The following is a 70489-nucleotide window of genomic DNA, read 5'->3' as shown; positions in this document are numbered from 1 at the left end:
TGCGCGGGGTTTCTCTAGTTGCGGCGAGTGGGGGCTACTCTTTGTTGCAGTGCGTGGGCTTCTCATTGTGGTGGCTTCTCTCATTGTGGAGCACAGGTTCTAGGCGTGTGGGCTTCAGTAGTTGCAGCACGCAGGCTCAGTAGTTGTGGCTCATGGGCTCTAGAGCACAGGCTCAGTAGTTGTGGCACATGAGCTCAGTTGCTCCGCGGCATGTGGGATCTTCCTGGACAGGGCTTGAACCCATGTCCCCTGCATTGGCAGATGGATTCTTAACCACTGTACCTCCAGGGAAGCCCTAAATCTATGTTAATGGGCACATGATGTATAAAGATATCTTCTGTGATGATAATATAAAGGGGGAGAGATGGAGATGTAAAGGAGCAGATTGTTTATATATTGAAACTAAGGTGGTATTATTAAAACTAGGTTCTTATAAGTTTAAGATGTTAATTATAATCCCAAGATAATAATTAAGAAAATTATAAAAAATATACAAAAAAGGAAAAAAGAAGGGTGTCAAATGATACATTACAAAAAGTCAACTAAATACCAAAATAGGCAGTAATGAAGGAATTGGGAAAAAACAAACAAACAGATAAGACATACAGAAATCAGCTAAATGGCAGAAATAAATCATTTTTAATTAGTAATCACAGTAAATGTAAATGGATTAAACTCTCCTATTAAAAGGCAAAGATTGGATTAAAAAAACACACAATCTGCTGTCTACAAGAGGCTTACTTTAGATATAATGGCATAAAGAGATTGAAAGTAAAAGGATGGAAAAAGATATCCCATGCAAATAGTAGTCAAAAGAGAGCTGGAGCGGTTAAATTATTGTCATACAAAATAGACTGTAAGTCAAAAAATATTAAAAGAGACAAAGGGGCTTCCCTGGTGGTGCAGTGGTTGAGAGTCCGCCTGCCGATGCAGGGGAGACAGGTTCATGCCCCGGTCCGGGAGGATCCCACATGCCGCGGAGCAGCTGGGCCCGTGAGCCATGGCAGCTGAGCCTGCGCGTCTGGAGCCTGTGTGCCGCAATGGGAGAGGCCACAGCAGTGAGAGGCCCGCGTACCGCAAAAAAAAAAAAAAAAAAAAAAAGAGACAAGGCCATTATATATTAATGAAAGATTCAATTCAGCAAGAAGATATAACAATTATAAATCTATAAATACCTAAAAACAGAGGCCCAAAATATATGAAGTAAAAATTGACATGACTGGAAGGAGGAATAGACAAGTCTACAATAATAGTTGGACACTTCAATACACGACATCCAATAATGGATAGGACAATTAGACAGAAGATCAATAAAGAAATAGGGTAACTGAACAACACTATGAACCAATTAGACATAACAGACATATACAGAATACACATTCTTCTCAAGTTCACAGGAAACATTCTCTAGGATCAACTGTATCTTAGCCACAAAGTAAGTCTTAATACATTTTAAAATATTGAAATCATACAAAGTGTCTTTTCTGATCACAGTGAGATGTAACTAGAAATCAGTAACAGAAGGAAAACCGAAAAATTCACAAAAATGTGGAAATCAAACAATATACTCTTAAACAACCATTGAGTCAAAGAAGAAATCATAAGGAAAATTAGAAAATACATAGAGATGAATGAAAATAAAAACACAACATGCCAAAACTTATGAGATGCAGAGAAAGCAGTGCTCAGAGAGAATTTTATAGCTGTAAATTCCTACATTAAAAAAAGGAAAGATCTCTAATCAATAACCTAAGTGTGTACCTTAAAGAACTAGAAAAAGAGGAGCAAAGTAATCCCAAAGCTAACAGAAGAAGGCAAATAAATGCGAGTAGAGATAAACAGAGAATAGAGAAGCAACATGAAAAATAAACAAAACCAAAAATTCTTTGCAAAGATGAACAAAATTCACAATCTTTAACTAGACTGACTAAGAAAAAAAGAGAAAATGCTCAAATTGCTAAAATCAGAAATGAAAGTGTGTACACGGCTACTGATTTTACAGAAATAAAATAGATTATAAGAGAATATTACAACCAATAATATGCCAACAAATTGGATAGCTTAGATAAAATGAATCAATTCCTAGAAACACACAGAATTCCAAAACTGACTGAAACAGAAATGGAAGCTCTGAATAGACCTATAACAATGGAAAAGGTTGAATCAGTAACGAAACCCCTACAGAAGGGAATTTTCTCAACAGGGCAAAGAAAAGTCAAGGACTTTTCACTGGTGAATTTTACCAAACATGTAAAGAATTAACACCAATCCTTCTCAAAATCTTCCAAAACATTGAAGAAGAGGGAACATTTCCACTCATTCTATGAGGTGAGAATTACCCTGATACCAAAACCAGACAAAAACACTACAAGGAAAGAAAATTACAGGCCAAAATCCCTTATACATATAGATGCAAAAATCCTCAACAAAATACTAGCAAACCAAATTCAGCAGTGTTTAGAAAGAATTATACATCATGACTAAGGATGGTCTACTATATGAGGGATGGTTCAATGATGGTTCAATATATGAAAATCAGTCAATGTAATGCACATTAATAGAACAAAGGAAAAAAAGATAGAAAATCATCACAATTGATGTGGAAAAAGCATTTGACAAAATACAAAAAATTTCATAATTAAATCTCTCAAAAAACTGGCACAGAAGGGAACTTCCTCAACATGACAGAGGCCATACATGAAAAGTCCACAGCTAACCTCATTTTTAATGGTGAAAGACAGAAAGCTTTTCCCCTACAGTCAGAAACAAGACAAGGATGCCTGCTTTTTGTCACTTCTATTCAACACAGTAACAGAAGTTCTAGCTGGAGCAACCAGGCAAGAAAAAGAAAAGACATCCAGCTGGAATGGAAGAACCAAAATGATCCGTGTGCAGATTTCATAATGTTACCTTACCTTACACTATATATAAAAATTGCTTCAAAATGGATTAGTGATCTAAATTTAACAGCTAAAACTTTAAAACTCTTAGAAGAAAATACGGGAAAATCTTCAAGACCTTGGATTTGGCAATGATTTCTTTAGTATGACACCAAAACACAGGGAACAAAAGAAAAGATTAATTGAACTTCATTAAAACTAAAAACTGTCACTAGATTGTACACTTCAAATGGTTAAAATGGTAAATTTTATGTTATGTATATTTTACCATAAAAAGAAAAAGTTAAAAAAAAAAACAACTAAAGTAGAAAAAACCCCTTCAATTTCAATTCAAAAGTTTACTGTATGGTTCTCCCTTTCCCCCCACCCCCATCCACAGTGCCCCTCATTGTACCTTGTACATCTCTATTTCCCATTTATAAGGTCATTATTTATTTACAAATTGCTTACAATTTGGCATGTCTTCCTGACCCCACCATGAGTTCCCTGCAGGCAGTAGCACAGTGTTTAAGGCCTCAAGTCCTGGAGACTGAGTTCACATCTTGACTCTGCCTGTGACCGCTGTGTGACCACTGGAAAGTTCTTAACCACTCTGGGCTTCTATGTCCTCATCTATAAAATAAGGGTGATGATAGCACCTACCTCATAGGGCTGTGGTGAGGAGTCAATGGGCTCATACCCCTAGAGGTCTTAGAAGGATGCCCAGCCATACACAGGACATGCTCAATAAATGTTAGCTATTATTATGTGGGCCTGGCGAAAGGTAGATGGCTATACACTTTGTAAAATGAATGCTCAGCAACAATCCCTGCTCTCCTCTCTGCCATCCCTGGGGGCTAGATAGATAAAATCTATTTCTGTGTGTATATATTTGAATGTTCAAACATGTGTGTATGCACCCCAGGATGCGGAGAGGAGGGAGCAAACCCCTTGCCCCTCTTCCCTCGCCTGTCCTCCTGGGCTCTGGCTTGGTCTACCTCCCACGGCCCAGCCCTAGACTCCTCTCCCTGCTGGGCTGGGGCAGGAAGATTAGACAAGCTTCCCTCTCCTGGTCCTTGGGGTATTGTCCCCAGTGGCAGCAGGAGCCCCTCTCTTCTCTTCTCCCTGGCTTTTGCCTATCCTTAAAGAGGGCCCCTGGGTGTGCCCAGGTTGGGGAGGATGGGAAGGGCTCCAATGTGAGGGTTAGAGTCAGTCCCTGCTGCCATATCAATCAGGGCCCTTTCATTAGCCGGAAACAGCTGCACCCGGCTGCCCCAACAAGTCCAGACGGGGGTTCCCTGCCCTTCCCCAGCCTGCCCCTCTTGCCCCCCTTCCCCAGCTGACAGTCACTCTCACCCTTCCCCGGATGCAGGGGACAGGCTGGGGCAAGCCAGGGACACACTTAGTTTCCCTTCCCTGCTGCCCCTCCCTAGGGTGATACCCCCCTCCCCCCCTCCCTCCACCCCATCTGCCCTAAGTCTCTAGGACCTGGCTGGGGTAGGGGCTGGAGCGCTAGTCAGGAGAGGAGTCCACAAGAGGCTGACCGTGGTTGGACCTGAGTTCCTTGGGCAAGATGCTTTAACCAGAACCCTGGAACAGCAAGGTGGGGGTGGGGGGATCCCAGAGCACAGAGTGGGGAAGACACTCGCCCAGGGTCACACAGTGGCTGGCCAATACTAGAACCCAGAGCTTTGGAAGCCCATTTTTCTTTCCTTTATCCCACAGCCTCAGTTTCCCTATCTGTGTATTGAGGGACTGCCTGGTGGGTCTCCTGACTCCCTTCTGGCTCCGACACTGTGGGCCTCTCAGGGTCCTTCCTCTTCCCCTCCTTGTTTCTCCCTGTTGAGGTGCCGAGGTTTGTTAGTGGAGGTGGACGGGGTGGGGTGGGGTGGGGGAAGGGGGCCCTTCCAGCAGATTCAGCCTCTGTCTTCTTTTTTCTTTCTTTTTTTTTTAAACAGAAAATTATTTTTATCGATGTATAATTGACACATAACATTATATTAGTCATATATACAACATAACGATCTGATATTTGTCTATATTGTGAAATGATCACCACAATAAGTGTAATTAATATTCCTCACCATGCATAGTTACAATGCTTTTTCTTGTGATGAGAACTTGTAAGATCTACTCATCTCTGTTTTCAACAACATAACGTCTCTGCCAACTAAGAGATCAGAGGCTATTGTATGGGGAGTGTCTGGTTTGGGTGGTGGCCAGATTGGCTCTGCTGGGTTCACAGCTCAGTCATAGCTCTGCCCACTGTGCTATCTAGCCTGGAGACTGACAGATGCCTGATGGTTGATTTCTGCCAGGATGTGATTATTCAAGGCAAGCCCAACGTGTGGGGAGGGTGTGGATGGATATGGAGGCAACGACCGGGGGCAGGACCCCTGGGGGTCGAGAGTCAGGATCCCCAACGGAGTGGGTAGGGGAAGGCTGGCTCAGCCTAATTCTGAACCAGGCATCTGGGGATCCAGAATTTGGTGCTGGCCTGCCCCAGCCCCTCTGAGGCTCAGGACCTAGGCCGACTGTGCAGGGGTCCCAAAGGTGAGAGAAATGCTTCTCTTCCCCCTCTGACTTCTGATGGCTCTGCGTGAAGGAGTGAGAGCGCTTCACTATGATAACAGCCAGTGTCTTCCCTTTTGGCCAGCATCACCAAAGTCGTGGGTGGATGCGGGGAGGGAGGTGGTGGGAGTCCTGGGGTATGCTCTGGGACCCCCAGGGCTCTTCTCCCGGCTCCACCCTCCTCCCATGGGCTGCGTGACTTTAGGTGAGTCACTGGGACTTGGCTTCTCCATCTGGACAATGGGTCCCTGCCCTACCCTCTCTGTACCGCAGGTGGGTGTGGGAATCTCCAGGAAAGAGAGGGTGCGTCTCTGGGACAAGATAGTCCTTCAGCATCTACAGCATCCCTCACCCCATGGCCTGAGGCAGCTGCTGCCAAAAAAACAACTGTCAACCAATCCTGAGTCAAAACACCGCCATCTCCAGAGAACATCTGACACGGCACCGTGGCCCTGCCCTCAGGGAGCTTACTGTCAGAGCCAGTCAGCCCGTAGAGGCGGGGGCAGAGAGAAGCCCGATTTAAACCTGAGGAGGAGTGGGAGGAGGAGTCTCCACAGCCACAGCCTAGATGCAGTGGCTGCCCAGGTGTGTCTGCCTTATGAAACCTAAAAGGTCTTCCTGATGTTCTCAAGGCAGCCATGTCCTCTGTCCTTACCTCTCTCTGCCCCTCCCTCACTGTCTGATGAGTGTCCTCTGTCTCCCAGTGGGCTGGCAGTGGCTTGAGGCCCTCGGCCACTGCTGTCCTGGGGCCTAGTGCAGTGCCCACACATCGGAGGTGCTTATTCCACGCAGGCAGGGATGCTGGTGGAATCCAGTCCCCACCTGCTGCCCCGTTCTCTGTACAAGACCCCTGGCCTGGGCTTGAATACTACAGTGATGGGGACTATTACAGGTTCATGGGCAAGTGTGTTTTGGGAGGGGTGTGGGGTCCAGAAGAAGAGAGGGGACAAGAAACCCTGTTTCAACCAGACCCTGGGTGAAGGGGAGAAAGTCAGAAGAGGGAGGAAGGCAGGGTGTCTGAGGTCCCCTGGAGCTGCAGACCCCCTCCTCCCTCCAATCCTCCTAACTTGAAGAAAATGCTGTGGAGATGGGGTGTCCTCAGACACAGTCCTGTCCAGAAAACTACCCCCTGCATCCTTGCAGGCTCCCTGTCTGGCATGAGGGTTGAGGTCCTGGGACTCTCTGGGAGAAAAGGCCTGGTGCTTGGGGACTTAGGAGATCTGAGAGAGGCCTTGAGGCCAAAGTGGGGCTCCCTGAGGTCTAGCAGGGGACCAAGGGGTCTAGCAGGGGCACATGGTAAGGGGGGTGGGGCAGAGGAGATCTTGGACCGTCGGTGGGCCTGAGCGGTGGAGGTGCCTTGGGTATTCTATTCGCTATCCTCACCCCTGTCCCTCACAGAAAGTCACCAGATAAAATGGAAGATTCCCAGTTAAATTTGAGTTTCAGAGTGCTTGGCTCCAGGACTCCCTTTTGCATAAAGAAGAGAGAAAATATAACAAATAATTTTCAGTATATTGCATGGGACAATGAATGTCCTGTATTTTTATTTGCTAAACCTGGCAAGCCTGCCTCCATATCCACCATGGGGACACCTGTCTCCCCAAGGCTGCCCGGAAGTGGGCTAGGCCCAAGTTCCGGTGGGCTGGTCACCCTGCTCCTAACCAGGCTGGGAAGGCCCTGGGATGAGCTGGCTGTGTCTGTGCCCACAGATACAGCCAGTGGCTGTGGTGAGCAGCGAGGCTGGGTGTGTGTGGAATGGGGGAGGGGGAACTGGGCAGTGGCAGAGCCAGAGACAAGAGAACTTTTTTCTATGGGTTCCTGTCTCATCCCCTCCCCAGACTCACCACCACCCAGGGCCTGAGTCACTGGGAGAAGGGGCTGGGACAGGCCAAATTTTTCCACTCAGCCCCCAGCCCTGTAACACAGCTCACCTGATCAGCCCCACCCACCCAGAGGGAAATTCCAGTTTTAAATCCTGTCCGGAATTCTCAGTCTGGCCAGCAAACTCCGCACTGGGGGTTGGGAGCTTCTGGGGTCAGGAGACACCTCTGGGACTCCCTTCTGCATAAAGAAGAGAGAAGCTTGCTGAGGGCACAGCTGGGACAACTTCGGGGCTGGGCATGGGGACAGGAGGGCTGTGAAATCTGAGGCTGAGGCCAGGACAATGTGTGTAAAGATTTCTCTTGGGGCTTCCCAGGTTCGGTTGACATCAATTTAGACTGTCCCCAGACCCCGTGTGTGTGTGTGTGTGTGTGTGTGTGTGTGCCCGTGCGCGTGCATGTCCTTCTCACCCAGCTGCGGGTGGTGGAGGGGCTATAATTACACAGCTATTGCCAACATAAAGCCCATATTCTTTAGCCCAGTGTTCAAGGCCCTTTGTGTCTAGACCTCAAGGTATCTTCCCATGGTTATCCACTGTTGCTCTCTTCGGTGCCCTGGGCTCTCATCCAGGTCCTCAAACTCAAATGCCTACAGGGGCCAGACAGGTAACTGGGGACAAGGGAAGTGGACTGGACTGAGAGGGGAGGTGTACTACTCCGCTTCTCAATGGTTGTTGCATTTCTGGAATTTAAGACTACAAAGCCCGCCTTCCTCCACCCCCAACCTCATTGTTTACCTTCTGGCTCTGGCGATGGACTGCGCCTTTTTCAAGGACACTGTGCAGGCCAGTGCGGGTGGGCCAGACAGAACACGTCTGAGGCCCGGATGTGGCCCATGGGTGCTCGTTTGCAACCTCCCTATCTGGTCAAATTGCACCTTTCACTGTTTCTTATATAGGTCCCTCCCATTCCTGCCCCTGTGCCTTTGCTTAAGCTGTTCCCTTGGCCTAGAATACCCCCTGCCACCTCCAGGTGTCCAAACTCTATCCAGCCTTCTAAGTCCAGCTCACAGGCCACCTCCCCCATGAAGCCTCTGTCACCATTGCCTTGTACTTTCTCCATCCTCTGTCTGTACATCTTTTTGAACCAAATTACTTCCTGTTTTATGTTAAGGTTATTTATAGTCCTGCTGGATCACCCGTAGAGGTCAGTTCTGTGGTCAGTTAGCCTCTGACTGTCTGGTACAGAGCAGTAGTTAATAAATAATTGTTGAATGAATGTCAAATGGACAAATGTAAAAACCAAACATCCTTTTCAGTGAAAATTGGGCTCAAATCATGGCTCTGCTCATTTATTATAGCTGTGTGACTTACTGCAACTTACTTTGAGCCTTGGTTTCACCATCTGTAAAATGGGCATATTAATAGTATCTACATCTGGTGGTAGTATGAAGAATAAATAAGTTAATGCATAAAAAGTACTGAGAAGTGTGCCAGACAAATCCAATAAATCTAAGCCATCGTCATCATCGTCACTATTATTGTTATTATTACATAGCTCAAATGCTGCCTCCTCCAGTCCTGCAGTTGGAATTAACCTCTCCCTCCACTGAGTTCCTGCTGTATTTTGTTTGCCTCGTGTTATAATTAGTAGTCTACATAACTGATTCCTCCATCAGCTTGTCACCTCTTGGAGGGCAAGTCCACGCCTCACTGATCTTTGTGTTTGTCAGTCATTCATGCAGCAGTTACGGAGTGTTTTCAAAAGCCAGGCACCGTGCTAAGGGGCTGGAAATATGCTGGTGAAAAGATATGTCCCGTATAACACTTGGCGCCATGCCTGGGTTAGTGTTCGTGTTTGCAGAGGCCCCCTTCTTCTTGCTACCCAGTGTCTCCTGGCATCACTGTGGGGTGGTCTGGAATGGGGTGGAAGGGTGGGGGCCCAGCAGAGCCCAGGCTCAGCTGACCGCTGAGGGGCAGCTCTCCTCACGGTGTGCTGGGAGGGCAGGGCTGAGCTGGCACTAAAGACACAGTGAGCAGGCTGGGCATGGGGGCACCTGGTCTCCCTGCCTGCCCTGGGTCCTCCAGGCGGGGACTGGGATGGTCCTAGAAGGGTAGGGACGAGCTCTGTGCCCCAGCCAAGTAGAGAGCCCCCACCTCCTGGGTCAGCCCCCAGTTCCTGCACCCCTGCATCCCTAGAGACACTCTGCTTCAGCTTCAGGATTCAGGCCTCATGCCCAAGAAGCGATCTGGAGAGATCACTGTGAACCAGACATTTACGAGCCTTAGAGCCAGACTCCTCGTGTGACTTTCAGCAAGTTACTTGGCTTCTCTGAGTCTCAGTTTCTTCATAAGAGGAATTAGGTGAGTTAATACCTTTCTAGGTCTCAGCACTAGTGTGGGTTGGTTGCATTAGGCTGGTTGGTGGGAGCACTGGGTTGATTCCAGACTCACTCCTAACTCCCTGTGGGACCTTGGACTAGCCCTTTGCCCTTTCTGGGTCTGAGGCTCCCGGCTCAGTGTCATGGACATATATACACTTCCAAACGTAAAATAGATAGCTAGTGGGAAGCAGACGCATAGCACAGGGAGATCAGCTCGGTGCTTTGTGACCACCTAGAGGGGTGGGATAGGGAGGGTGGGAGGCAGGGAGACGCAAGAGGGAAGAGATATGGGAACATATGTATAACTGATTCACTTTGTTATAAAGCAGAAACTAACACACCATTGTAAAGCAATTATACTCCAATAAAGATGTAAAAAAAAAAATAAATAAATAAATAAAAAGTTTTCAAATTGTAAAAAAAAAAAGAAAGCAGGGATGTGTACTGAGCTCCGAGGCTCCTCGCATCCCTAAGGGCCTTGAGATTCTCTCCCTGGGGTCCAGCCCCGGTAAGTAGGCCTTGCCCTCTCCATCCCCGGGGGCCATTTTCTCCCTGAGAAATGGGGTCACTATGCACTCAGTCCGAGGGATCCCAGCCCCAGTTCCCCAAGCTTTAGTCTTGGGACCCGACTGCTCAGTCCCTGCCCTAACCCCCCACCTGCTCCCCTTTCACCACCTCCACTTGCACGTGGGGCTCAGCTCAGTGTCACCCCAGGCAGTAGTCACAGTGGGTCTCGGTGTCTATGCACCTCCCACCCCCACCCCTTTTCCAGAGGTCATTTACTGGGTCCATGGCCCACGGCCAGGAGACGCAGAGAGAAGGGAAGGAGCCTCTGAAATCCACCTGCAGGGGTGCGTGGTAGGAGACAGGCAGGAGGCATGGGCTCTGTCCTGAAGGCCCACAGCTGTGAGCGGGGATTCTGAGCGTGTGTGGCTCTGGTAGGCTCTGACTGCAGAGTCCTGGTGGGCCATGGGCAGGAGGGGCAGCCATTATTTGGCCTCCCACATGCACCCCAGCAGGACCCAACCGTGAGCCTCCAAAGACAGGGGAGTAGAGAGGCGGTGCTGAAAGAGGGGGCTTGGGAAGCCCAGCACGGGACACTGGGCTCCCTCCCTGACCCAGGCCGGGATGAAAGCCCCCTCCCTAACCCCGTAAGTCCCTGGTCCTCATTAAAGACCTAATCCTCCAGCCCTGCTGCAGATTCAGACGCCTCCGCCCCCAGGTCTGGAGGGGAGGGAACAAGTAATGGTTTCTCTAGCCCTCCCCCCCCCCCCCCCCCACCAACCAGGCGGGGCTTGGGCACCTGACTGAGTGGTCAGTGGGCCTCTGGGGGCCACCAGCATCCCAGGATGGCGCTTCCGGGAAGTGGAGGACGGAGAGGAACGGGCCGCTGAGGGGAGGAGTCCTGGGAAAAGAGGGAAGGAGGAGGAGGTGGTGGCAATGTTCTGACCAAGTGGGAGAGTCCCTGGCAAGAGACACTTCTCCCTTCCCCTCGCCCCTTGACTCCCGGAGATCCCCCACTGAGGGGAGCCTGGAGGGTGGGCATGGGCACCCAGCTCAGCACCTCTGCTGGGGCAGAGCCAGGTCGGGGGCCCTCGGGTCTCAGTTTCCTCGGCTCTCCGATGAGGCTGGTTCCTCCCTCACTTGCTCTTACTTGCCTGTCTCCTGGGCCCGGCCTGAGGCAGAGGGGCAGGCCAAGGGGAACACACTTTGGCAGGTAAGCGTAGCAAGTGCTGGAGGAGGCCAGGCCCAGCGTTTGCAAGTGGCTCCTGGTCTGGCTGGCCTAGTGCTGGCCTACGCTGTTTCCAATGGCCTAGAGCTTCCTGGAGAAGTGTGGGGCAATCCTGTTCCTTCCCTTTGACCTCCATTCCTCCGGGGATCTGCTGAGATCAGCTTCCCAGCACTCTTCTTTCTGTGCTCCCTAAAAAGGGTTTGTTTGGAAGGTCCAGGGTACTCCGTGCCCCCTCATCCCCTCGTGTCTAGTGGGCCTCCCTAGCTGGGGGTGCTGGGCTGGGGGCTGCTGGGAGCTCTGGGGAGAGAAGACAGCCTGTTCTCAGGCAGCCCCCAGGCTGATGGGTTGAGACACAACCTCCACTCCCAGGAACAGACTTGGAAACAGAGAAACAAGAACTGTCTCTCATCCACTATTGATTAAAAGGTGCAGGTGGTCAGTTATGTAGGCCATGGACGTAGTCAACTATATTTCATCAAAAGCAAAACAAACAAATGACGTACTATGAAGAAGAAAGAATACTGCTAATTAAACTCTGACACAGTGACTTCTTGTTATTGACTGCAAGGCGCATCCTGATTTCAGAGATGTTAAAATGTGTGTCAGAGAACCAAAATGAAGTTAAAAACATTTCTCTTGAACACACAATTTTTGTGCGTCTAGTAGTGTTTACTTAGAAGGGCTGTTCTGAGATTTATGAGATTAGACATATAAAGCAACTGGCACAGAGCCTGGCATGCAGTAAATGATCACTAAATGTTAATTATTATTGCAGTTGCTATTATACGTACTTGAATTTTATCTGTACATGAAAATCCTTTTTGATAATTTTGTATTGTTTTAGAGGCTAAGGTCTTTGAGTAGAGGCAGAGGAGCCAGGAGAGCCGAGGAGGCAGCCTGGAGGGGGCACTAGTCCATGGGTGAAATCTGCCGTGTATTTATAAACCCCATGGAGGCATCAGACGGGGGCTGAGCCCAGAGGCCGCATTTGCCAGTCTCTCAGAAAAGCACCGCCCTATCAATCAATCAATCATTCAATCAGTGCATTCATTAAGACGTTTATTGAGCTATGACAGTCACAGTGCTAAGTCCCCTCCTCCAGCAGCCCCCTCACACGGCTGGCCTGGCCCCTGCCTATTAGAAGCATCCAGGCCTCAGTTATTTGAACTGGCACATCAAAGGCGGATTGGCCCTGACCCGTCATCTGGGGATTTTTCCCATGGATCAGCACAGCTCCTCCCCCTCTTTCACCCAAAGGGGGTGAGGTGGGGTAATCTTCATTTCCCAGGCACTTCTAGGCCTTTGTAGAGGCTGTTCTCTCCATCAGGACACCCTCAGCCCTGTTCCGTGCAAAGCCTCACTCTTTCTCCTTTGTCATAAAGAGGTTTGTTTCAAGTCCCCTCTCCAGGAAGCCTTCTCTGAAAATGCCTGCCCCTGCCCCCCACCCCGTCCTGCTCAGCTTCTGTGCCCTATTTCTTTTTTCTTTCTTTTCTTTTTAAGATAAATTTATTTATTTATTTATGGCTGCGTTGGGTCTTTGTTGCTGCGCGCGGGCTTTCTCTGGTTGTGGCGGGCGGGGGCTACTCTTTGTTGTGGTGCACGAGCTTCTCATTGCGGTCGCTTCTCTTGTTGCAGAGCACGGGCTCTAGGCGTGCGGGCTTCAGTAGTTGTGGCTCGTGGGCTCTAGAGCGCAGGCTCAGTAGTTGTGGTGCACGGGCTTAGTTGCTCTGCGGTGTGTGGGATCTTCCCGGACCATGGCTCGAACCCGTGTCCCCTGCATTGGCAGGCGGATTCTTAACCACTGCGCCACCAGGGAAGCCCCTGTGCCCTACTTCTTAGTGGACTCAGGACATAGTCTGTACCCTGCAAATTGAACCCTCCTATGGTCTGGGCTTTTCTCTTGCTTCTCTGTCCCAGCTCAGGTGGCCAGATGCCAGCTGTGCAAGGACGGGGCACCTACTGCCTCTGACTGTAATTCTGAATCCTCACCTCCCAAACCCATATGGCGTGTCCATGGGAACCGGGCACTGTGACGGGCCCTGCCCTGAGCCCTCTCAGCCTGCTGGGCTATGACATCCTCCCCTGCCACCCTGCATGCCTCTGCCTCACACCCTCGAATCCCAGCCTCCTCCCGTGCCCCTCCTCTGATTGGAGTATTCCCCTTGAGCGGGGAAGGCTGTGTGGTAAGCTCTTGGAGGGACCCTTGTCTCCCCCCAGCCACAGAGCACTGGCTAAACCCTGTCCCCACTCCCCCTCCTATACAAGTGGGCCCTCGGTTGTTTATTGTTCAAGCGCAGACCCTAGGGGCCTAGGCCTTTCCCACACCCAGGACTGAGCTGTCCCGTCCCCAGCTTTCCAAGAACAGGCTCCATCGAGCACACACGTTGTGAAATGATCCTGCTGGGCCCTCCGAGGGATGAGGCCATTTGTGGGCTGAATGGGCTGCTGCCGGCTGCCAAGGGTCAGGCCTGGGGCCTGCATGTGCCAGAAGCCTCAGCAGGGCCCACCTCCTCCCTGCACGTAGCCTGTAGGAGCCAGGAAGCCAAGCCCCTCAGACCGCCCTCCTGCTCTCCTCCCCACCAGGGCTTCTCCAGAGGAGAAGACACAGGGAAGAAAATAGACCTTCTGGGCTGGGGGGCAAGACTGGGAATATAATCTGTGGGTCCAGTGAAAATGAAAATGCAGGTCCTTTGTTTGACAGCAGAGCACTGAGCTGAGCAGGAGGGCCTGACACACATCCTGTTGGAGGTGCCCTCGGAGTCCTGTGGCCGAGCTCCACGTTGTGCTGAGGAGGCATCTGTGGCCCGAGAGGGGCAGGGCCTTGGCCGCTGCCACCTGAAAAGGAGCCTGGGATCCTGATCCCTGTCTAGTGCCCATTCCCAGGCTCTGCTGCCCTAGGGAGGCCTTCTCTCTGTCCTGGGCCCTCCCACTCACCTTGTCCTCCTTGCTCATTTCTGAGTCTCCAGAAATGTTCTCTGTCCCATAAAGTCTCTTCCTCCAGGAAGCCTTCCTTTCCTGTCTAGACAAGTTTTACCTGCTGATGGTTCCTGTGCTTCTTGCACCTTCCAGGCTCACTCACATAGCTTTGCCCTTGAACTTCTGAGTCTTTATATGTTAGTATAAGTTAGCTAGAGAGCACAGCCTCCTTCCTCCCTTGCCCACTCCTTGTGGGGAGTCTCCCTCATCAGACTCTGGGCTCCCTGAGGACAAGCAGGGCCTCCCTTCAGACTGGGGGCTCCCTGGAGTTGGAAGCCTTTCCCAGGGCTTCCCTCAGGTTTGCTTCTGCACACCAGAGGCTCTCCAGACATTGCACTCAAGAGGGGACCATGCCCCGTGTGGTGCCCCACTGGCTGTGTGCCTCGCTTCTCATTCTCCACCACCTTCGCTGTCCTTTCCCGATCAGTGGCAGCAGATTTTGTGAGTAGGGCCAGGTGGGGGAGACGGAGCCAGGGGTGAGGGAGGGAAATGGGAGCAGCAGGAGGCAGAAGCGAGGTCCCCAACCTCTTCCCAGCAGGGGGCCAGGGGAGAGTAGGCAGCATGATCTCCCTCCTGTGGCCTCCCCCTCGGGGTGTGAGGGACGAGGGCTGGTCTGAGGCTGGGGTCAGTGCCCAGGAGCAGACACTCAGCTGAGGCTGGTCACTTGGAGGCAGGGTTTGCAGCATTCGGGCCACAGGAGAAGGGAGGGAATGTGAGGAATATCCTGACTCAGCACTCGCCCACCCCCCGACTCCAGCCCCGGACAGGCGTCGGGGGAGGACGATTTGATTGCTGAGAACATGCAGATGGTGGAGGCCTATCTGCCCCTCCCTCCCTCATCCCCATCCTGAGTCCCCCTGAGCTGCGTTTAGGGAGGAGGCTGGGGACAGAGAGAAGGCAGGAACACTGGAGTCCCCCCAACGATACTGGGGAGGCAAGAAAGGCAGCTGAGGGAGGCGGGCGTGGGGGGGGGTGTGCCTTTTGACATTGTCATAGCTGTGAATATCAGTGACATGCCAAGGAATGTCCCGTACATGGAGAGGTTTCCTCCTCTGTGGGGACAAGCTGGGGGACAGGATGAGGGGAGAGCTTGGCTAGGGAGTAATGTGGGGGAGGGGAAGGGGTATTAAGAGTGAGCAGACAGTGGCCAGAGCCCCGGGGCCAGCCAAGTGGGAGGGAGATGGAAGCCTGCTTTAGTGGATTCTAGCGCTTTCCATAACTTGATTATAGGCTTCATTAAGGCAGGGACCGTCTCATAACATCTCTTAATTACCTGACAACCCCTCCACAGGGCTGGACGCATAGTAGGCATTCTGCCCAAGCTTCATCTTGAGCATGCTTGCATTATTTTTAAAGTGGTCTCGTAATATCAGGTCCCCCAAACTAAACTCACACCCATAATCCTGGCTATTTACATTTCTCCTTGTACCTTCCAGCGTCTTTATAGGTATACACTTACGTAAGGCTGACTTACGTAAACTCAGCCTGAGTCAAGCTTTTCCAGCAGCCTTGGCAAGAGAGAGCCCTGGCTGACAGGGTGTAAACACGTGTGTCACGCTCTCTGCTCCTTCGCTCTGAAGTAACCCTTGTTCACGGGCAAGGTGAGCTGTGACACCCTCACTAGGCAGGTTTCCGTCTTTTCCCGTGTTTACATTGCTGCCAAGCAGATACCTGCTTCACTTATCTCCTGATTTGAACGGATTCTGACTTACGTAAAAACGGACTTATGTAACATTTGCCAGAATGGAATACTAATGTGATAGGGGATCGCACATGTGCAGCGATCATTGGTTGACTTCATGTGCAGATCCCCAACCATCTTGAGCTGGAAAACCCTATTTTAACACCAAAAAAACCCTTCAAAACATCCCAGAACTCCAAAGGACAGTTGCTGTATGAAAGGTATCCATCATTTGAGAAAATCTGTGAAGGCAACAATCTACGATGAAGTTAGGAACAATTTGAAATGACATCGCCTGTCATTAATCTCCACAGTATCTACACAAGTTTGAAAGAACAATAGCAGATGTATTCGGGAATCAGTGTATGGGGGGGTGGGATGAATTGGGAGATTGGGATTGACATATATACACTAATATGTATAAAATCGATAACTAGTAAGAACCTGCTGTATAGCACAGGGAACTCCACTTTGCTGTACAGTAGAAACTAACACAACATTGTAAGACAATTATACCCAAATAAAAAAATTTTTTTTTAAAGAAGAAAAAAGAACTCTTTGTCAAAAAATAAAATAAAATGGTGCAAAATGTCACCCTATTGATTAAAAAAAAATGTATTCAGAAATCTATTCACTTGATTAAGTGAGCTGCGGAGACGTTCGTTGCAGATTGCAGTGTTACTATTTAAAGTGAAAGAACTAGGATCCACTGGGTACACGACGGGTAATCTGGGTACACGATGCCACTATTTAACTGTACTGTGCAGAACTGTGGGGGGCAGTGCAGGTGAAAAATGGGAAGGGAAGACATTAGAACATAGCGTTTGGCTTGTGAAAATTCAGTGGTCCTTGGGGGGAGGAGGGGGAAGGGTGGGTGGCAGGAGCTACGTTGATGGTCTCAAATCTGTAGGTGTTGGAATTCCATTCTGAGAGCAAATAAGTTAGTGTCCGGCCTTTAGTTCTGGATGGGGGTGGGGAGAGGAGGCAGGCACCCACCAGATCATGCAGACTCCCATGGGCGATGCTAAGCAGAGGCTTCTTATCTTTAGAGAGGAGACTGTTTCTCTGGGTGCGGTGTGAGAGACAGCTGGGAAGTTCTTCCCTGTGCTAGCTGAGATCCTTCTTGCTGTGGTTTCTGACCCATCTTTTCTTCATTTCCCTCCATTTTATAGAATTGCTCACTGTGCCCAGGCCAGCTGAGTCTAGATCTTCAAAGTGCAGTTCCAGGGACCCTATTTCCCAAACCCCAAATCTGGGCCTGAGGTCTGACAAGTCCCAGAAGAGCTGTGGAGATTATGAAGCAGGAGATATAATCAGGGCCGTCCAGGAAACCAGAGCCTGAGCGGAGAAGCTGGGGACCCACTCCCACCTCCCGTCCCTGCTGTGGCCTCCTGCCTCCCGCCTCGGGAGCGGAGAGCCGTCAGCCCAAGGCATCCCCGGGTCAGGTCTCTGTAGCATCCTCCGCTGGGTGCTTCTCCCAGGGCAACGTGCTGAGAAAGCACTTGTGAGGACGGGGGCAGGGGCGGGGTCAGGGGTCAGGGTGCTTTTTAATTTCTCGTTAGCCATGACAGCTGTAGAACTCAAGCAATTAAGGAGGAAGACTCCTCCAGGATGCCAGAGGGCCAGCACCCCCCCAAAGCTGTGCACATCTTCCTCCCTTCCTCCTCTTGCGTTGCGCCTCTCATCTTCCCGGGTCTCCCCTCCGCCCACCCCGCCCCGCGCCTGCGCACACACATAGAGCCTGCCCCTCTCTAGGCCCTGAGCTGTGGGCTATAATCACAGGGAAGCAAGGATTGCAAAGGGGTCCCCTTCTCTGGGCTTCAATCAGGGGAATGGGACAGATGGAATAGGGAGAGTGTGATGGATCTAGAAGATGCCTTCTCCATCATTCACTCCTGGGGTGGGTTGGACTTGTGGAAAGGGGGTCCATTCTCTTTGGAGTTGGTAATAAGGTTGGGGGCATGGAAATGACCAAAGTCATAGCAGCCTTCCCTGCACTTCTTGACTGAGTGACCAACCCTCCAACCCAGCCTGACCTTTGGGGGTGTAGGAAAAGGGTCTCAGGTGGGGTGGATGGGAGGAACTTTTTTTTTATTTTGGGCATTCGACATCTCACACATTTTCTCTGCATCTCCTCACTGGGGATTCTTAACAGCAGCCTGCTCTGGATCCTGCCCGTTTCCTGGATTCTTGTTCTGTTCCCAGCTGTGGGGGGAGGGTATGCGTGTTCAATGCTATTCTTTTATTGACATCAGTCCTGCTGCACGGGTGGGGGTGTGTTTTTGGATGCTGGAGTAAAACTCTATGTCCCGGTCCAAACATCTCAATCCACCCACCAGCTGATACTTGAACCCCTACCATTAACATTTGCTTCCTTTAAGACTATCTCCATGTTAAATTGCATATACCCTCGAGAAGGGAACCCCTTTATTGTGAACAAAAGATCTGACAGCTGATATAGATAAAGGAGTAACTGGGGTGGGAGGTGCATGCTGGCCAGGATTCCAAGGGGCGGGGAGGGGTTGGGGGTAGTAGGTTTATAGAGAAGAATAGACACGCTTCACAGCTTTCTCCTGCTTCTGATTAAGTCTTTAGAGCGTGGGAGAATGACAGCCCAGGCTGGTCTTCTCTGACCTAGAAGAAAAGGAAGCCTCCAAATTCCCATGGTCATGACCATTATCATCAATAGCTTCATACAGGCATGGGATATCAATGATGCTACAAAGAAGCTCAACACATGGCCCTTGCCCTCAAGATGCTCATAGCCTGGTGTGGGGCAACCAGCTCACCTAAGTGACCAGTGAGGAGCCTATGGACGTCTTAGAGAAAGAGCTTAAATTGCCAAGTGTTATCTTAGGGGGTTAGCCAGGTGGTGGACCAAGGAGGATTTGAGGCAGGGAAGAGGGAATGGTGAAGCTCTTTGGGAGCCCTTGCCCTCATGCTGGTGAGAGCAGAAGAAGCCTCAGTTAGGCTGACAGTGGTGGGAACATGATGGCTGGGACTTACGGAGAGGCATTTTGGAAAATGAATTTCTAGGACTCCAACTATGGGGTGGATGGGAGAGGCAGGAATTGAGCGTGAGTTTAAGGTTCAGAGCTTGGGTACCTGGGCGATGGTGGTGTTACTGGCAGTGGAAGGGAAGGTCTGGTGGAGCTGTGTTTGGACGGTAGGTGAGTTCTATTTCAGCATGTTGCATTTGAAGATGTCATTCCCCCCAGAAGAGGGCAAAACATACGTATACAATGGGCAACTTTTTCTTAAAGAGCTTACACATATATCAGCAGTCCTCCAAAGTGGTTAGTACAAGAGCCTAGGCAGTTTTCCCAAGTAGCTTGCCTTTGATCAAAATGTTTTACCCATTTGTGGAATAGTTCCTGGGTGTTCATGTGGCAACTGGTCAGTCTTGTGGAAGGACACAGAGACACACAGAGACTGTTGGGTTTATGCCTTCAGGGAGCTTATTATCTAATTGGGGTGACAAAGTAAGACTCATAAAAAAGGCTACATGTACCTATGGCTTCCCATCATACTGAGTGTATTAGGTGTCTGTTGTGGTATAATAAATGACCACCAATTTAGCACCTCAAAGCAACATCCATTTATTAGCTCACAGTTCTGTAAGTCAGAAGTCTGGCATGGATGGCTGGGTTCTCTGATTAGGGTATCACAAGTTCGAAATCAAGGTGTTGGCCGGACTGAGATTTTATCTGGAGGCTCTGGGGGGAAAAAATCCACTTCCAAGCTCATTCTTATTGTTGGCAGAATTTGGTTCTTTGTGACTGTAGGATTGAGATTCCATTTCCTTGCTGGCTGTCAGCCAGGGCTGGCTGCTTGCAGCTCCTAAAGGCTGCCTGTATACCTTGCCACACAGTCCCCTCCATACTGAAGCCAGCAGTGGAACATCAACGCATCATGCTTTAAATCTCTGACTTCTTCTTTGACCAGCCAAAGAAAACTCTGCTGTTTTTTTCTCCTTTTTTTTTTTTTTTTTTTTTTTTTTTTTTGCGGTACGCGGGCCTCTCACTGCTGTGGCCTCTCCCGTTGTGGAGCACAGGCTCCGGACGCACAGGCTCAGCGGCCATGGCTCGCGGGCCCAGCCGCTCCGCGGCACGTGGGATCTTCCCAGACCGGGGCACGAACCCGTGTCCCCTGCATCGGCAGGTGGACTCTCAACCACTGCGCCACCAGGGAAGCCCTCCAATTTTTTTTTATTGTGGTAAAAGACACGTAACATAAAATTTACCATCTTAACCATTTTTAAGTGTACAGTTCAGCTGTATTAAATACAGTCATAATGTTGTGCAAACATCATCACCATACGGTTCCAGAATTCTTTCATCTTGTAAAACTGAAACTGTATCCCCATTAAACGATAACTCCCCATCCTCCCGTCACCCTGGCCCCTTGGCCGCTACCATTCTACTTTTCGTCTCTGTGCTTTTGACTACACTAAGTACTTCATGTAAGCGGAATCATATAGTACTTGTCTTTTTGTGATGCTTATTTCACTTAGCATAATGTCCTCAAGATGCACCCATGTTGTAGCATATTAAAGAATTCTGATATGCTGAGTGATATTGCGTTGTATGTATAGACCACATTTTGCTTATTTACTCATCTATTGATGGACACTTTGGTTACTTCCATGTTTTGGCTCTTGTGAATAATGCTGCTGTAATCATGGGTGTACAAATATCTCTTTGAGATCCTGCTTTCAATTCTTTTGGGTGTATGCCCAGAAGTAGAATTGCTGGATCATATAATAATTCTCTTTTTAATTTTTTGAAGACCTCCATACAGTGTTCCACAGTGGCTGTAGCATTTTACATTCCCACCAACAGTGCACAAGTGTTCCAATTTCTCTACATCCCTCACAAACACTTTTTATTTTCTGTTTTTTTTTTTCTTTGAATAGCCATCCTAATGGCTGTATAGTGGTATCTCACTGTAGTTTTGATTTACATTTCCCTAATGAATAGTGGTGTTAAGCATCTTTTCATATGCTTATAGGTCATTTGTGTATCTTTGGAGAAATGTCTCTTTAGGTCTTTGCCCATTTTTGAATTGGCTGTATGTTTTTCATTGTTGAGAAAACTCTACTTTTAAAAGGTTCATGTTCACACTGAGTGAAGTAAGTCAGACAGAGAAAGACAAATATCATATGATATCGCTTATATGTGGGATCTAAAAAAAATGCTACAAATGATCCTATTTGCAAAACAGAAATAGAACCACAGATGTAGAAATATACGTATGGTTACCAAGGGGGAAAGGGGGAGGAGGGATAAATTGGGAGAATTGGATTGACATATGCACACTACTATATATAGAATAGATAACTAATAAGAACCTACTGTACAGCACAGGGAACTCTACTCAATACTCTGTAATGACCTAGATGGGAAAAGAATAAAAAAGAGTGGATATATGTATATGTATAACTGATTCACTTTGCTGTACAGCAGAAACTAACACAACATTTTAAAACAACTGTACTCCAATAAAAAATAAAATAAAAAAAGGTTCACGTGACTAGGTCTGACCCATTGGGACAGTCTCTCATTTCTAGAATCAACTGTGCCATATAATATAACCTAATCACAGGAGTGAAAGCTGTCATATTCACAGTCTTGGGAGTGTACACAGCGGGTGAGGAATCCTGGGAGGCCATCTCAGAATTCTCCCTGCCGCACTCAGAAAAGGTGCCTGGAATGAAGGTGCCTGCCCTTCGAAGTTTCTACAGCACCTATTAGACTTTACATGTTCTGACCCCTAGCTTCCTCTCTCGCCTGCCATTTAGACATTCTCACTTTTCCTCAGATAAACAAGCATGTTCCAACTTTAGGTACTTTGTGCTTGCTGCTCTCTCAGACATTTTATGGCCTTCTCCCATATTTCCTCAAGGTCTCTGTTCAGAGCCAGCCCTTTGCTAAGCCCGTTTGAAATAGAAATAGTCCCACCCAGCCTGCTCAGTTTCTATCCCCTCTTACCTTGCTTTATTTTTCTGTATAGCATTTATTACTACCTGACGTCTTATACATGTATCTGCCTACTTATTTATCGCCTTATGTCCTTCAACTAGAAGTCAGCTCAGTGAGGGCGTTAACTTTGTTTTATTTGCTATTCTACCTCCAGTGCCTAGAATAGTGTCCAACACTTACAGGTGCTCAATATTTGCTGAATGAATGATTGGATGTGTTTTCATACCTACTGAGAGCTTTTGAAATGGAAAGTTTATTCCAGAGCACAAAATAGATGAAAAATGGTTCCTGTGTTATTTTTGTTTTACAGTTTAAAATTTTTTAATGAATTTAAAAACTTTTATTTTTATTTTTGGCTGTGACTCACAGCTTGTGGGATCTTAGTTCCCAGACCAGGGATTGAACCTCCAGGGATGGAACCCGGGCCACGGTAGTGAAAGCACTGAGTCCTAACCACTGGACAGCCAGGGAATTCCCAAATCTAAAAACTTTTAACTGGAGCAAATTAAACACAAAGTAAGCAGAAGAAAGGAAATAATAAAGATCAGAGAAAAATTAATGAAGTAGAAACAGAAAAATATTAGAGAAGATCAATGAAACCAAAAACTGTCTTTTAAGATCAATAAAATTAATAAACATCTAGCCAGATTGATCAGGAAAAAAAGAAGACACAAATTACCAGTATCAAAAATGAAAGTGGTGGGACTTCCTGGGTGGCGAAGTGGTTAAGAATCCGCCTGCCAATGCAGGGGACATGGGTTTGAGCCCTGGTCCAGGAAGATCCCACATGCCGCAGAGCAACTAAGCCTGTGTGCCACAACTACTGAGTCTGCGCGCTCTAGAGCCCGCGAGCCACAACTACTGAGACCACGTGCCACAACTACTGAAGCCTGTGCGCCTAGAACCCATGCTCCACAACAAGAGAAGCCACTGCAATAAGAAGCCCGCACATTGCAGTGAAGAGTAGCCCCCCACCCCCGCTCAACACAATTAGAGAAAGCCCACATGCAGCAACAAAGACCCAACGCAGCCATAAATAAATAAATTTATTTTTTAAAAAAGAATGAATGTGGTGACTTCCCTATAGATTATACAGATACTTAAAAGATAATAAGAAACTATTATAAATAATTTTACTCTAATAATTCCCATAACTTAGATGAAATAAACAAATTCCTTGAAAGACACAAACTGTAGGAATTTACTCGAAAAGAAATAGATAACCTGAATAGACCTATATCAATTTTTAAAAAATTGGATTTGTAGTTAAAAGCCTTCCCACAAAGAAAACTCCAGGCCTGGATAGCTTTACTAATGAACTTTGCTTAACATTTAAGGAAGAAAAAAATATCAATTCTATACAAATTTTCTAGAAAATTATAAAGGAGGGAAATCTCAACTCATTGTATGAGACCAACATTACTCTAATACCAAAACCAGATAAAGATATTACAAGAATGAAAAACTATAGATCAATATCCCTCATGGGCGTTGATGCAGAAATTCCCAACAAAATTTTTGTAAATCAAATCTAACTCTATCTTTATCTCTATCTCTATGATGACACATCATGCCCAAGTGGGATTTATCCTAGGAATGAAGGTTTGTAACATTAAAAAAAAAAAGATCAATCAACATAATTCATCATACTACCTAATTAAAAAAGAAAAAAATGTTCATCTTAATAGATGTAGAAGAAGCATTTGACAAGATTCAATATCCATTCCTGATAAAAGAATTTCCACAAATCAGGAGTAGAAAGGAACTTCCACAACCTGATAAAGAACCTCTACAAAAACACGGTGATGGTGAAAGATTGAATGTTCTCCCTCTAAGATCAGGAACAAGACAAGGACGTTTATTCTTACTGTTTCTATTCAACATTGTACCAGAGGTTCTAACAGTGCAACAAGGCAAGAAAAAAAAATACAAAGCATTCAGACGGAAAAGAAAGAAGTAAAATTGTCATTATTTGCTGACACCATGATTATCCATGTAGAAAATCTGATGGAATATACAAAGAAGCTACTAGAACTAATAAATGGTTTTAGTAAGGTTGTAAGATGCAAGGTAGATATTAAAAAATCAATTGTATTCCTATATATTCATAATGAACAATTAGAAATTGAAAAAACAATACTTTTAAAAATGATTATCCAGGGACTTCCCTGATGTCGCTGTGGTTAAGAATCTGCCTGCCAATGCAGGGGACACGGGTTCGAGCCCTGGTCCGGGAAGATCCCACATGCCCCAGAGCAACTAAGCCCGTGCGCCACAACTGCTGAGCTTGCGAGCCACAACTACTGAGCCCGTGTGCCTAGAGCCCATGCTCTGCAACAAGAGAAGCCACCGGTATGAGAAGCCTGCGCACCACAACGAAGAGTAGCCCCTGCTCACTGCAACTAGAGAAAGGCCCCGCGCAGCAATGAAGACCCAATGCAGCCAAAAATAAATAAATTTTAAAAAATTATCCATTGCACTGGGATCTCAGAAGTTCTTCAGTTCTTTTTTAGATTATGTCATTGATGGTGTCTTGCCCTTAGTTTCTCTGTTTCTCCAACTATTTGGATGTTCTCCTGCTACTTGGTTACTATTGCCTGAACTGGTCTTCCAGTTTTATTGTACAGTCGTTCAAAAATTTCCATCCTTTTGTTATCTTCCCTCCACTTTATGATCATTTCCTCAGCGTTATCTTCCAAACTTCTACTGAGTTGTTTTTATTTCTGCTGACATGTTTGATTGTTAAGCTCTCTCTCTTGTTCCCTTTTTAGAAAATACTATTAGACTTTTGTTGCATTTTTTTTTTTTTTTTTTTGCGGTACGCGGGCCTCTCACTGTTGTGGCCTCTCCCTTTGCGGAGCACAGGCTCCGGACGCGCAGGCTCAGCGGCCATGGCTCACGGAGCCAGCTGCTCCGCGGCATGTGGGATCTTCCCAGACCGGGGCACGAACCCATGTCCCCTGCATCGGCAGGCGGACTCTCAACCACTGCGCCACCAGGGAAGCCCTTTTGTTGCATTTTTGCAATATCTTTCCTTATCATGCTCAGGATATAATAATATGTTGTCATTTTTAAGTTTTCTTCTTGGTATGTGATCATGGCTTCCTCCAAGTCACTTTTTTTTTTTAAAGAATCAATTTTATTTATTTGTTTATTTTTGGTGGCATTGGATCTTCTTTGCTGCACGCAGACTTCCTCTAGTGTGGCGAGCGGGGGCTACTCTTCCATTATGGTGTGCGGGCTTCTCATTGCGGTGGCTTCTCTTGTTGCAGAGCATGGGCTCTAGAGCGCAGGCTCAGTAGTTGTGGTGCATGGGCTTAGTTGCTTTGTGGCATGTGGGATCTTCCGAGACCAGGGATTGAACCCGTGTCCCCTGCATTGGCAGGCAGATTCTTAACCACAGCACCACCAGGGAAGTCCCCCAAGTCAATTTTTGTTTGGTTTTGTTTTGCTCTGCCTTTTGTGTTAGAAGCCTCAGATGTCTCATAAGCCTTGGTTGTTTGCTTATTTTTAAATGTGGGGATCTGAAAAGCTGGTGGGAAGCTGTGTGTGTGTGCGTGCGTGCACAAGTGTGTGTGCCTTGTCTGTGAGCCTCATGCGACGGTGATCTGGCTGGAATATTTCATTTTCAAGCCCCCAGTATTAGTATCTTTGGTCTTTTCTTCCTTTCAGATTGGTCAGATTCCTCAGAGATGCACCCTCTAGGTTCCAGCCTGGAGGACAATGGCCAGTGTTCTGAGATTCCAGGGGGTAAGAGGACCCAGGTCTCAGCATCCACTATGTGAACATCTTCAATGAGATACTCCTTCCTTCAGTGTCCTGGGGTTTCCTTGTCAGGGACCCTCTGCTTTCCCCTCACCAGCGAGTAGCCTCTAGCTTTTGCCTGGCTGTATGGGGTAGGGGAAGAATCTGAGGATCTGATGGCTTTTTTTAAAATAAAATTTATTTATTTATTTATGGCTGTGTTGGGTCTTCATTGCTGCACGCGGACTTTCTCTAGTTGCGGTGAGCGGGAGCTACTCTTCATTGTGGTACGCGGTACTCTTCATTGTGGTGGCTTCTCTTGTTGTGGAGCACGGGCTCCAGGCTCACGAGCTTCAGTAGTTGTGGCACGCGGGCTCAGTAGTTGTGGCTCGCAGGCTCTAGAGTGCAGGCTCAGTCAGTAGTTGTGGCGCACGGGCCCAGCCGCTTCGCGGCACGTGGGATCTTCCCAGACCAAGGCTCGAACCCATGTCCCCTGCATTGGCAGGAAGATTCTTAAGCACTGCACCACCAGGGAAGTCCAGATCTGGCTGCTTTTTAAAAACACTTTCCCAGTCCTCTTACTTACTCAATTCCCTTCACCCTCACTTGCTGAGGTAACTGGTGTCACCAATTCCTGAGCCTTTTGGGGATTCTGGGTTATAGATTAGGTGGTAATGACTTTCACCACCGCCTGTTCCGTGTTCTTTACTGTTCTTCCACCTGCTTTCCAGCTTCCAACATTTTGTTGCTTTTATCTCCTCTCCCATCCTCCCTGTCCTCGTGGGTATATATCTTAAGAAACAAAATCAAAAGGAAAGAAGAATTTAGAAAGCCTTTCACTTTGTTTTAGTGGCTTCAGGAAAGAGCAAAAGTGGATGCAGGTGTTCAGGCTGCCATCTTTTCCTGGAAGTCCCTTAATCCATTATTACAGGCTTTTATTATTACCACTTCCACATAATCATAGACCATGTATGCTTTGCTCAGGAACTAACATGACCATTCCAAAAGGGCAGAAATTGTGTGTCTGGTTTACAATGGTATTTCATCCTCCTGCACAAGGGCTGGTATATAAGAAAGTATCAAGAAATACTTACTAACTTTATGAACCAGCAAGTGAACAAATGAACTACCTTCAGAACCTTTATTACATTCAAATTTTTCCTCAGCGATATCAAGATTTCATCCTTGGGAACTGAATAGTATGTGGAAATAGCCAAAAGCTATTTAATGCCAAGATGTGTGACCCAGAAGAGTAAGCAAACTGAGCAGGTAATAACAACACCTCTTTTTTTGTTTTTGTTTTTGGTCCAAAACAAGGTGTGGCACCAAATTATGAGATTGATTTCCTTGTTTGGTGTACAATGAAATCTGAGGTCAATTCACAAAGAGAAATAAAGTCCCGAAGTGTTTTGAGCAAACTTGGATTTGTTGGCCAAGGTGTGTAAAGCTCCATGTTTTGAATATATAGGATTTTGCAGGTAGTTTGGTAGAAAATGGTATATGATTTGGGGCAAGCCATGTAGGTTGCAGAAGATTTTGCCTTCCACATGAGGAAAAGTAAAGTTAAACTGGATAAGCTCCCACTACCTCTTAGCCGTGGAGTTCGATGATGAGTCTAAGTCTCTTGGGGGCTGAGGTGTGACTGGAGGGGTGAGAGAGTGCAGAAGGCTGATTTCCAGGGACACCCATCCTAGTAGGCAGGAGGGGAGAGGCGCTGGGAGAAGCTGTTTCTCTGCGGCCAGAGTGGGGTCAGCATCTGGGCACATCTACCCAGCTCGAAATGACAACACCACAGCCTCAGATGTTGATAACACACTCACTCCACGCCAACCCCTGTGCTTTATTTACACAGGTCACCTCATTAGGTGCTTGCCATAGCTCTGTGGAGTCAGTACCATTATTATCCCCATTTTCCAGATAAGAAAACTGAGTCACAGGGAGAGGAACGTAGCGTAGACATTCCAAGTGGTTCAGCCCTGGAATGACAAAAGGACGATAGCAAAGGAGGACAGAGGCATGAAGGGGATACATTCCCAATGGCCAAATTTTACTCTAACAGCTGGGGATTGATGGGGGTATGTGTGAAAATCAGTCAGCGAGGGGTTTTCTGGTGATCACTCCATGTAATATTTGCTGACTGACCAATGTTGCCCATTTAATGATCAAAAAGTGGCTAAATTGGTGATCAGCAAAGGGAAAGTAAGTTTCTCCTACAGACAGTTAAGAGACAGCTAGGATCAACTCGAACACTCTGGTGACTGAACAATCAAGGTAAGTGATTTTTCTGACTCTGGGATGAGTATTTTTTCAACTTCATTTGCTAATTTTTTTTTAGAACCCTAATGAGTAAGGAAAGACTACCTGGGTGCCTCTTTCTGCAGCGACTGAGGTTTCTGGCCTCACTCTGAACCGTGTGGGATCGCGAACCACACCCCCTGCCCCCCCCACCCCGCCCCCGGTAATGGACTCTGATTTGAAGCCCTGAAAGCATTGGACTGAAGTTCACTTTGCTTTCTTGTTATTTCCTTCTTAGAGTACGAAAAGGAAATTCTGGTTTTCAGTTTATTCTTTTATTCAAATCATAGTGGTTAAGAGTACAGGTTTGGGGGCCAGACAGTTGAAATCCCAGCTCTGTTTACTTGTGGTATGACCTTGGGCAAGTTACTTAAACTCTCCCAACTGTAGTTTTACAATTAGATACTAAGGGATTAATGAGATAATGAAAGGCACACAGGAGGAATGCGGTCAAAGGCGGTATTTACCATTATTATCATCATCATTCACAGAGTCTACATGTGGTTCTCTGCACCTGCAGGCTTGTGTTAGTCCTTAGGCTGGGGTGGAGGGATACAGACCACGGAAAAATACGGTCCTTCCTATGTAAGTGTGCTTGAAGAGAGAACACACATACACACACACCCTCAGAAAGCTAAATGCATGGAATAGCAAACCGAGGCTGGCATGAGGGATATAGACAGCTCATGCTGTAGGAGTTTGGGGGAGACCACTGAGCAGGAGCGGTTCAGGGAGTCTTGTTTTAAGAGGTGTACCTTCATGGCTGATGGGGCATAAACCAGGAGGAAGAAACAAGTAATATGTGTGTCTGGGGCTATCAGAAGACCTGTCAGGCTGGAGTGGGACGTATATGTAGGGAGGCAGTGGGAAATAAGGCTGCAAAGTCAGCTGAAGCCACACACAATAATTATATTATTAACGATGGGAATAGTGATCAGTGTTAATTTAGCTTCTACCGTGTGCAGGCCAGGTGCTTACGCCACATCCTTTCCATATATTATCTCACTACAATCCTCACTACAACCCTGTGGTGTAGGGATTATTATTACAAGTTTTCAAGGAAACTGAGGCTCAGAGAGGTTGGGTAACTTGCCCAAGGACTCAGAGCTAGAAACTGGCAGACCCACCATCTGGATGCACAAATACACATGCAGACACTGACACAGACAGACAGACACAGAGGCTTGGGCTTAGGCAACAGACAGCTGTGTCCCTCCTCATTCCCTCCCCTCTCGCTGAGTTAGGGGTTAGTCCTTCCCTTTGAGGGGTCCAGTGTGAAAAAGCGACCATTCTGCTCCCCCACCCCACCTCTGCCTCCCGTATGCCTTTGGCTTTAGTCCCCAGGACGGGCAGCCCAGGGTGCAGGGCTGGGACTAAGATGAGGGGAACGAGGTGAGAGGGTACAGTATTTATGGAGGCGCTCACTGACAGGGCCAACCCTGCACTTGAGCGTGAGCACCTCCTTAAACTGTGTACCCTAACTGCTGCTTCACTTGCCTCACCCTAGTTCTGATCCTGCATGGGGGTGGGGAGCTTTGCAGCTTTGCTCTGTGGGCCAAGAAGCCCCTCGTTACTCCCAGGTCAGCCAGAAATTCCAAGGGCCCAGGCCACAGCCCTCCTTTTTGTTCCCAGATGAACAGAATAATCTCAGATTGGTCTCAGATCATCTTTCCACCGTTCACACTCGCCGGTTGTTAGCATCCCCCGTAGCCCACTTGTCCCTGCATCCTCTGAACAGTCCCCTTCCCAGGCCTGGCCCATACACTCCTGCCCCTAGACAGTGCGTCTGGCTGTGCAGCCTTCAGCATGGGGCCCTTCCCCCAGGGGCAGGCTGTAGGGCAGCTGGTTGGTTGCAGGGGCCTGTGCTGAGGGCCACCAGGGTATGCCCCAGGGGCAGGGAAGTCAAGCACTGCTCTCCCGCGCCCTCTAGAGGCTTGGGGTGGCACTGGGTGAGACACCCAGGAGGGGTCCTGATTGAGGGGGGGGCCCTGGGCTTCCAAGAATGTCCAGAAGGTGTCCATAGTCAGACAACAGCTTCATCTGAACCCTGCTGCCGGAAGTGCCCGGTGAGGCTGTGCTGTAGTTTCAGGTAGAAGGGGGTTCCAGGCCCTTCACCTCTGCCTGGGTTACAGCCAGTCAGCAATGAGGCTCCCTAGCCTGCACCCAGCCAGCGCAGCAGGACAGCTCCTCTCCGCTCCTCGCCTTCCCCTTGGGCGGCTTCAAGGAGGTTGGAGGCTGCGCCTGCCAGCCCTGGGGTGGGGACAACTGCGGCCCTGTCCTCTGACAGCCAGGAATCTCTGGAAGAGCTTTAGGCCAGGAGAGGAGAGGTGAGGGGTGTGTCCCAAGGTGGCTTTGTGAGGACAGACCTGGGAAGGTGGTGCGAGAAACCTTCAACACCTGCTTAGGTAGGACAGACAGAGAAGAAGGAGGATGGTGATGCGGAGAGAGCCTGGGAGGATGGGGGCAGAGCCAACAGAAGCGTGGAATCACTTAATAACTCTTTCCAGGCTGGAAGATTGGGAGCTGGGGACCTGGGCTTCTAGAGGGAACTGGGTGGCCGACCAGCTTCCTTGTAACACACACGCATAGCAGCACATCTGCTCGCCTGGCCCCCATCCAGGTACCCGGGCCTCACCTCAGATTGCTCATTATTTGGTCGAGGTATTTGCAGGGCTTGGCCCATTCTCTTGCTCAGACTCCTCCTTACCTGGTCCTCACTGCAGCAAAAAGGAAGGTGGATAGTGGGAAAGAGGGACTTCTTGGGTGGTTTTTCAGCCTCAGTTCACTCAGGAGACTAGAGATTCCTGGGTTTGGGACAGAGGAGGAGGAGGGACTATGGAATGAGTCTCAGAATTTTCCCACCTGCCCAAGGGCTAGGCCAGGAGTAGAGCAAGGGCAGACCCTCTCCTAGAGCCTTACCAGCTGGCCCCAGGTGAGAGGTGGGGGTGATACCCAGAGGAAAAGCAGAACTGGCCTGAGTGTCCTGCAGCCTTGGGGGAGGGAAGGCCCCTTGTCCTCAGTCTGCCCTGTGGGCACTGCCAGTCTTACCCTCCCCAGTGCCTGGGCCCAGGCTGGGTAGGTGTCACTCTACCTCTCAGACAGTGGCTCTGGGCTCCCGTGCCCAAGCTGAAGTCACAGCAGAGGCGCAGACCCTGCCCCAGTGAGGTTCTGTTGAGCCTAGAGTGGGGCTGGGGTGCCCAGGGCAGGGAGCCCTGGGCTGAGGCTCTGTCTCACCCCCTCCAACCCGGGAAGGGTCTTTCTCTCCATTTCCCGCAAACACTTGCTCCGCCACTCGACAGCCTTCTCATTCCATTCCCCTGCTGCCCCGCTCTCGGGCCCACCACACCCCTGACAAATTCCTTCCTCCACTTCAGCTCCCAGACTGGAGGCACGGGCACCCCACCCACCTCCTCCCCTAAAAGGGGGTGGGGGGGAGCTAACACCTTGTCTTTCCCTCTCCTTTCTCTCCCCTTCTCTCCCACTCCCTGACATTTCATCCAGGCCACGAATGGGCCTAGAAGTCTCTAGATAAACATCCCGCTGCCATCACCCCATAAGTCCCTGCAGAGAAGATGAGTTTGCTAGGCTTCTGCGTATCTAACTCAAATCCTTCTGGCTGCAGTACCAGCTGCTCTGGTTGATGGCAACAGGCAAACCCAGCTGCTGGTCAGACAGCGGACTGAAGAGAGTAAGCCCTTCTCTGCCTCCCGTCCGCCTATGCTCCTGTGATCTGCACGGCATCTCTAAGAGGTGGCGCTGGCGTGGTGACCCCGGCCCTCCCTCCCCCTCTTTCAGTCTGCCAGGCCGCACGCCAGTGTGTACACAGCTCTCATCCTTACTGCTTCCTCCCCATTCCCCACAGCCGTGGCGTGGGATCCCTAACAGGGCTTTAGAGATCAGTCTTTGTCTTCACTCTATAGAGAACACACTGAGGTCACGGGTGGTCAGGGCCTTGCTCCAGGTCACCCAGCCAGGCAGCAACAGTTCCTGGTTTTCAACTCAGGTGTCCTGACCTCCAGTCGCAGCCCCACACCTGGTCTCTGAGGAACTGCTCTGGAAAAGCAGTGGTATTTATTGGCAGGGCCTCAGAGACACTGTCTGTGTGAGGGGCTTGCAAGGTAATTCCTGTGGTGGTATTGAGAGGGGCTGCTCAGGGGACGCCCAGTCTCTCCCCACAGCCCCTGTAGGAAGGGCGCCGTGACCCAGGTTGGCTTGCCTGGAACAGCTGGATTTCCGGGAATACTCCTCTCTTCTCTGTGGGGCTCTGTCATGGGCGGTGGTGTGTGTGTGTGTGCGTGTGCGTGTGCGTGTGTGTGTGTGTGTGTGCACGCACGCGCGTGCCTGCACGCGGTTTATTAGTCCCTGCAGCCTTCAGCCTGGAGATCCGAGGAGATGGAGAGGAGGAGGTTGGCGGGTGAGTGGTGGGGAGAGGGTCACGTGGTGGGGGAGGGGTGGGGCAGCTCCCCCAGGGCAATGGCCGGGGGCTGGTGAAGGGCAGACTCACCGTACAGCTGTCCTCTTTAAAGACTCAGGTCACACCGGGGCTTGGCGGAGTGGGTCTGGCCCCTAGAGTTGCCACCCCACCAACCCTGGTGCCTGATGGGCAGGGGCACATCCTATCTCCTCAGAAATGTCCCTTCTGCAGTTCTCCCATAGTCCCTGGAGGGCCAGTGGGAACTGGGGAGATGTGAAGACCATCCTTTCCCCTAGCTTGTCCCCCACTGCCCAGCCTGCCCCCCAACAGTGAATGGGAAGTGGGGGACGGTCACCTCCCAGGGGGCTCTGAGAAGCCGAGGCTTCTGACAGACCAGAGGAGCACTCAGCTAACAGGACTGGCCAGGAGGTCCCCTGGGACAATGGGAGCGGAAAGGGTGGAGAGAGAAGGAGATGAGGGGAGATGAGCTATGCAAGCAAAGAGAGACAAGGAGGGAAAGGAAAATGCTCTGATTACTCATAACTGTCCATGATCTGGGCACTTGGGAATTCTGGCTGGCGTACCTGCCCTTTTTGCGATGGTGGCTGGAACCCATGAATGGTGAGGTCCCTGCTATGTTGCGTGTGGGCTACACTTGTGGATGGAGCATGGGGGGAACCGCGCCCTGATCTTCCCAGGAGCGGAGGAGATATGGAGGCATGCAGATCAGGGCCCCAGACAGTCCTCATTCTAGGCTGGGAACTGCACATTCCAGCCTAGAGTTGAGAGGAGACTGGGGCAGGGCAGGCGCTCAGCTGGTACAGCCCGGCACGGTCACCTGACTGGTAAATAGCTGCTGTTCCAGCCCCTGAGTCCCCCATATGCCTCTCTGGCCACCCTAGTCCCTTCCTAAGTCCCCTGCCCCTCCCCACAATCCAGAAATGAGGGGTTTATGTCTGGCTCAGCATATGCCCCCAGCTCCATGTAAACTGTGCCTGGGTCATAATGGGTGTTAAATATTTTGGCCATCACCCTCAACTGAGGGGGCTTGTGTCCCAAAGCTGGAGCAGACCAGGGCCAGGTCCTAGGACCTGGGGAACCTGGCGGCAGGCCCAGCAGCCTGGAGCTGCCCTACTTTACTTTTCCTGATGCTTCCAGCTGTGTTCTGGAAGGAGATGGGTCTGAATGAGTGTGCTGGCATATGGGGAAATGTGGAGCGAGCCATCTCTCCAGGGGACCCCAGTGGGGCATGGTTCACGCAGGCTGTGCTCTCTGGAGGGCACCCCATGGAATGAGGAAGTGCCGAGTCCCTCTACGTGGGAAGGGGGAGCAAACGATGGAGTCCTGGGCCCGGAAGCTGACCTGCTGCAGATGCTCAAGGCATCTAGTGCCAGCACCCTTCCCTGGCACTGCCTGGCTCCCCAGAGGGCTGAAGCCCTATGTATCCCAAAGGTGCCTGGCTCAAGGCTGGGTCCTGATTAAGTGCTTAAGTGGCCCTTGGAGAGGCAGCCATGAGGCTGAGCTATGAGTCAAGAGATCTGGCTGGCTCCAGACAGCCCTGGCCTCCTGCTCATCTGGCCAGTGCAGGGATTTTCATACTTCTTCAGCAGAGAAGCCTTTTCTTCAAACGAAATCCCAAACGAAATTCCAATCAACGAGGCAGATAAAACTGGGTGTGCTGTATCTGCCCACTCCCACACCCTCCCGCAGCTGCCCCACCTCTAAGGACGCCCAGGGCTTCCAGGAATCGGTCCGATGTTCTCCTGACATGGATACCCCTTGACTAATTGTGCGTTTCACTGATTATCTCGAGGATGCTAGGGCAGGCTGCTCCTGGAAGCTGAGGGGAAGTCTCCCCCACTCCCCACGGCCCGCCCTGCACTTCTGGGTCTGCAAAGGCAGGCAGGATGGTGGGGCGGCTCCTCTCAGGGGGCCAATCATTAACCGGCTTTATCTTTGTGAACCGTCCTGGGGGGCCTGGGTCATGGGCCAGACTTCCGGCCCAGGCCCAGGGGGTCACTGGGGGAGGAGAGAAGGGACCCTTCTTGCTAAGAGGTGGGGGCCACCTTGAGTCCTTGCTTTCGTTTTTTTTTTTTTCTCCCTAGGATTTCCCTGAAGGAACCTACATTGTGGCCAACTCAGTGACAACCTGGTGACACAGTTGCTCCAAAGAAAGGCTAGAGCAGGAACTAAGCCAACATATCCCCCACCCCTAGTCATCTTTGGCATGCACTGTGTGATTTCTTTCTTTCCTTTCTTTCTTTCTTTTCTTCCCCCTCTCTCCCCACAGAGGGATGGGATAAACCCGTTTTCCCTATTCCTTTTTGCTTGACTTTAGCCAAATGATAGTAGGTTTGCATTCTCTGAGAGTTTGCTCACACATGGGGGTAGGGACGGGAGAAGGGGAAGGGAAGTAACATTATGTGACGCTTAACTCTAGGCCAGGAGCTTTGCTTCTATCCACTGTCTCCATATATCTCCCTACAACCCTGGGAGCTAAGCGCAGTAACTCTCATTTTACAGATGAGGAAACTGCGGCTCAGGCAGATGAAGTGACTTGTCCAAAGTCTCATGGCTTGGATGTGGTGAATGAAGATTGAGCCCAGCCTGTCTGGCTTTTCCCACTGCATGCTACGGGGGAGGCGGGTGGGGCAGGGGAGCTGGTGGGGGCGTTTCACAGTGAGGGTTCACCAAGCCTTTTCCAAAAGGACAGAGGTCCTGGCCTGCCAGGTGAGAGAGGAAGCAGTTCCCTACCTGCTAGGATTTGAGGGGGTCCTTGGAATCACATCTCCCCTCCACCACTTGGTGCTGCGCTCCAGATTTCACCATTCGTGCTGGATTTCTTTGAGTTAAGCATTGCCCTCCCTGGGAGCCTTTAAAAACACACAGACCCCTGGAAGATATGACATTTTGTATCAGTGATCTCAGTTGGAGTGTCTGATGGAGCTGTTGCAGAGCCCTAAAGCTTAGGGAGTGCAACCTCACTCTTTCACCTAGGAGAAGCCTGAGGTCCAGAAGTGGGGACTGACTTGGTCAAGGTCACACAGCACGCAGCACGTTTGAGTTTTTTGCCCAGGGCTGTTTCCAGTCTCCACATGTGTGTGGCAGGCAGACAGGAGAGCTCTGGGCACCAGGTGGGGATAGGAAGGGGGCAGAGCTGGAGGAAAGGTCTTTGTGCTTAGAGCTTTGCCCCAGTTGAGTGGCCCTGTGCTTGTCACAGGCTGGTGTCCTCTGCCCTCTTCCTCTCGCCCCTGGGGCCATCAACAGCAGTGCTCAGCGTGCGAGCTGGACCTACCTCTAGTGTCTGCTTGTTTGTTTAAATACTCTGGCAGAGGAGTGCTGTCCCAGAAGGCGGGGAAACCAGTGTGGGGCTCACCCCCTGAGGGAGCAGCATTGTCCCTTTGCACTTCGGCTGGGAATGTTTCTGAAGAAGCCCTAATTCCCTACTCTGCCTAGCCTCAAAGTCTCTGTCACCCAGGGGAGCAGTGGGAGAGCTGGGTGAGCCAGCAGCGTTTCCCAGACCTCACTTCCCTGCCTGTTCCCAATCCCCACTCCACTCAGTGAACTAGGCTCCTGCTCTTCCTGCAAGACTTTAGTGTCACCTCCTCCAGGAAGCCTTCTCCCACTCCCAGCAATCATGTGCCCCTTCAGAGAGTTTCTATTTTCAGTGTACTCTTTGGTTCTCCCGCACACAGGAAGCCCCTTCTACATTGTTGTAGCCCCAGGGCCCAGCCCAAAACAGGGCTCATAGGCTGAGTTTAATATTTGCTTGTGGAGGGAGCTCTCTGGCAGTCCACTGGTTAGGACTCGGCGCTCTCACTGCCAGGGCCCTGAGTTCGACCACTAGTTGGGGAATTGAGATCCCGCAAGCTGCAAGGTGTGGCCAAAAGTTTTTTTTTTTTTTTGCTTGTGGAATAAATGTCCGGAGCTACCTCCCACAGAAAGCCCTTCCTGATGCCCATTCCAGCCGGTCTGACTGCTCCACCTCAGTACCTTCCTGACACTTTGTCCTCTCTCAGGGTCTCCTTCCCATCCTACCTTCTTGGGTAGCTGTGGGCAGCTGTCTGTGTGCAACAACTCCCTAAGGCGGGTACTTTCACTCTTGTTTTACAGATGAGGGGAACTGTGGGTTAGAGAGGTTGATTAACTTGCCTAAGGTCACACAGTTAAGGAGTGGCAGTACCACTTGGGTCCATTTGGATCCAGAGTCCTTGTGCTTTCCACTGCTCTACTTAGGTGCCCCTGTATCTTCTATAACATTAGCACAGTGCCTGGTGCCTGTCAGGCTTCGGGAAAGATCCACAGATTGGAACAAAGCTCGGCTCCCAGGCATGGCCCAGGTGGGGAGGGAGAATGCAGCTTTAGGTCCTTAGCTGCCACCTCTGCCACCACCTTCTTCCCAGCGGAGGGATTCCCTCCAAGACTGGGTGAGGGTGTGAACAGACGCAGCAGAGGGCAGGATGGGGGTCAGACTTTGAGGGATGGCAAAGTTGGGGTGTCAGGAAGTGGACATGCCTGGGGCTGTTGGGGAGAAGCGATCCAGAGAGACAGCCTGGTGTTCGGGGATGAAACTGAGGCCCGTGAAGGAGGGACAGAGACGTGGCTGATGGGTCTGGGGCTGCTGTGGGTAGGGGTGCTCCATCAGACAGTGACCCTACCCTGCCCCTTCTGCTTCCTCTCCCTCTTCCCTCCCCTTTTCCTGACTGGCTCCTCTTCCTGGGCTTCCTCTGCTCTAATCTTGTTCCCCAGTTGGCATCATTACTCCAAGTCAGACCTCCAAAACCAGATGGGAACATGATACTGGCACTGGAGAAAGAGGGCCTTCTTCCTTGCTTTCGCTTTATCTTCCCATTGCTTTATTGTAAAGACCTAGTGAGAGAGAGAGAGAGAGACAGAGAGACAGAGAGAGAGAGACAGAGAGAGAGAGACAGAGAGAGAGAGAGAATTGAGGGAAACCAAACCAATTCTCTCTCCTTCCATTCAACAGATTCTATTCCTACCCTTGCTGTGGATCAGCTCTGTGTCCTGCTAGGCACCTGGGGGTTGGGGGATGGCGTGAGTGAGACACCTTTCTTCCATCACAGAGAAACCACTTGGAGAAATGTTTAGACAACAGTGAGACTCAGCGCCTCTCTCCCCCATCTCCCTTCTAGCTTCAGAGAGGCTCTGCCTCTTTACCCAAGCAGGGAACAGCCTCCACCCACACAGGGAGAGCGACCCTGAACATCAGAGGTGTCAGGACATCAGGACAAAGTACAGCTATTGTGCCTTGGGCCCGATCACTACTCCCTTTGTCTGGGGCCACTGCTGGCTTCTGGACACCTTTCACGCTCTTCTCCACCCACCTCTGCCCTTCTCTCCCCTTCACCCTCACCTGGAACACCTTCCCCTTCCTCTTTGGCTCCTTCTGAACTACTACAGAGCCACAGGCCGAGGCTGCCCTGGCTGTGAGGTGGGGCCCTCCGAGTGGGGCTGAGGTTGCCGCTGAGGGGGCCCAGCGTGACCTCTGTCTGGGCTGCTCGCTGCTCCACACGCCCCCACCCCTCCTTGCCATGTTGCTGGATGACCTTGGGTCCCTCTGTACCCTTGGAATTCTCTGGGGGAAAGTCTGCCCTGATAGTCCCTGTCCTGAAGCAGCCTGCAGAGGGAGGATAAGTGAAATCAAGTTTGTTGGAGGGGATTAAGTCCATGGAAGGAGAAGATGCTATAGAGATGTGATGTGGTCTTATGGCTGTTGACTTGTGTTCTTGTTCTGTGTGTTTCTGGCCCCCATTTTTGAAGACCCAGGAGCGTGGGGCTCTCAGTTTGATGATCACCCATGGGGTTGGATCCATGACAGCGTATTAATGTGAAAGCTGGTGACATCATATTGGGGGATGGGACCCAGAGGCAACCCCCCACCCCCAAGTCACCAGGTTGTGGCTGTGAAATGAAGGGTGGAGATGGGAGACCCCTCCTCACCCTAGTGAAGGGTGCTCAGGACCCTTCAGGCAAGGCTGCAGTTCTGCTCCCTCATCCCCCTGGTTTCCTGAGCAGAGGTCACAGAGGTTGCTGTAACACACTTTGCTGAATGGGGAATGGTTGGCTCAGGTAGGGGAGAGACTAGTGGCTATTAAGTGACAACTGATGGCCATCCCTCCTTGGAACCCCTCCGTCTTCCTCCCAACTTCAGGGTCCTTTATTAAGACCTCTTCAGGCCTCTCCGGGGGCCAAGGAAGGCTGGGATGAGAAGGGATGCAGAGGAGGGGGCCAGAGTGACCCCCGGTGGTGAAGCGGGGAGCCTCTGTCCTGGGCTCTGCCGGCCCCAGGGTAGGGATAAGGCAGGGGATCCCTGCCAAGGTGCCCACATCTTGTGTTCTGGGGGTGCTAGACGAGGACCAGGTTGGGCAAGGAGGAAGTCTAGTGGCTTCGCTTCCATGTCCCACGTGGCATCTTGGAGGGTGGAGCCTTGGTGAGGAGGCCTGCCTGGGAGGTGGAGACTAACTGTAAAAAGACCTTGTCCCTGCTGCTGGGGAGGCTGCCAGGTGGTGGAGACGGGACTGGAGGCATGAACGATGGAGAGGGTGTGATAGGGTGGCGGCTGAGCCAGCCCCTCTGCTCGCAAGGGCCTCAGGACACCACTCCTGTGGAACCGGGGCACTAAAGGGGTAACCTGTCACCCCCACCAAACCACAGCGCCATGAGCTGAGGAGCTGCTGTGTTCTGTTCTCAGCCTAGCTCCCATTCTCAGCCCAGGCCTTCACAGAGGCCACATCAGCCCCAGGCCAGGCCCTGGCCAGATCTGGATGAATAATAAGACCGGTTAGTCCCTCTCTTCCCACAGGTATCACCCCCACTCCCTGTTCCCTGGGGGAGCCTGGGAGCTGCTGGGTCAAAGCCCAACCAGGAATTTTTCCAGGCTGGTTCCTGTATGCAAGGGTGAGTTGGGGGGCCTTGGGGAGCACTTAGGGAAGACACGAGGAGTTGGGGGAGAGGGAGGCTTTGAAGGAACGGGGGTGACTGAGGTAAAGGGAGAAGAGACTGCCAGCTGCGAGAAGTGGGCAAGGGATCCCGGAGGTCTGGGGGCTGCTGAGGAGGACTCCCCAATTCTGTTCGGAAGATGAGCTGTGAGCCTGGACTCTGGGGCTGATAGAAGCCTTGGCCTCCGGCCTGGTGGGAGCTCTGGGCAGCTGGCCTACAGACGTTCCTTAGTGCTGGTGAGTAGGTTTGAATCATCACTCAGGCCCTGGCCTCCATCCGCCCCCACCAGCCCCCTGGCCTCAGTTCCCTGGCAGCATCTCGGGGGGGGGGGGGCGGGAAGCAGGAACAAGGGCCTCTGTCTGCCCAGCTGCCTCTCCCTTTGGGCTCTGCCAGACTCCACAGTGCATACGTGGGCTCCAACAGGTCCTCTTCCCTCTGGGCCACTGACTAACCCCAGAACCACACGGCTTCCTGTTCTCAGCCCCACGAACACGGTGCCAAATACTTCTCCCCAGGGGAGACTCCCTGAACACTTCCCAAAGGACACCAGTCACCCCAGCCTGTGGGCTGCAGCAGGCCAGATGAGGGCTCCAGAAGGGCACAGTGTCCAGATGGATACATCATGCCCTCTGTGCCTAGCACTGGGCTCTGTGCACATGGGGCCATTTGAGTCCCAAACATGCCACTGTTTGAGAGGTCAGAAATGGGGATACCAGGGGTAATCTCCCTCAACCCTCTTCCTGAGGCCTCTTGAACCGGAGCTGGGGTGTGCAGACGGTAGTCACTAGGGGGCGCTCAGCCACCACAGGGAAGCTGGGTGAACTTGGGAGAGGGAGAGCAGCATCTGCGTGAGAGTGAGGACGCGTGTGAGTGTGTTGGGGGGGTAGCTGAGAGTGTTGGAGCAGGGGAGAAGGCCAGGGGTCAGCCCAGGATTCCAGTAGATCTGTGTGTCCCTCTTTCCACCAGTCCCCTTCCGACTCCCCCAGACCCCTGCCCACTCCAATATTCCCAGCATAGAGGGAATAGCTCTCGAGTCCTGTCCGCACATAACCTCACTTTCCTATACCCTCCCCCCAAATACCGCGCGGGCGTGTGTGTCTCCGGGCAAAGGGGGGCGCATAGGTAATTTTCAGGCTGTGAACCTTGTGGGGGGGGTCGAGGTTTCGCTTCGCTGGTGTGGGTGGGGGTCCAGGCTTCGCTTGGGGTCCCCAGGCGAAGGCAGCGCCAGGGGCCGAAGACGCGCGGAGGGGACGGACTCAAGGAGCCGAGGCAGGGCCTGTTCCCGCCCCTGGGCGTGTCGGGGCGGGGCCAGGCCTTCTTTTTAGTCTGCTCATAGCGGTGAGGAGCGCAGAGGCTTGGGGCAGCCGGGCTGCAAGGAGGCCGCGGCGCGGGGGGCGAGTGGAGCCGGCGGCAGCGGCGCTCGGTCGGGAGACGCATCGGCGAGGCGGACGAACCAGCGGGGTCACCAGCCAGGAGTCTCCGCACTGGAATTTGATATTCATTTATCCAGGGTTTACCGTCCTCCTTTTATTCTGAAACATTTTTTTTTGGAAAAAACCGTATTCTTTCCCCCTTTTAATTTATTTTTGCTTCCCATTCCCCGCTAAATCGGGCCGACCGTTTGGGGAGATTGCTCCTTTACGCCCCCAAATCACTTCGGATTTTGGAAACCAGCAGAGAAGCAAGAGGTGTAGCAAGAGCTCCAAAGAGAAGTGGAGGAAGATAGAGAGACCGGGTCAGAGAGCGCGCGCTGCCGAGCGAGAAACGAGAGGGACAGGGGCAAAGTGAGTGACCTGATTTTGGGGGTGACCGCCAGAGCGCGGCGCGAGCCCTCCCCCTCAGGATCCCACGTCGGACCAGCCGCGCTGACGGACAGACAGACAGACACCGCCCCCTGCCCCAGCGCCCACCTCCTCCCCGGCCGGCGGCCGACGGTGGACGCGGCGGCTAGCCGCGGGCAGGAGCCGGAGCCCGCGCCCGGAGGCGGGGTGGAGGGGGTCGGGGCTCGCGGCGTTGCACTGAAACTTTTCGTCCAACTTCTGGGCTGTTCTCGCTCCGGAGGAGCCGTGGTCCGCGCCGGGGCAGCCGAGCCGAGCGGAACCGGGAGAAGTGCTAGCTCGGGCCGGGAGGAGCCGCAGTCCGAGGAGGGGGAGGAGGAAGAAGAGAAGGAAGAGGAGAGGGGGCCGCGGTGGCGACTCGGCTCTCGGAAGCCGGGCTCATGGACGGGTGACGCGGCTGTGTGCACAGACAGTGCTCCAGCCGCGCGCGCGCCTCAGGCCCTGGCCCGGGCCTCGGCTCCGGGAGGAAGAGGCGCCCGCCTGGGCGCCGAGGAGAGCGGGCCGCCCCGCAGCCCGAGCCGGAGAGGGAGCGCGAGCCGCGCCGGCCCCGGCCGGGCCTCCGAAACCATGAACTTTCTGCTCTCTTGGGTGCATTGGAGCCTTGCCTTGCTGCTCTACCTCCACCATGCCAAGGTAAGCCGCCGTGCCCGCCTGGCGCCGCGGGCCGCTGCGAGCGCCTCTCCCGGCTGGGGACGTGCATGCGAGTGCGCGCGTGGGGGCTCAGTGCCCCACGCGGGTCCTTGGGCACCAGGCGCGCGGCTTCGCCTCTATCTTCATACGTGTAGGGGGAGGGGGCGCGCGCTAGGTGGGAGGACACCGGGACAGAGTCTCACCGCCCACGCGGGCCCTGCCCACCCACCAGAGTTACCGCACGTAGGATCTGGGCCGACCAGCGGAGGGCGGGAGCCGGAGGAGGCAGCTGAGGGGGCTGGGCTTGCGCTGCCGCTGGCGGCTGAAGTTTGCTCCCGGCCGCTGGTCCCCGACGAACTGGAAGTCCGGGCAGCGGGGGCGGGAGCCGGAGCCCAGCGGGCGGGGGGTGGGGGTGCTCGGACCTTGGACCGGGGGAGGGCAGAGAGCGTGGAGACGGCAGGGTGCAGGCGAGAGAGGGGCTTGCTGTCACTGCCGCTCGATCTCTGCGGCCCTCGCCTCGAGTTGGGGAAAAGTTTTGGGGTGGATTGCTACTGGGACCCCCCCCTCTCCGCCGGGCCACCTGCGCCGCAACACCCCCGCCCGTCCCAGCTCGCGTCCCGCTCGGTGCCCGCCCTCCCCCGCCCGGCCGGGCGCGCGCGGCGCGGAGCCGATTACATCAGCCCGGGCCTGGCCGGCCGCGTGTTCCCGGAGCCGCGGCGGCCCGAGCGGGGAACCCGGGGTGGCGAGCGGCGCCCCTCCCCCCGCCTGCCCTCCGCGGGAAGGTGACCTCTCGAGGTAGTCCCTTGCAGAGGACCCGGAGAACCACCCCTATTCCTTCCCGCTGTCCCCAGCCCTTAACCCCCTCCTAGGAGGAATTTCCTAACGTCCCTTCCCCATTTCCTCTCTGCTCGAAGAGAAGCCCCTGCCACCTCTTTATTTTTTATTCCCCTCTGCTGAGAAGACCCATCTAACCTCTCTCCGGCCCCAGAGTCCGGGAAAAGAATGATCGCTGTCAGGAGTCGGGCTGCCTGGGCCCAGCCGGGTGCTTTGTCGAGACTCAACCTAAAGTCCCGACTTCGTGACAGTCTGCTTCCCTCCCCTCCCCCACACTTCCGAGTGAGCTGTGCTTTAGCTTTTATGGGGGTGGCCTAAGGGAGGGTTTAAAGAGGGTCCTCAGACCACTTTACACTTTTTGGAAAAATGGTTTGAAATTTGCTGTGACATGGGCCGTGTGGGACTAGCCCTCCCCGAACCTTTGGAGGGAGCTCCTGCCAGCCGTGCAAACACACTTTGTTCTGGTGAAATGGGCGTTGGAGCAGGAGCAGGTGGTTTTTTCGGAACTCCAAACTTGCCCACCCACCTTGCTTCCCAAAACCACCTAAGGGATCCTTTTCCGCTCTTCCTTTAGCTACAGAATCCCCTTAGAGAGTGGCAGAAGGAAGAAAATGGGCTGGGGTCCCTGCTGCCACCCGGAGTTCCTCAGACCCTGGCACAAAGGCCTTGGCTCCAGGCCTCCAAGGTGGGGGGAGGGGGAGGAGAGGCCGCCTGGCCACAGTGTGACCTTCAGAGGCCCCCAGAGAAGGACACCTGGCCCCTCCCCGCCCAGAACTGCCCCTCCCAGTGCCCCCTGGACTTGGAGGGGGTATGAAGTTTCTGATCCCTTTGCTCTTTGGGGCCCAGGAGGAGTGGAGGGCATAGGCAGAATGTTGGCAGAGGGAAGCCAGGGGGTGCCGTGGAGATGGGTGAGGGGCTGAGGCAGAGACTCCAGGGGGGTCCCTGAGGGAACTGTAGGGGGAGGCTCCAGCTGGGATCCTGGAAACTTGGCCCTGGAAGCAAGGCTGGGGGTCTGGGGTGTATTGGAGGGGGTGTGGGAAAGAGAGAGACAGACAGACAGACAGAGTCTCTGCGGAGTCTGCAGTTCTGTGGGCTAGAGCGCAGCTCTGCTGCTCGGGATCTGCCCCAAAAGAGGGCAGGTGGGGTGGGCAGTTGGTGACAACTGGAGACCCTCTGGAAGGGCTGGGAGAAGCCTCTGCCTGCGGGGTGCTGTCAGGTCCACATGGTTGGGCTAGTTGACCTTCACAGCTTCTGGGGAGGGGAGGAATGATCTGGTGGGGGTGGGGAGGGATGAGAGGCCTCAGGCCTAGGTAGTGCAGGGGGCCCCCTAGGGGTTGGGCAGTGCTAAGGCATAAAAGGCTTCCCTGGTTGCCTTTGAGGAAGGTGTCCAGCAGGTGAGAGGGACTTGGGAACCCCCTCAGTCTGGGAGGGAGAAGAAACCAGGGAACAAGGTGGGAGCTCGAGGCTCGGGGCTTTGGAGATAAATTCAGGCTCTAGGGAGATGGGTGCGCAGGGAAAAATGGGGCCCTCCCCTCCCCCAGGGTTTCCTCCCATGTTTTCCCCTCTAGGCAACCTGTGGCTTTGCTAAGTATTCCTGAGGATAGAAGAGTTTGGATGGGGGAGGGTGCTTGGTGCCCTTCGGTCCTCTGTACTGCCCCCCCCACAGCAACAGCGCACCCTGGTATTTGTTATGTCAGCAGGAGAAGGTCACCATGTTGTTTTTCTCGCCCCCAGTCCTTCCTTCCTGCCCCAGTCCAAATTTGTCCTCCTGTTTGACCTTAATACTTACCCGTGGCTTTGGACCAGGGAGTCAGGGGGGCTGAGAGACTTCACTTCTTTTAGCTCAGCAAGGGGCCAGTGAGGGCTGGGAAAGGGAAATGTGGGGGAGGGGCGGGAACCTGGGCAGCACAGCATTCTGGTGTTTTCCTCCTGTGTTTTGAGCCCCCCCCCCAATATCTGGTCAGTCTTTATCTTCCTTGGCTTCAGAACGGGAGCAGTCCAGGGGTGGTGCTTTGTGCTGTGGAGAGCCCCCGGAGGTGCCCTGCACCATTGAGAAGCCCCGGGGAAGCCAGAGGCTGCGGGTTGGGAGGGACTTAAGGAGGGAGCAGGGGCGGGGTGGCTGGGTCTGTGCATCCCTGCTTCTGCCCATGCCCATTCTTCGTTCTTTGTTTTGTCTTCAGTGGTCCCAGGCTGCACCCATGGCAGAAGGAGAGCAGAAACCTCACGAAGGTAAGTCCCCCCCCACGCCCACCCCTGCACATGGATGGGGGGGGGGTCCCTTGATCCCCCAGGGGATGGGTGGGAAGGCCTAGTTCCTTCTCAGGTCTGTTGGGGTTTGGGTGGGGAAGGGGCACAGGAATCTGGGGATCTAGAAAGGAAAAGGTGAGCTCCGGGAGATTAACCCTTCCATTCTGGAGCACTCCGTCTGTACTACTCAGACCACGGCTAGAAATAGGACTTGTGGTCTTTTTTTTCTGCTCTTTCCAGTAAAATTTTATTTGGAGAGGGAGTTGCGAGCACAGACCAGGAAGACGAATAGTGTTCAAGGATCCCAGGTGTCAGGGGAGGTGTCCCTTGTCGCCCCTGCTCCCAGGGGAGGATGGATACTCCATGTCACTTCCAACCCAGCCAGATTCCACCTGTGGGGTCTGTGTGGCGGAGGCTGTGACCCCTGCTGTCTAGATTGCCGGCTGTGGATGAGCTGGAGGTGCAGAGGGCCCAGGCTCATGGAACTCCCTCCCCCCACTTGGCATTCCTTTGGGGGTGGAGAGAGAAAGCCCTACAGCCTCCCGCTGCCCTCCTGGGGAGTAGGTTTGGGTGCTTGTGAACTTCCCTCTTGGTCCAGCAGAGGGCTGGCTGTAGCTCCCAGGAGCCCCGCCCCTCTGCCCAGCCTGAGTCTGCCTGCCTTTTGTTTGCCGCGGTTTGGAGTACAGATCCTCCCATTTCTCTAGGGATGCCCTGGCTCTCCCCACTACTGAATGTGGCCTCTGCTCCAGCCCGATGTGCCACTCCCCCAGCTCCCCACCTCTGAGAAGGGACGACCCTGGGGTCTTCCTCCAGGCGAGTTTCCCTGACCCAAATCCAGTGGCCCGGATGGTGGCCAGGGGCAGTGTTTCTACTCCCCAGGCTGGTGGTGACGCCTGGCCAGTTCTGCCTCCTTCCTCACTCAGGAGCCCTTTCCTTGACCCAGGGCCTGGCTTCCCCACCTGTGCCACTGACAGGCCTCGGCTCCCAGGGTGCACCCACCCTGCCTCAGCCTCCACTGGTCTCTCTCTGAGGTCTGGGAGAGGCAAGACAAATGGTCTTTGTTTGCTGGGGTAAAGGTTGTCTTAGAGAAATAAGGAAAACCACGAAGCCTGAAGTTGGAGTGTATGTGCGCCCACGCCTGAGCAAAAGCAGGGCAGCTTTCCTTGGAGGTGTTGGCTGGGGTGCGAAGGGTGCGGTGAAGTCACCCCCGTCTACCTCCTGTGGGCCCTGAGGATGCCAGGGAGCTTTTCCAAGGAATTCCCACCCTGGATCTTTTTACCATCAGCTACCAACTGCCATGACCCAGGCCAGACTGTTCTGCCGTCCTGTCCTTGTGGCCCTGAAGGCTTGGCCACCTCTAGCCCCAGCCAGGACGCAGTGTCAGGGCAAGAATTCTTGATTAGTCATCTTCTTCAATATAGACCTGGCTTACAAAAGGACTTCTTCAGATCCCTGGTCTTGTTTATACTCTTTTTGGTGATGCTTGGTCCTAACCCTTGTAGCGGTGGGGAATTCTGCGCCCATTGTCTGGATGGGGAAGCAGAGACCTCAGGCAAGGCCAAGGACTGGCTTGGGAGCCCCCAGTGTTTTCCTTCCTGTTTTCACACGTACGGCCTCCCCACTTCCCCTCAGCTCCTCACATTCTCCCTAATCCACTATATATACCCCCCTCCCCAGCACCCAGGCTCATCTTCCTTCACCCTTCTGGAGGGAGGAGTGAGGAGAGGCTCAGCTGTGGCCTCTGGGAAGAGGCAGCTGGGGGTATGCCCTTCAGATGTCTTGGTGGGGCTCTAACCTTGTGTCTCCTGGGCTGAGAAAAGGGCGCTTGTTCTTAGGGCTGGAGATGGAAGGCAGAACCCTATACTTCAACCTCTGTTTCAGTGTCTTTAGAGATCAGCCCAACCCACTTACACAGATGTGCAGAGTCTGAGGCCTAGAGAGGGAGGAACTGTCCCAAGGTCACACCAAGTCCTGGCCAGAGCCCAGGCTTCCTCGCTGGCTGGATGCTGCTGCTTCCCTTCTGTTCAGGGGAAACTCATTTCAGGGACAGGATTGCTCTGTGGTGGTGGTGGAGGGCTGATGGGGAGTGGCAGGCCAGGCCACAATTTGGAGTAGTCATTCAGAGTCCTGACTTTATTTATTCTCAGGGGCCCTACCTCTGTGGCCCAGAATTACCCCTTCATGCTCCGGTGCACCCCAGGCTCCACGGCCAGCCTGGGAAGTTGTCTTTACCCTGGTCTCCCTCCAGATCAGCTTCTAGAAATGCTCCGTGACTGCAGTGGCGGCACCGTTTTTTCCATGATGCAAGCAGTTTGCCCTCCTGGGTGGGGTTATCGGTGGCTCGCAGGGCCAGCACAGTGTTCCCGCCCATAGCCACCTGCTGTTTCCAGGCAGACCCAGCCCCTGTGCCAGTGCCCACCACCTCCTCAGCCCGAGTCTGGGGAGGGGGTCTGGCAGGTGGCAAAGTGCCCCCTGATGCTTCCCCTCTGTTTCACAGGATGTTGGCTTGGGAGGGCTTTGATGTCAGAGTTGACTTTAACTCTGTTACTTACTGGCAGTGTGGCCTTGGGGCCAGTTACTCAGCCTCTGTAAGCCTCTAGTTCCCCATTTGTAAAACGGGGGGTCCTACTAGAACCTCAGAGTACCATGGACGGGAGAATTGTTTGCGGTGGCATCTGTGGACTCCTGTACACAGTGCCCAGCACATAAGAAGTGCTCAGTAAGTGGTTGTCGGTTAACGGCAGGGCAGCCGCTGTGGGGAGTTGGAGGGAAATGGAGAGTGGGCTTGCCAAGCTGGCTGCTCCTCCTTTCACGGGAAGCTTAGAGACCCCCAACAGGTATACTCATACTCAGACTGTCCTCTGGCATCACGGTTGACCTAGGGATTGGCTTGGCTGTCCTGGCGAGGCTAGGGGATCAGATGTGCAGGCTGACTCCCTTCGAACCTGACAGTGCCATGTGATCTTTGGAATAAAAACAGGCCTTTCTCAGTGTTGGTGGTGGAAAGCTAGGAGAGGACTTCAGCCACAGCCAAGAGACTTAAGTTAGATTTTCAGAAGGACGGTAGTGGGTACCTCTTCCAGACAGGAGCGGGTGGAGAGAAGGGCCGGCCACCTCTAACGTGACCTGCTAGGCTCATGTGTCACCCCCTGCCATGCAGTGGTGAAGTTCATGGACGTCTACCAGCGCAGCTACTGCCGTCCAATTGAGACCCTGGTGGACATCTTCCAGGAGTACCCCGATGAGATCGAGTACATCTTCAAGCCGTCCTGTGTGCCCCTGATGCGGTGTGGGGGCTGCTGCAATGACGAGGGTCTGGAGTGTGTGCCCACCGAAGAGTTCAACATCACCATGCAGGTGGGCACCTGTGGGGAGCGGGGGAGGGGCCGCGTGGGTGGGTGGGGCATTAGGCTTTGCCAACAGGTGGTCCCCGGCCCTCTCCTGGGCAGCTCTTGAAGGGAGGAGCCAGGCTTGCCTTGCCCACCTCTCGCCCCTGAGTCAGTCAAGGGGAGATGTGGAGGTCTTACCCTCTTTGGAGAAAAAGATGCTCGCATTTCTGAGCCCAGGTTTCCAGCAAGCCCCGACCACCTCCTCCTCCTCCCTGACCTCTGTCCCCTGAGCTCAGGAGGGGGATGACACCTGTGACAGGAGCCCCTCCCTTCCTCTCTAGGAGGGAGAGAGCCCTCCCTCCCTGGGGGCTCTGTTTGGGAAGCTGGATGAGCCTGGTCTGTGGAGAGTTTAAAAAGCCAGTCGTTTGGTACTGCCTGGTGATGGGGCACATCTCAGCCTGGATGGGGCTGGAGGGAACTCTGAGACCCCAGGGAGGGGTGGGTGGCTCTTGGGTAGTTACTGGGGGTAGGGTGAGGCCTGGAGGGGTAAGAGGAGGGGAGGGATGGGGAGTGGCAAGAACCCAGGACCCAAATTCCCAGCCTGGCCAACCCTGCAGCCATGTCTGCCCTCAAGAGAAGCAGGGGCTCCTCGAGGTCAGCGGGGTGGGGGGAGTTGGGGGGGGCCTGAGGCTCTTTCTGGTAGAGCCCCTGGTCCCCCCGTACTTCCGCCACCCTTCCCTGCTCTGTAGAACCCCTGGGTGCTGAGTGGCAGGAGCCATGGGGTCTCCCGCCTGGGTATGGCTGGCTGGGTCACTAACCGCTGTGATCTGCTTCCTTTTCCTCCAGATTATGCGGATCAAACCTCACCAAGGCCAGCACATAGGAGAGATGAGCTTCCTACAGCACAACAAATGTGAATGCAGGTAAGGATGGAGTCACGGAGTCATTTGTTCAGTGAATGGCTGCTGAACGAATTCAGGGGGCCCACTCTAGGCCAGGGTTAAGTACGTTCCACTTGTTAGCCCGTTTCCACCTTCCAGCTGTGTAACTGTGGGCATTTCGATATTACTTCAATGTGCCTCGGTTTCCACATCTGTAAAATGGGCACAGTAATAGTATGTACTGCTTAGCATTGTTATAAGGATTAAATGAGTCCTTATATGTCAAGAGTTTAAAACTGTAGTGATGTATCATAAATACTATGTTAAGTTTTTATTATTATTATTCTCGTTACCATCACCATCTGAACTCCTCTCTGTTTTGTTCTTTTCTCTTTCTCTACCCACTGCAGACCAAAGAAAGATAGAGCAAGGCAAGAAAAGTAAGTGGCCGTGACTTTCCCTCTTCTCCCTCTACTTGGTGGTTGTCTTGGTTTGGGGCTCTTGGCTTCCTCTCTCAGGGGGGTCTGATGGCTTCACTGGGTCTGAGAGTTGGTTTCATGGGGACTTGTGGTGGCAGCAGGGGGATGGAGCAAACTCCAGGATTATGGCTCTAGAACAACTGACAAAACCCAGCCTGGTGCCTGGAACTTCCTTTGGAAGAGACGATGCATCTCCGGGCCATTCCCGGCCAGGACTTGCGGTCTTGGCGTGTCGGGGGCTGTCGTGGAAGCTGGCTCCCGGGCCTGCTCTAGCCTCCTGTCACCCATGGCAGGGAGAGGGAGTGGGTGGCAGAGAGGCCAGCTTTTGTGTGTTAGAGGAAATGGCCTCGTTGGTGGCTGCAGTGGTGGTGCAGTTGGATTTGGGGCCAGCTGGGGTGTTTTCTTGGTGCGTGCCCTCCTGCGGGAGTGAGGCAGGCCAGAGACGCTCAGCCGCCTTGGCCGGGGAGAAAGAGGTGAATGTTGGCCATTTCCTGAGGCTTTCAGTTGCTCAGTGTGGAGGGTCAGGTCAGGATGGAGCAGGGGGTGAGGTCTGGCAGCGGTGATCCTTCAAGACAGGGCGAGCGGCTGGCACGGGAGAGAGCCTGCAGGGGAAGAGACTGAGAGAGAGCACCTCTGCCCTTCCCCCACCCATCGTCCTGTCTGCCCCCAACGCTCTGGTGACATTGAAGCCCCCTAGGCCTCAACCCCTTGCCTCTTCCCTAAGTCCCCAACTTCAGGATTGCTAAGCAGTGATTGGGGACAGGAGGCTCAGAGAGAGAGAGAGTGTGTCTGTGTGCGTGTGAATGAAGACCTTCCTTCCTCCAGAACTTTCTCCCGAGAGGGAACAGACTTGCCCCTCTCCTCCATCCCCTCCCCTTCATTTGTCCCATGTGGCAGCCATCCTGAGGGGCATTCTCTGGGGCCGGGCAGGTGTGGAGAGGGCTGGTTCCCTGGAGGGGGACAGGCTTCAGCTTGCCGCCCTTGCCTGTTCCCCAAACGCCTGCCTTGCCCACAGGGAGAGTGGGGTTTCGCCTGGTCTCCGAAGAGAGTCTGGTGAGATGGTGTAGCAGGCTTTGACAGGCTGGGGAGAGGACGCTTCGCCAAATGCCGCCCAGGCCCCCCTCCCCACGCCTCCCTAACTCCCACCCCACCCTGCCGCCTGCCTGGGGCCCCGCCTCTCAGCCCAGGTTATGGCCGGGCTGGCTGGCGCCTTTCGTATGCCACCCTTGGTTTTGCGCCAGCGCCCAAGATAGCTGCTCCCCTACACTGAGATTCACAGAGGCAGGGCCCCTGGAGGGACCCCTCGCTCTGGTACTTGGAAATGAAGGCAGAAGGTGCCTGGAGTACAGCCTGCACCCCCTTCCCTCGCCCCCCCTCGAGTCAAGTCTCTGACCTTCTCCCCAAACTCTGGCCTACCTCTTATGGCCCCTGACCTTCAGGGTCAGACTTGTTCAGGGATGCTGGGCAGAGAGCCTGCCCCCTAGGCTTTGCCCCCTGCCTGGAACCAGGAGACACCATGAGCGTGGAGGCCTGTGGGTCCAGTGCCCTCCACCCAGCCTCTGCTCCCCCCGCCACACACACAGCCTTGCTAGGAGCTGGGTTTGCCGCCCCCCCCACCCCCCGCTCCGCCCAAGGGTAAAGTGAGAAGAAGGCGCCATTGAGTGCCTGCCGCCCCGGCCCATCCCGTGTGCGTGCACGTGTGCAAGCTCTCCCTCGTGCCTCGGAGCGTGTCCTGTGTCCTGCCCTCCTCACTGCTTCCTTTCCTCTCCCCTACCCCCTTGCTTTCTCTCTGTCTGTCTCTGTTTTTTTATTTTCCAGAAAATCAGTTCGAGGAAAGGGAAAGGGGCAAAAAAGAAAGCGCAAGAAATCCCGGTATAAATCCTGGAGCGCGTACGTGGTGCCACCGCTGTCTCGTTTCCTGGAGCCTCCCAGCCCCCAATCAAACTCCCGCCTGCAGGACCCTGGAACCCTGCCTCCCTCCTGCTCCCCTTCCCTGGCTCCTATCCTCCCTCTCCCCTAGTGACTCTCTCTCACTCTCACTCCACTAATTGGCACCGATGGGTAGATGTGGTGGTGGCATTGCTGGTCCAGGGCTGGGGGTGGGCGGGTGGGCAGAGTGGGCCTGGAGGATTCAGGGAGGGGCCTCTGGCTTGGCTGGGCACCCACCGCCTTTCCCTCACCCACTGGGCACTGGTGGCGGGCCCATGTTGGCACGGGTGCCGGGCGCTGATGCCTGCTCACCCAACTGGTTTCCACTGCTCTAGGCTTCCGCACTTCTCTGGAAGCTGGGGGGTGGGGGTGGGGAGGGCAGACGTGGCGTGAGGAAGGGGCGTGGATGAGGCGAGGCAGCTCGTTGTTGGCTGAAGGAGGATGTGGCGTCAAACACCACTGCGGCCCCTCCTTGTGGACTTGGGGCCTCTGGAGGAGAGCCCCCTATTCCAGCCCAACCCATGGCACCCACAGAAGCCTTCCCGTAGGGTGGCCTCTTCCTCTGGGTTTGAGGCTGTGGGCGACCCTTTGGCCACAGCGGCCTGGCCTGTGGACCCTGCCTCTGGGCCTAGCCTGCCGTCACTCCCTGCTTCAGCCCCCACTTTGGTGGAGGGGCCTGGGCATGAGCCTTCACACAGGGAGGAGGTGGCCCCGATTGCCATCCCCAGCAGGTGGAGAGTGAAGGTGTGCTTTTCCGGGGGTGGTAGCCGTTGGGGCCCTGTGGCCCGAGACTTGCACTTGTGCCCGTGGGACAGCGCTGCCCCTTACAGCACCCCTGTCCTTGCATTCTGCCCGTGTACGTCCGCCTCTTCCTGCGGGCAGGCTTCCTAGCCAGTGCTGCCTCTTTCCGCCGCTCTCTCTTGTCTTCCGCTGTGGCGTCGGACCCTTCCAGGGCGTGGAAGGGTGTGGGGCCCGTGAGCTGGGTGGGGTGCAGCTGCTGACGTGGTCGGGGGTGTTGCATGGATTTTTTTCTCTCTCTCTGCTGACGCTCTAGCTTAGATGTCTTTCCTTTTGCCTTTTGCAGTCCCTGTGGGCCTTGCTCAGAGCGGAGAAAGCATTTGTTTGTACAAGATCCGCAGACGTGTAAATGTTCCTGCAAAAACACAGACTCGCGTTGCAAGGCGAGGCAGCTTGAGTTAAACGAACGTACTTGCAGGTTGGTTCCCAGAGGGCGAGCAAGTCAGAGAGGGGCTTTGCACAGAGATGGGGAGAGAGAGAGAGCGCGCGAGCGAGCGAGCGAGAGCGAGCGAACGCGCACCTGAAAGGGGCCAGCTGCTTGCTCAGCTTCTAGCTGCTTGCCTGGTGACTGCCGCCTTCTCTGCTCGCGGGGCCCCTGCGCTGGGCAGCGGGTGCTGGCCGGCCCGCCAGGGCCAGTTCAGAGCTTGCCCTGGTTGCGTGAGTGGGCAGGCCAGTGTGGCTTCCCGTGGTGGTGTGGACGCAGGCTGAGTGTTGTGTCCTGTGGTCCTGCTCGTAGTGGCTGTTGGTTCTGACGTCGTGATTCCTACCTCTGCTGCTAATAGGAAGGGCCCTTCCCGGCGTGGGGGGATGCGCCTCTACAAAGCGCAAACACTTGGGGGCCTCGCCACCGCCTCTGAGGTCTGCACCGCTGGGTTTCTCATCCCCTCAGCGTCTCTCCTTGGGGACAGGGCTTGAGTTCATCCTCAGACTGGGGTCCTGGAGGGCGTGGGCTCTGCCTGTTGGTTTAGGGCAGATAGGAGATTTAACGTCAGGAGACGCTAGATAGCTTAATACTCCAGTCATCACGGCGACAACCCCGAACAGCCCACCTATTTCCAAATGCCCCTGGGATGGGTGGAGGGAGGGAGCCACACCCATTCTCCTAATGTTAGGCTGTGAGCTCCTCACCCCTGGGCCTAGGTTTTATTCATCTGTGTGACCCCCCACTCCCACCCCAGGCATCTGTGCCTCTGTCCCTTGTTCACACCAGGGACCAAGGAAGTGTCAGGTGCGTGAGTGAATACATGACCGAGTTCAGGGGTGAGGGCAAGAGCACGGGGCCGTGACAGGTGGCTGGCAATCTTTTGATGCCTCGCTGGTGTTTATACTCGTCTGGCCTGTGCTCAAAGGCAGGGAGCCCTCTGGGCCAGCGTAAGCTTCACCCAGGAAGGAGAGGCTTTTATGGGGATTCCCGGGCAGGGCCAGGGTGCCCCCGGCTAGTCCAGATGCCTCATTGGTTAACAGGGTCCTTGGAGTGTAGCTCTCTCCCCCGTCTCCCGTGTTCCTGTGGCTTGTGCGTGTCAGGGAGGCTGGGGACCAGGCCCTGGGGGTGTTACTGTGGGTTCTGTCTGTCTTGGAGGTACGTGAAGGCAGGAAGTGTACACTAGTGCTGGGGTGGGGGCTCTGCCTCACCCCAGGGCTGGCTGAGGGGTCTCCACATCTCCCAGGGACCTCCGAGAAGATAAGGGATTTGCCATTTTAGGGTTACCACGGTGATCATTCTGCAGTGATGGGATAGGGGGATGTCTGCAGTGACCTGGGGGCTAACTGAAGTTACCCGAACCCATCCTCTCACCTGGCTGTATGGGGGAATTTCAGTCCTCAAACAGGAGGCTTAGGATCCCCATTCCTAAGCTCTCAGAAGGGCAGGGCCTGCTCTGACCTCTCTTCAAGAGGGGAGGGTAAAAGGCAAGCAGCCCAGGTGCAGGGGCATGATGGGAAAGTTCTAGGAGTCCCCTCTGCCTCCCCGACCCTAAGTTAAATAGCATATTGGAAAGGTAAGGCAGCCTGGTACCTGGGGCCTGCAGCTGAGGCCAGGACGGTGGGCATGGCGAGGGGAGGTGTGTCTCTCACCTTCCCAGGGCCCCAAGCCCTGCTGGCTCCGCCTCTCTTGGGAGCCTCACTTCCCCAGCTTCCTGGCCTGCTTGGCCTCTGCACAGGCCCTATCCTTTGCTCTCCCAACTCACTCCCCCAAACCAGCACCATAGGGACTGCACTGAAACATCTCCTTCTGCAGGGAGGCTTTGCTGATTAACTTGGTCCAACTTTGCTCACCTATCAGCTCTTAAATGTCAACTAGGGACTGTTCTTTGGGACGTGTTCATTTGTTGCTTGTGATGAGATGTCATTCTGCCTTTGTCTTGTCTCAGCTAGATTGTAATCTCCAGAGGGCAGACTGGGAGCCCCGGACGTAGCTGCCACTCTCCCAGAGGCAGGACTGCGCTTTCTCTGTCCTCTCCCCTGCTGGCCTCGGGCTGCAGGAAGGGGAGGCTGCGGCCTCCCCACCGGGGCTCCTCCCCTGGCCCTAACCCCCAGCCTCTGTTTCCCGTTCTCTGCAGATGTGACAAGCCAAGGCGGTGAGCTGGGTGGGAGGAAGGAGCCTCCCTCAGAGTTTCAGGAACGAGACGTCTCACCAGGAAAGACTGACACAGAATGACCCATAGCCGCTGCCCCCGCACCACCACCACCATCAACAGAACAGTCCTGAATCCAGAAACCTGACATGAAGGAAGAGGAGGCTGTGCGCAGAGCACTTTGGGTCCGGAGCACAAGACTCCGGCAGAAGCATTCCCGGGCGGGTGACCCAGCACGGTCCCTCTTGGAATTGGATCGCCATTTTATTTCTCTTGCTGCTAAATCACCGAGCCCGGAAGATTAGAGAGTTTTATTTCTGGGATTCCTGTAGACACACCCACCCACATACATGCGTTTATATATATATATAAAATATATAAAAATAAATATATATATTTTATATATATATATAAAATATATATATTCTTTTTTTTTAAATTAACATTGCTAATGTTATTGGTGTCTTCACTGGATGTATTTGACTGCTGTGGACTTGAGTTGGGAGGAGAACGCCCCCACCCAGATCCTGACAGGGAAGAGGATGGAAGCAGAGACTCTGGCATCATCTTTTTATCCCTCTTAGGGAAGCCGGGGTCCCCTCACCTGCCTGGGGACGCGCAAGGCCAGGGCACGGGGGCAAATTTGGCCTGCTTTTGGAAACACCGACAAACCCAGCCCTGGCCCCGAGCCTCTATCCCGAGTCAAACGGACAGAAAGACAGGCAACAGGTACAGGGCACGAGGACGCTGGCTCTGACCAGGAGTTTGGGGGAGCCTCGGGACACTGCTGTGCTTTGGAGAACCCCTCCACGTGCTGCACGGGCATCTTGCCCCCAGGGGCACTTGCCTGGAAGATTCAGGAGTCTGGGCAGCCTTCACCTCCTCTCACCCGCTTCCGAGATGCCCAGGAGGCCACTGACATGCCTTGGCGAAGAGAAGAGAGACGTTGGTGGAGGAAGGGCCGCCCAGTGGCAGCTCATCCTCTGAGGGAAGGGCCTCCTGCCTTGGCCCTCTCCCAGCTTCGCTTCCCGGGGCACAGCCCAGGAGGGCCCGATGTCCTCAGACCATTGAAACCACTAGTTCTGTCCCCCCAGGAGACCTGGCTGTGTGTGTGTGAGTGGTTAACCCACCTCCGTCCCCCAACCCGACCCTTCCTGCGGCATAGAGAGACAGGGCAGGGTCCCGGTGCCCACCCTGGAGGCAGAGAAAAGAGAAGTGTTTTATATATGGTAGTTATTTAATATGCCCTTTTAATTAGAAATTAAAACAGTTAATTTAATTAAAGAGTAGGGTTTTTTTCAGTATTCTTGGTTAATATTTAATTTCAACTATTTATGAGATCCATCTCTTGCTGTCTCGCTCTCTCTTATTTGTACTGGTCTTTGTGTATAAAATTCCTGTTTCCAATCTCTCTTGCTCTGATCGGTGACAGTCACCAGCTTGTCCTGAGCAGATATTTAATTTTGCTAACACTCAGTTCTGCCCTCCCCTTTCCCTTGGCTCCCCACCACACATTCCTTTGAAATAAGGTTTCAATATACATCTACATACTATATATATATTTGGTAACTTGTGTTTGTGTATATATATATAATATATATATATATGTTTATGTATATATGATTCTGATAGACATTGCTATTCTGTTTTTTTATATGTAAAAACAAAACAAGAAAAAATAGAGAATTCTACATACTAAATCTCTCTCCTTTTTTAATTTTAATATTTGTTATCATTTATTTATTGGTGCTACTGTTTATCCGTAATAATTGTGGGGGAAAAGATATTAACATCACATCTTTGTCTCTAGTGCAGTTTTTCGAGATATTCCGTAGTACATATTTATTTTTAAACAACAACAAAGAAATACAGATATATCTTAAAAAAAAGCATTTTGTATTAAAGAATTTAATTCTGATCTCAAAGCTCCTCCTGGTTTCTCCTTCTCCATTGAATCTTTGTTCCAGACTTCCTCCTGCCCCTTTCCCTCCTCCCATGGGAAACATGGCATTTGCCTGAGGTCTGGGAAAGGGGTTCCAAGCGTGTAGGATACGGGGTGACCCACCTCATTGTGCCGGGGGCCAGAGTCTTTCCATTCTGGCTGGGCCCGTCCTGGGGGAGCTCGTTCATCTTCTACCATCTGTGGAAGTGGGGGAGGGAGAGACAGCTCCTTAGATAGGAGCCAAGGGCCCTGCAATGAGCAGAGCTGCCTTCAGGAGTCATGTGATCCAGGCAATGTCCCTTGTCAGGGAAGGAACTGGCCATGTCTCTGAGCTTGTTTCCCAGAGGACAGGAAGGGGCTGGGAATGGGAAGGGGGTGCTTGTGTGGGGCCTGTACCCCCAGGGTATAAATTAGTTTTACGTAGTAGTCCTGGAGTTCCTTGAGCCTCTGGAAGGTGGGCCCACGGTTCCACTTGCCCCTGAGGGGACTCCCTGCCCTGCCTTGCTGCGTAGGCCCAGCTCTCCTGCAGGCCCGGGGAAGGTGGAAGCTGTCTGGGTCTTTGGCGTTTTTGAACAGTGCTTCCAAATCCACTTCTCTAGCCTCTTTTATTCCTTCAAACCATATTTATTGGGCCACCAGCCATCGTGCCAGGGCAAGGGATGCCGTTATGAATAAGACACAATTCCACCCCTCAAGGATCTGGTGAGGGTGGGTGAGGAGACACAGAACTATAAATCCACAAATAGAAAAATACATAAATTATGATGGGGGCATTTGATCCAGCTTGGGAGTGGGGATGGATTGCGGGTGGTGGAGTCTGGGAGGTCTGCTCATTATGTTACCCTTAGGCTGCCCCTTAAAGAGTGTGAAGGAGAAGACAACATGGAGGGGCGGGTGGAAGGGTTGAAGCCGACATCCCAGGCAGAAGGGGCAGTGTGAGCGAAGGCATGGAGGGAGGACTCGGGCAGGGAGTGGGTGAGGGGATGAAGGTGGGAGAGAGAGGCAGGAATAGCCCTTGCCTGCCGCACCCATGGTGCCAAGAGCCTATGACCTGGGGATGAGCAGCACGTGAGGGGTTTTAAACAAGGAGCACCTCTGCAGGGAGGTGGTTGTAATCCTCCCGTGGGAGACACCCTGAGGAGGGTAGAGGTGACTTCGGTGGCTGAAAAGGGAGGGCACCCCCCTGCCTCTCCTGGCCACACTGGGTGGGGGGGGACTAGGGAGGCGAGGTTCCTGCCCTCGTGCAGCTTTGGTTCTAGTTAAGTGCTCATTTTCCAGGCGCTTTCCACCTGTGGCTCTTCCGCTGGTTAACACGATCCACAAGACCTGTGAGGTCGGGGCTCTTGTCACCCCAAGTGGATATTTGCCTGAGCCTCCAACTGGCCTTCCAGATTCTTCTCTCTCCTGCATTCTCATCAGCCAGAGTGAGCCTGTTAAAATGTGAGCTGAATCATATTACCTTTTGGCTCAAAACCCTGCAGACTCCGTTTTATTCGGCGAAAGAAGCCAAAGTCCATACAGTGGCCTTAAAAGGCCCTGCACCATCTGTGTTGCCTTGATCTCCCCAACTCAATGACCTCTGACCCCACCTTGACCACTCAGCTCCAGCCACACTGGTTTCTCTGTTCCTCGCGGGTGCGCTCCCACCTCAGGGCCTTTGCACGTGCGGTCCTCTCTTCCTAGAGTCCTCTTCCCCCAGATGTGGCATGCGTGGCTCTCTCACCTTTAAGTTTTGTTACCATCTCAGCAAGGCTGCTTGACTATTGCATTTACAATCAACACCCTGCACTCGGGCTCCTCTGCACTCGGGGTCCTCTTTTCACCATCCTTCTTTTTTTTCCCATAGCACATGCCACCATCTAACATACCCTAGAACAGGTCTGTCCAATAGAACTATGATGTGAATGAACCATGTATGTAGTTTAAAGTGTTCTCTGAGCCAGATGTTGAAAGGTAAAAAGAAACAGGTGACGTTTAATTTAATCATATATTTTACTTAACCCCAACATATCTAAAATATCGAATCAATATAAAAATGATTAATGAGAGATTTTATGTTTTTCGGTATTAAGTCTTCGAATCTGATGTGTATTTTGCTTTTATCAAACTTCTCAATTGGGAGTAGCAACATGTCAAGTATGCAGTGTACATATGAGGCTGGTGCCTACCGTTTTGGACAGTGTTGCTTTAAAATTTACCCCTCCTCTTATTTCCCCCACTACTAGAATGCAAGCAATGTGAGGGCAGAGATTTTTATCTGTTTTGTTCAATGTTGTACATTGTATCTCCAGCTCCTAGAACGTGCCTGGGACATGCTCAATAAACATTTGTTATCTGCCTGACATTGTTGAAACTGAAGCCTGGTGACTGAGGGTTTGTTTTATCCCAAGACTATGGAGGTAGGTGATGGCTGGCACTGGCGGGAGTGGTGGGTAGACAGGCTTTTTGACAGGTGGGGACTTGAGCAGGGCTGGGTGAGGAGAGGGGAACTCAGAGTCGGTGGTGGGGATGAGGGACAGAGAGGCCTCTTCCCCTGTGCCAGGCCCTGTCTCCTCCTTTTAGCCACCCTGGGGACGGGGCTCATTATTTCTACTTGGTAGATGAGGGTCAGAGAGGGTAAATAACTTGCCCGAATCGACTCACAGCCAGTAAAATGGCCAAGCCAGAATTTAAACCAGCTTTCCTGACTCCGATTCCAGTGCTCTTCCCACCTCACCACAGTTGCCCCAGGCTAGGGCAGAACATCAACAACTAAAAATGAATCGTCTAGACTGAATACAAACAGGCAGAAGAAAAATGGGACGGGGGAGGATGTGGTGGTGGCCAAACCCAGGGCTGAAATCCATATTTCCCCAAGCGTGGCAAGGCAAGAGATGTCTCTAGGGCCTGGGCTCGTCAGTAGAAGATCTGAAACCTAAGATGGAAGAGATTGCAACACGCAGCCTTGGAAGACAGAAACAGTCTTTAAATAGACTCTGGAGAAAAAGAAGGATAAAACGAACATGCTGCATCCCCCAGTTGTATAAGACCTGCTCATACACCCCCTGCAGCCTTCCCAAAGGACCTCTCAAGGCTCAGTGCCAAGCTGTCCCAGCCTTTCTCCCCTCTGTGGGACTCACACCCTCCCCTCTGGTCTGGCCACTGTTTTCCCTGGAGACATAGCGCTCCTTCTCAACTCTGCTCTGCCCAGCCTGAGCCCCTTTCCCCTTTTCCTAAGGGGCAACCTACCCTGGCCACAGCCCCAAAGGCCTTTGTGTACTTCTTCTCCAAGGAAGCTGACAGCCTACCCTTTCCTCCTGTAAGGAGGCTGGGTGGATCCGTACAGAACTTGGTGATTCTGGATCCGTTTCACGTGTTAGTGCCGTTGTGGTGGCCTGGGTCCAAATATGGCTGCCAGCAGCGCTTTCCACCCCTACGTCTGCGTGCTGCAAGAAAAAGAGTCTACTTTTCCTCTGTTGAGTCTGGGCTGGCCTTATGACTTGCTTTGACTAAGAGGATGTGGCAGAACAGATGTTCTGGGACTTTCGGGCCTCGGCCTTGAGGGAGATTGCAGTTTCCATTTTTTCCCTCTTAGCCGGCGGCTGCCATGCTGTAAGGAAGTTCAACTACCCTACTGGAGAGAGAGGCCACGTAGAGAGAAAGAGAGGGGCTCAGCCTGCCCCCAACTGTTCCAACCACCCCAAGCTGAGGCCCCAGACGTGTGAGTGAGGTCATTTTGGATTCTCTAGCCCCAGGTGAGCCACTCTTGCACAACACAAAAAGGAGGCAAGCAATCTCCTGCCCAGATGTACAGGGTTGTGAGTAAATATACGGCTGTTGTTGTTTCAGACTATGATGTTTTGGGGTAGTTGTTACTCACCAATCATATCTGAACCATCTAAATAAATGATCATTTCTTTGAGGCTAGGACCTTTGTCCCTTCCCATTCATAAGTCTTAGCATGATGGTCTCAGCGGGTGGAGGGAGGTTCCAGGAAGGAAGGATATTTATAAAGCAGTCAGAGACCAGCAGCAGTCTGCCTTGGTGGGAAGACTCAGGGCAAGGGCTGACCCAGGCAGGACAAAGTATTGTCGAAATTTCTAGAATGAGGAGAGCCAGTCAGTTTTATTGAAGTCTCACCAAAAGAAAGTGGGCCTCATCTATAGCAGGAGGGAGAGAGGCTAGAGGCTGAGAAGAACTGGCAGAGAGAGAAGCACAAGGGATTTGGAGGAAAGGGCTATGGAATCTTGTCCTCCCCTTCCTTCCTTCCTCCCTCGCAACCTCCAGAATTTATGGACTAGCAGCCATGTGGGCTATGCCCTGGTGCAGAATGGGCTCTCACTTACCGGGGCTGGCTTTAGCCTACAGATGGGGGCCAGACGAGATGACCTCTGGGAGGCCCCACCAGGTTGGCCTCGGAGTTCTTGGGAGGAAGATAATTCAGCTGCATCCACAGGACATTATCCATCAGGACATGGGGAACAGGGGAGGGCAGGGAAGGAATCAGTGAATATTCATAATCTTCCTGGAAAGGGAAAATGCAAGGCAAAGATAGGGCCTGGCTGAGCATCTGCAGAGGAGGAGGTGGGAGTGACTCCAAAGGTGGATGAGCTAGAACCGAGGGGAACAGGGATTCAAAGGAAAAGGACCCGTCAGGCCTAGGGGCCTATAGGAGGAAGGCCGGGCCTGGGTCCCCTCAGGACCAGAGGACTGAGAGCTGAAACAGATTTTCAAAGGTTGCATTTGTCTTTGGGTGGTGAGTCTGTTAGTGAAGAAAGTATAAGTACTACCCTCAGGGAGCTCCCAGTCTGAGGCGGCTGACATGGTCCTTGCTTTCAGGGTGCTTCCTGCCTTCCCAGACTTTCTCGTTTGAGGGAGGAGACAGAATCCCGGCCACCAGACATTTCTCTGTTGATTAAGATGGACGCCATTCTCAGGAAGGCGCCCCCTCGCCTTCATTCGGCTGCTGTAGATGTTTGGAATCATGGAATATCGGCGCCTGGTGAGCCCTTTGGGGGCCTGCAAGCTTCCCTCACCTCCCAGTGCACGTTTGCAGTCCCTGCCCGACTTTTCTATGTGTTATGAGCCAAGGGTGGCTGGGCCGTGATGTTTCCCCACGCATCCCCTGCTGCTCCATAGGTCTGGCTCCAAGTGGGGCAGATGCCAGCACGTACCTCCCTCCTGGGGCTCTGCCTGTCTCCTCTGAGAACCCCATTCTATCACCTCCTTGGGCTCCCTGTGGGGATACCGTGTCCCCACTTCCCACCCCATTTGCAGCGGGTGCAGCCATCCGGAGGCCAGAAGTCCCCAGGAGGTGGGGTGATGGCCTTTGAGGCCAGCCCTTAGGGACTTCTCCTCAAACACCCTGCCTGCTGCCTCTGCAGAGCCTGATCTGGGCTGCCCTAAGCCCCACCAGGACTTCTGACAGATCTAGGTTGGAATCCTGGGTCTGCCGCTGGCCAAATTACTTCTCTGGGCCTCAACTTTCTCACCTCCAAAATGGGGACAATCATACCTGCCCTTGAGCTTGAGGGAAGGAAGTGATGTTGACGTGTGAAGGTACCCAGTACAGTGCCTGGTATGTAGGGTGTGCTCACAATGGTCACTATAATTATGTTGTTATTTCTAGTGCCCACGTCAATGCCTTTTTCTTCTCTTACTTTAGTATAATTTGGTTGTTTTTCTCCCTCCTCACTTTTTAATTTTTAAACCAAAATACCATGACTGGGTTTTATACCCATCTTTGCAAGTGTACATCCTTGCTCCCCTGCTGAGGACTCAGGTAAGCCAGGCCCTCAGGAGTGTCCATCGCAGAAGCCCTCCCAGGAGGGCTCCAGGATCTCTGGGGGAAAGGTTTGTGGTACAGGTGGGGTGGGAGCGGGGCTCTGGGATGGGGCAGGGAGAAGAATGCTTTCCCTGGGACTTTGAGAGCTGGGAGCTGCCATCTCCCAGGGAGGCAGCAGGAAGATGGCTTCCGGGGAAATAATTCAGAGAAGGTGTTTGCATATCTGTTTGCTTTTGGCTTCCAGAAGAATCTCCACCCCCACCCCAGGTGTCTCTGCTTCCTTCCCCATGGTTTCCCTCCCAGCTGCTCCATCCTTGCTCCTCTCTGTCCAGCTCGAGAAAGAGAGAGGATGCTGGGCTTGGGTTCAGGGCCTGCTGGGCCCCTGAGGCTGGGAACCGTGGGGAGGCCAGCCCCTGGCAGACACCCTCGCCGCCTCCTCTCACCCGGAGCAAGACGCCAGGTCACAGGTCTCCTTCCGCACGAACCATCCACACAGCTCGCACACTCACAAGTGTGACAGGGGTCACCATTCCCAGTCACGGGGTGGCCGCCTGGTTGGGTAAGGTCTCCTGGGGCTGTGGGACCCAGCTGAGCGATCCGGCTTCTCAGGATGAGCCCCCATGGGGCTGGTGGGAGGGGGGCTGACCTGGCTGGAGTCCCATGACCCTGCGCTCCCCTCCGGGAGCTGCTGACTGTTCAGCAATAATAAACACCTCGCAGCTATTAATAACCTGCTTTCTGGCAGCCACAGAAATGATAACACTGGGTCACTTCTGGCCTAGCCTGGCCTGACTGCCTGGGTTCAAATCCCGACGGGTAATTCTGGGTCCCTGATGTCCAAAACCCAAACCCTAAACACAGGCCCAACCCTGACAACTTCTAGACGTGTTTTGGGGCAAAATTACTTTTTTGAGACTTAGTTGTTGTCTATTAAACAGGTACCATGATACCTGAGGCCTGGAGAAATGTGGACGGACTGAGGGCGGTGACTGGCATGTAGCGAGTTCTCCCAAAGGGTCAGCTATTGTCGCTGTTGTGACTGGCCACAGGGTGTAGGAGAAGAGGATTTGGGATCAGACAGAGCTGGGCTGTACTTTTGACATCGATAGTGCTTTCTGGCTCTGTGACCCTGTGCAAGTTGCTTGACCTCTCTGGGCCTCATTGTCGTGGTCTGTCACGTGGGCGTGGTAAAATCTATCTCCCAGGTGTTACTGTGGATTAAATTACGTAATGAATATAAAGTAATTTCTACTTAAGAGGGGCTCAATCAATAGAGTACTTGTTTAATGAATGAATGAGGGGATATTAGTCACGTCACTCTGTCAGTGTCCCCAAGGGCAGGGATGGATTCTCTCTTTTCAGCCTGGGTGCTCCCTGAGGACTGGGGTGCCACTCTGGGCTTGCTTTCTTGAGGCTGATCTATAGTACCCAAAGAAGGCTCAGCAGTTTAGATAGTTTATTCCCTTGGTTGGTGTGGAATGTGGAAACAGCCAGTGTAAAAACCCACAGGGAAATAGAAACAACTTTTCCTTTCCTCCTAGTCATAAGGTGCAGGCAGGGCCTGGGACCCAGCACTTAGCTCCCCTCCTAGGTCTGGGGAAAGGGACGTTTTTGGCCACAAAGGCTATGGGAGCTCAGGGAAAGCCCTCCCGGTGAGGCCAGTGGGACCACCGCAGCCATACCCTTGGCACTGCCTGCCCCCAGTGGCCACGCTGACAGCCACAAGTGTGGGTGGCGTGTTGGGGGGTGCAGGGAGGAAGGAGGGCAGAAGAGACGTGAGGGTGGGGGAGAGAACTTGACTCAGGGCTGGTAAAGCCCTCCCCGCACCCCAGGGCCCATGACTTCAGAGAAACGGCCTCCAGATGCCGGTGATGTGCCAGGCCCGGCCGTTGGCGTTTGCCTAACAGGAAGTTTCCCTGAAGACCGTCTTATCTCGACTGGCCTCGTGGGGCTGCAGAGAAGGGGCAAAGGGAGCTGCTGGCTCTCGCTTGGCCACCACCACATGCCCACCCCAGAGGCTGTCCAGGGCCTTCCCCATCCCAGCCACACTTCCGGGCGCGGGTGCTGGGGGAGGGGCAGCTGCTCGGGCCGGGAGTGTCTGTGGGTTTCGAGGACTGCCTGCTGGAGGCTGACGGGATCCCTTGATCAGTACCGGGTACCTAGAGCCCTGAGTTTCTCCTGCCGTGAGTCCCAGGTGGGCCTCATGGCCCCTGGTCAACCTGATCCGTTGGGCCTGAGGAGGGACAGTCCTGGAGGCAGGTTGCCAGATACAGCAAATGAAAATACAGGTTAAATTTTCACTTTCATTGTTTATCTGAAATTCAGATGTAACTGGGCATCCTATACTTAATCTGGCAGGGCTGCCTGGAGGGAGTGGCTGGCCTTTGCGTTCAGGTGATTCCTTCAGGTGCCTCGATGCTTCCCTTCTTCCTCCTCACCCTTCTCGCTGCTTTGCCAGAGAGGTTCCCAGTGTAGACATGCAATTCGGGCCCTCATTCTGGATATGTCCTCAGTCTCTGCCCGCAGCAGAGATAGGGTCTCCCCGCTCAGGTGGGGGATCCCAGAGGGAGGGGCTTTTTGTCTCCCTCCTCAGACTGGGAGCCTCCCTTTCCCCTCTCCCTCATCGCTGGGACCTTTCTGGAGGCACTGAATTCTGCCCACCGCCACCCACCCTTCAACCCGGCAAGCCCGACCTTTACATAGGCTCAATATGGCCTTGAGCGCTGTGACCTGGGGGAGGTCTAGGGGAGCCTGCTGGTTAGCAAACGTCTATCTCATCTTTTCTGATGGTCTGCCGGCGGGAATCCTGCCTGGCCCCGGCCTTGTTTCTGCAGGCAGCTATCTCAAGAAGTCCCCCAGGCTCTGGAAACTTACAGAGGAAAATCTTCCCTGGGAGCCACCTGAACTCCAGCTGGGGCTCCGTCATTGACCAGCCCGGTGACCTTGGGAAGGCTTTGGTTCCCCTCTGGGCCTCAGTGTCCCCATCTGTGCAATGGCGATGGATCTAGCTTGGTGAGCTTACAGAAGTGTTTTCCAAACTGCAAATTGTCATCTATCAATGGGTCATGAGGTCAGTGGGATGGTTTGCAACCAGCAGGATGCTTTTTCTAAAATATGAAAGAGAACAGGGTAGAAAATATTCAGAGAAGCTTGCACGTAATAAGGCTAAGTACTGTTTCTTGAAACTCTTGGGGTATGTGTGTGTGCATAGGTGTTCAGGGAGTCCCATGAAGGATGTACTTTTTTCACATGGGTTATGGTAAAACAAAAATGTCGGGAAGGCAATTTCTTAGAGGCTGTGGGATGGGCAACTGGAGACCCAGAAGAGGGTGTCCGCTACTTCTCCACCTCATGGATACCAGCCCTGCCAGCAGCCTCCTCTCTGGGGCTCCTTTTTGCTCTCTTAAGTAGAAGCCTCAGCTGGGCCTGGGTCCCCATCCCCAGAGGCCAGGCCTCTCCGGGCCAAGAGCCCTCAGGGGCTAGTCTGGTTCCTCTGCCACTCAGACAGGAGACAGTGCTGGGATCTGCAGCCTGGTGGTGCCCCGCCTGCCTGGCTCCTGTCTCTGCCCCACAGTAACACTGGGTTGGGAAACTGAAGCTCTGGCCAAGTGGAGAAACACTGCTCCCTCCCTAACTTTCCCAACTGCCCTCCACCCTGCGAGGCCTAGTGCTCATTAACCCCTTCCTGGGGGTGGGAGAGGTGGCCGTCAGCAGGAGTTGCAGGGTCTGGGTGCGTGGACACCACAGATAGAGGGTGAGGAGCTAGGGACCCCATGCTGTGTGACCTGGAAAATCCCTGGCTTTCTGAAACTCTGCCCTGTCTTTCCTCTGGGGAATGCGATCTAGGTGTGACCCACATTCCTGGGATGATTTGAGGTAAAACAGGTGGAAGATGCAAAAGACCTGGTAGATCGCTCTTCAGATTTGCTACATCACTGCTCATCTCTGTTCCTGTGGGAGCTGTCACCCTGGGATCCAGGTCACGTATCGTAAAACCGGCAGAAAGGGGAACTGGCTCTGGTGTTGGGTCAGGATCACGCAAGAAGGGGAAGATTTGGTTTGGAAAAAAAAAGTGGAACCAAAAGCTCTTGACCTATGGGGCTCTCAACTGAGGGGCAGACACAGCCTTACTTTCTTCAGGGAGCCCCGGTCTGAGGGGAGGCGTGGCCCCGCCCTCGGGGAGCCTTCGATCTGAGGGGAGGCGCGGCCCCGCCCTCAGGGAGCCCCGGTCTGAGGGGGGCCCTGTGAAAGGCTCCTTCCCAGGCCTGGGGATGGCGGCTGCAGAGGGGCCCTGGAGGCCGTCAGCCAGCTTGTTCGGGAAGAGTCTGCCAGGGCATTACCATCCCTTCCCTTGCTTGCCTGTAGCCTTAGGTGTGGTGGGATCTGGAAGGTACCAGGAAGGAGTCCCCCCCTTAGCGGTGGCCACCATCACCCTCCCAGCTCTCCCTTTGCTGGCTGACCACAGGTCTGAAATCACTTCATGAAAGTCCCTTCTTAGATTACAGACTGGAAGAGATCTTGGAGATCGGGGAGTTCCAGAATCAGAGGAGGCAACTGAGGCCTAGAAAGGGGAGGAATCCTTCCTGAGTTCACCTAGGGAGTAACAGCAGAGCCCAAGTCCCAGGCCCAGGCTCTGAGCCAGAGGGAGGCTCTGGGGCATGTGGGGCCACCCAGCATGAGTGTGTGAGTGTGTGTGTGTGTGTGTGTGTGTATGCGCGCGCGCGTGTGTGTGTGCGCGTGTGTGTCTGTGTGTGTGAACTGGGGAGGGATCTGGTAGGAGCCACTCTGGGTCCTCTGTGAGCAGAGGTGTGTTCACACTGTGTCCTCTGCCTGTGGTCTGGCCCTTCCTGTATCTCCGAACAGGGTGGAGGGAGGGGGAGGGACAGGCCTGGACCAGGGATACCAGACAGGTCTTACCATCCCCATGCCAAGTCCACTTGGCCCAGACCTCTTGAGACCAAGAGCAGAGGGCAATGAGTTACAGATGACTCAGGTGCTGGAGGCCACAGCCACGCGTGGCACGTGACAACCAAGAAGAGCCGGGCCTGTTCTCAGACAGACAGATGACCCAGGAGGCTGACACCGCGAGTCCCCTTTCCTAGACGACAGAAGGCTCTCATTCAGGCCTTGAACCCAGGCCCCTGTGCTGGGGATGACAAGAGGGCCAATTGGCTTTCTTTTCCTCCTGAGCCTTTAACCCACTGGCTGGCCATGTTCCTCCAGTGGGGTGGGAGCAGAGCTGGGCAGAGCCATTCCTGTTCTCCCAGAACTGCGGGGTTAGCGTCACTCTCAATGGGAAAGAGTTTTCCCAGCCACTTGGAGCCGGTGTCCGGCAGTGCGCCTCCCTGCCGGGCCCTTAGATCACGATGTCTGCCCATGACAGCCCTCCCTTCTTTGTCTGAGACAGGGAGTGCCAAAGACTGGCTTCTTGAGCCCAAGGCCTGGGCTGCAGGATGAGACAGTCTGGGGTGTGGACAGTGTCCTGGGTTTGACTCTTACTATGTGACCTAGAGCTGCACAATTTTTTCTCAGGGCCTCCTTCTCACCCTCTGTACCATGAGGGGTTGTGTTTGAAAGCTTGGTGGTTCCTCTTAGCTTCTGCCCTGTCAGGGCTTGAAGGCTGGACTGAGGCCAGGGCCCAAAAGATGCCCCCCCGCATGCTTGAGGTGGGGGCCTGGGGAGGGGCTGGCTGAGGCTGGGGAGTCCTGGCCGGGCAGGCGCATGCCCCAGGGTCCCTGTGCACCCGAGACACCCTGATGATTACAGGGTGAGCGGCCAGCACCAGACACTGTAATCTGCTGCCCTCCCTTCTGCCAAGGGCCTGCTGCAGGCTTTCCTTCTGCTTTTTACAACTGTCTTCTAAGAACTGTGGGAAGGAAGAGGCCCTTATCTCCTTGGGGTGAAGCTGAAAACAAAAAGAGGTGAGGGGAAGGAGGGTCAGCAACGGGATGGGAGAGGAGAGGGAGGGAGGGAAAGAGGATGAGGGAGGGGTAGTTGGACCACAGAAGGCTTTTCCCTGGTTGACAGACTGAGGAAGAGGAGGGGATAGAAGGGTGGGCGTGTCCACGCTCTACCCTTCAGCCCCCAGCTTAGATGCTGCTCCTCAGAGAGAACTCCCTGACCTCATTAGGTAATAAATAAATAAATAAATAGCACACACACACCCGCCCCAATCACTGTCTGTCAATCACACAATTTAATGTGGAAAGTGTGAGTCAAACCCCTGCAATGGCTCTTCATTTTCCTCAGAGTAAAAACCAAATTCCTCACCATGGCCTTCAAGGTGCTACAGGATCCCTTTCCAGTCTGGTTTCCTCCCTGGCCCCACCTTCAGCTCCTCTCCTCCTCACTGCTTTAACCCCACTGGCCTCCTTGCTGTTCTTCAAACATATCAGGCCTGCTCCTTGCCCAGGACCTTGCACAGCTTTTCTCTTCTGCCTGGAATAGTCTTTCTCCAGATATCTGCAGGACTCCCTACCTCACATTCTTCAAGTTTTTGCTCAGACATCACCTTCTCACGGAGGCCTACCCTGAGTGTCTTATTTAAAAGGGCAACATGCTTCCCACACCCTCATCTCTCTTACCCTACTCTCTTTCTTCTAAGCACAACCACTTTCTAATTTTCTCACATTATAAAATGGTATTTATTCGTTAGGTGCCTTGTCTATTGTCTCTCTCCCCCGCTAGGGTTTAAGTTCCACAAGGACAGTTATCTTTGTTTTGATCGCTGCTATATCTTAAGTTTCTGGAACAGCACCCAAAACATCATAGGTGTTCAATTTGTCGAGTGAGTGAACAGCACCCATCCCTGTTGGAGAGATTTTGTCTTTCTCCATCTCGACTACTTACCTACTCCCCATGCCCCCACGCATTGGTGCCCTCCCAGCACGTGCTTGGCAAAGAATAGGCACTTGGTAAATATTTGTCAGCTCGATGGAAGGGACCTGAGGCAGAGCCTAGGGAGAGTGAGAGGCAGGGCCAGAAGCAGGCTCATAAAGGGGGGATTCTGGAGGAAGAGAGTGGTAGGGGGTTCACTGGTCGCTTCAAGACCCCTTAAGATCCCCCATCCTGAGTAGGGGATGTGTTCTTCCAGGCTTGTCTCTCACACACACACTCTCCAGGGTCATCACACACCAGCGTACAGAGCAGAAGGGAAAGGAGGGCTGGAAACCCTACATCTAGGTGGATGGTGGTGGCAGCAGGCTTAACCCCTGGGGGCTTTCTAGAGGAGGTGGCCTGGTGCTAGACCAGCCAGGAGGGAAGACATATGACAGCTTCATCAGAAGGAAAGAAGGACCACATGGAGGAGGGACTGGGATGGGGGAGAAAGACGAAGGATGTGGCCGAGGTCAGCAGAGGCCCAGGAGAGAGGCCGGGATGAGCCTGGGCCTGAGACTGTGGCTGGGTAAGACTGTGGGTTTGGGGTTCAGTGGGGCCTTGCGGGATACACAGTTGGAAGAGGCTGAGTTTCCCAACTAGAATCCCTGGAGGAAGGAATTTGCTGGGTCTTTCTCTGGGGTTTGCAGTGATAGGCACAGGGGCAGTGGTCAGTGGAACCCTGAAGTCCGGGAGGCTTCCACTGGGAGCTCTGGCTGCAGGGTCCATGCCCACGTTTCCCTCAGAACGTGGTACACAGAGTGTGGTTTTGTATATGATTCCAGCTGATACTTTTTTTTCCAATAAAAAGGAACTCTTATTTAAAAAAAAAAGTCACAATCCAATGTCACTGTTCCCGTAATATGAAGATGGGATGAGAGAGTGAGCAAGAGTTAAAGGACCACAAACGCTGGGCACGAGCCTCCCTGCCAG

General features: G+C 52.9%; 1 protein-coding gene across 1 annotated transcript; it reads left to right on the top strand.

Moving 5' to 3' along the window:
- Nucleotides 1–37526: 37526 nt before the first annotated feature.
- VEGFA (vascular endothelial growth factor A) lies at nucleotides 37527–57842 on the top strand (the record flags this gene model as incomplete). Its single annotated transcript, XM_079934308.1, has 9 exons — nucleotides 37527–37531; nucleotides 41145–41907; nucleotides 44919–44967; nucleotides 48146–48342; nucleotides 49161–49237; nucleotides 49606–49635; nucleotides 51493–51564; nucleotides 52688–52819; nucleotides 54960–57842. 9 exons carry the CDS (start codon nucleotides 37527–37529, stop codon nucleotides 54979–54981), a joined length of 1347 nt encoding a protein of 448 aa, XP_079790434.1. The 3' UTR covers nucleotides 54982–57842.
- Between the last annotated feature and the right edge of the window lie 12647 nt (nucleotides 57843–70489).

Source organism: Stenella coeruleoalba, assembly GCF_951394435.1.
Source record: "Stenella coeruleoalba genome assembly, chromosome: 10".
Taxonomy (NCBI): Eukaryota; Metazoa; Chordata; class Mammalia; order Artiodactyla; family Delphinidae; genus Stenella; species Stenella coeruleoalba.
Note: the sequence above shows the minus strand (reverse complement) of the source record. Positions and strands in the feature narration are given on the sequence as shown.